Source organism: Heterocephalus glaber, unplaced genomic scaffold (genome assembly GCF_053883595.1).
Source record: "Heterocephalus glaber isolate CG9 unplaced genomic scaffold, H.glaber_assembly_v1.0 deba00001845, whole genome shotgun sequence".
NCBI lineage: Eukaryota > Metazoa > Chordata > Mammalia > Rodentia > Bathyergidae > Heterocephalus > Heterocephalus glaber.
Genome location: NW_028258494.1, coordinates 1,034,079 through 1,106,167, shown reverse-complemented (window position 1 = coordinate 1,106,167; position 72,089 = coordinate 1,034,079). Strand labels below are relative to the sequence as shown.

Below are 72,089 nucleotides of genomic sequence, written 5' to 3'. Positions count from 1 at the left end.
GAAAATGGACAAATTTTTGCTAGACCAGAACCAAAAGAACACCAAATCAAATAAATCAGTGATGAAAAAGAAGCCATTACAACTCATTCCACAGAAATACAAAGAATCATCATAAACTCTTGTAAACAAATATACACATGAGTTAGAATACAAAGAAGAAAATGAGAAATTTCTAGGGACAAGAAATCTACCAGTATTGAATCATTAAGTAATAGAAGGTGAGAATGAACCAATAACAAGTAACAAGGTCTGGTTAGTAGCAAAACATCCTCCAAAAAAATGGAAGGGGGGGTGAGAGAGAGAGAGATTCTTTCCTGAAAGTTATCAGGCTTTTCAGAAATAACTAATTGTTAAACAATTCCAAGATTTTGCCAGGTGTGGTGGCCCATGCCTGTAATCACAGCACTGAGGGGGCTGAGGCAAGAGAATCACTACAACATACTTAGACATTGTCTCCAAAAAAAAAAAATAGGAAACAATTTCAAGTTATAGAATCAATTTCTCAAAATTCCTTCACTCATCAACTCATTCAGCTTATCTGTTATTTGAGAATTATCCCAACGTCTTTCTACTTGGGCTGGAAATACCCTGATATCAAGCCAGATAAGGACCCAACAAAAAAGAAGAAAAACAAACAAGCTAGGCCAATATCCCTGATGAACATAGATGGAAACCATTACCAACAAAATACTAGCAAATTGAATTCAGCAATATCTTGAAGATTATAACTATAATCAAGTAGGATTTAACCCAGGGATGCAAGAATGGTTCAGCAGATGCAAGTTAATAAATGTGATTCATCACATCAAGAGATGAAGGACAAAAGCTGTATGACCATCTGAACAGATGCAAAAAAAAAGCATTCGATAAATTCAGATTCCTCCATAACAAAAACACCCACCAAAACAGACATAGAAGGAATTTGACATGACTAAGAACAAACATGCAGGAAACACCATACAGAACAGAGAAATACTCAAAATGTATCCTCTAAGAGCTGGAACAATGATGCTAAATTTTGACACTATTTTTTAGAGCAGGGATGGTCATTAATGTTTATTTCTGGTGGTGATATCTCGGATTGTTTCTATGGTATGTTTGACTTAAACACTGGTATGAGCAGGATTTAAAGCCAAATGTGTGTGTGTGTGTGTGTGTGTGTATTTGTGTGTGTGTTTAAATTTTATTAGTACATGCTTGCAGAATATGCATTTTACTGTCATCTTGGGGAGCTGGTAAATGTACATAATACATCTTGATTTTTTTAACCTCCTTCCCATTCCTTCCCTCCCTCCTCTCATTCCCCTCTCTTTACACAAGTACTGAAAATCCTAGACAAAAAAATTAGATTCAATAAAAAGTACCAGGAATTGAAATTTGAAAGAAAGAAGATAAATTGTCACTTAAGGGGGTTCTGGGGAAGGTTGGAAAAGGGTAATTGAAAAGGGGGAAGGAGGAATAAAAATGTTCAATATGTAATATGTATATGTAAAAATTCCCCAAGATGAATATAATGATTACACATTACAAATATATACCAATAAAGAGGAAAAAAACCTTAAAGACTCTACAAGAAATTATAACTGAAAAAAATTCAATAATTTTCAATGGTGCAAAATCAACAGAAAAGTCAGCAGTGTTTCTAAATACTAGGAACAAAAGAAAATAATTTAAAGATTCTTTTCACAGTAGTTAGAATAATATAAAATATGTGTATAGTACTACTCTTTTAGATTCAATAACTTTCTTCATTTCATTTTTCCTGAGAACAACATGTGAAAATACTTACATGATTATATTCCATGTTCTCCACTAAAATACAAACTACAAATGAGCAAGCACTTTATCTGATTTGTTCATATTTTTATTTTCACTGTGATATGGCAATATCTCTACTTTTAAATAGATAAAAATTAAAAGAAAAAAGAACTGTTTTTTAAAGAGTGGGGAAATAAAACCAATCTCAAAATAATTATACCACACAAAAATTAACAAAGCAAAACAAAATAAAAAGAACTGAACCCATAAACGAGTTATAAAATGGAAACCGTGTAACCACATAACAAAGGTTAATAATTAAATGGGAAACACGGAGGCACACAGCAAACACCGTATCATGCTTCTAGGATTTTTCACTGTGTAGAAGATGCTCAGTGACTCTGTTAGGGGAGCCCGCAGTGAGGTCTCAGGATATTGGCGGCATCTACCCACTAGGTGGCAGTAGCACAGGACCAGTTGAGATTACCAATGTTCTGCAGATATTTCCAAGTGTCCATTAAGAATACCTTGACTGTGGATGAAACAACCTGCATACAGCACGGACCTGGAAACATTTGAAAACAGCTCCAATTAAAACATTTTTTATGTACTTGCTGTGTAATTTTGGGTTCATCACTTACCCTCTTGAAACACCTAGTGCATACAGAGTGGGGACATAATGTGCTGACCATATAGAATAATTTGTATATTTCAAATGAGAGGGTCTCGCTATATTGTTCGAACTGGTCTTGAACTCCTGTGCTCTAATACTCATTCTGCCTCGGTGTCCTGATAGTTTAGACTACACATATGCAACACTGTACTCAATTGAATGGACTTTTATAAGGAAAAATAAGAGAATATTTGTAAATTTCTAGCCTCAAAGGACATGTACAAAAAGATTCAAACACATTACTTATAATTAGCAAATATTTTGTAAATGCAGTACTAAAAAGCAGCACTTAACCTGTGCCATTAATGTGATTTTCCTAATTGTAGTGGGGAAAAAAGACATGAAGCTAAGAAGTGTGGTACTCATTCTTTTATCATCAAAGAACCATAGCTCTCCTCCTTGTTGAAGAGAACAGCAATATTCTAGGGATGGAAGGGGAGATGGTGCCAACATAAGTCAAGTATTTGGAGACCCAAGGGACCTAATCAAAATACTTCCCTAGCTGTCAGACTGGGGAGTCACATTTAATGTAGGATTCCAATAAGTGTTAGGAGGTTATAGTGCCAGAAAGCAAAGAATTGTTGTAGGAGTGATGAACACTTGATTTCCTTGACTTCCAAACTTGTCTCCAGGGGCCAGAGAATCTGCAGGGGAAAACTGTCCTTCTGGAGCAGAACAATGTCTCATGGGGAATGGTGTGCCCAGCGGTTGGAGTAGCAAGAGAGAAATGTGAGCAGTGATAAGGTCTAAGGAGCCCTATGTATTCTCTCTGCTACTGACCCTCAGAATGAGCAGAGTTGGGCAGGGAAGGACATGGTTGTGTCCTTCAGAGCCCTAAGTCTGGCTCAGAGATCAATGCTGGAATTGTTCCTGCTGTCTCTTCTGGGCACACAGTTTCCTCTCCATCTTTATTCAAGGAACAGTTAGGATTTCCACACAGAGACCTTTTTTCTCAGGGATCTCATCCAAGTCAATCTGAGAATCCAACAGTTGCTGCCAGAGGGGTTCAGAGATTGGAAGCCACCAACTTCTAGGTACCTGAAATCTTCCAGAACCAACCCACCTCAGCCCTGCGCTGTGAGATTGCAGTTTGCAGGGTTGTTTGATGGCTGACCTAATTAATGCATTACTATATTTAGTTATGATTTTAGAAAGTGAAGTGTCAATTGAACTCAGCATCTTAGGGTTATTGTTGACCATGACATGAATGTAATGGAAGCACAGTAAGAAGAGGGAATGAGAGGTTGATGTTATTTCTGTAAAAATAAAACATGTTTCCAAGGATCTTTTCAATTATGGGAAGTAGATAAATCAGACTACAGCTATGGAAGGATGTAGAGTTAAGTGAGAGTATCTCATTTCTTAGTATTATAGGGCACTTTTGACGATGCTGCTCCATTGAAAAAAAAAACATTGTATTTCTTTCAACTACAGCCTGGTAGGAAGAGTTTATATTTCATGCAAATTACACTACCTACTATCATGCTTCACATTCACAATTAAACTTTTATTTAGTAGGTAAAATATGATATGCTAGTGAAAGTTTTGCAATTGTTTGTTCATAATGGGATTGAATATGAGTTTCTTGGGTCTTTACCTTTTCTATTGCAAACTTGTTATGAACATTTTTGCTTGTGTATTATTAGTATATGATTGTGACACATAGTAATTACATTCATTTGATGAGTTGGTACACACACATATTGCACTTTATTGCTGTCTTTATTGCATTCTTTGAAACTTAAGAATTGAGATTTTCCACCAAATCTGTTGCTTTCGATTTTGTTTATGTGTCTGAATTATTTGAGAGAAATGTGTGAAAGCTTACAAAACTTATGTCATCAAATATAATTGCTGATTCTATTGTATTTCTCTCACTCAGTTAAGTAGAACATTCACTTGCATCATTCTAATAAATAACATATACCTATACAGAAATACACATTTCTAAATTGTTTTTAAATCTGTTTATCCCTATTGTGACTTTCATGATTACATCTATTTTTAAAACTTACATGAACTCAAGCATCACTGGTTGCCTTTCCACATCATTTGATTACAAATTACCTTTATCATTATGAAGATATTTTAATCTTTATACATTTACATAAGGTAAAATTATACTTTTAGATACTACTATGGGGATTTCAAATAATATTTTGGTTTTTTTCTAAGATTTTTGCAATTTAGTCTGGAGTAGTGTCTGATGTTAATGCTGTTAAATAAATACTATTCCGTAATTACATAATGTGCTTGTAGTTTTTATTCCATTTTTTCATATAGTTGTTTGGAAAGCATGAATTTAATTACATTTTCACTGCCATTCATCATCCCTTAAGTTCTTAGATTCTCTCAAAATTTCTTTTTCCGTATGACACACACATTCACACTCATGCCGTTTTCATTAGGATGCCTGGCTAAGCTCCCAGATAAACTAAATACTTTTTACTCTCAGTGCAGTCTTCTTTCCAGTTTGGGCTCTCCTGAGCCTCCTGCTCAATAGTACCCCTAAGAATTTTCTCCCATCCGTGATGGTTATGCTTAACAGTTTCACTGACTGCATTATACTTAATATGTACATTTTAATGATATTTCATATCTAACACTAATTTAAATCTATATGAATTTCAAGTAATTTTTAATATATTATTCTGTGTCAATTTTTCAGAGAGAATTTTTCCACAGAAAATGTTTTGGTTTTATTTAGTTAAATGTCTATCTTCTTGTATATTTGTTCCTTATCTAAAAATGTTTTACACACCTGAATTTTTAACATAGTTTTCTTGATGTATATCCAAATCATAGTTTACTTTCATATTGAGCTGCTTAAAACCTCTGACTTTTCATAAAGTATCTAAGCTGAAGTACCAAATTTATTTTCTTTCAGAAAATAGCTATGAATCCCATCTTGTTATCATTCAGGATTTTCCAAGCAATTGAAGAATAATATCACTTAGGATAAACATCTATATGTATGGAACAAAATTCTTAATTAATTCAACACCTAATAACTAAGTATCTTTGTGTGCCAGAATCTTCTACAAGCAGTGCATAATATAAACTTTATGCCTAGGTATTTATCAATGTAATTATAAATCTATATTGATAGCATTCTATTATTGCTACTTTATATCTAATTATAGCATATGTTCAATGCTTCATTCAAATTTGTTTGATGCAACTGCTTTATAACCACCATATTTTATGTGGTACTCTTCCCCCACAATTGCTTTTATTTCAAAACATCTCATTTTCTTCATTTTTTTCTAAATAATTCGTATTTAATCACACACCATTGTGAAAAGAAAGATGAGCAATGCAAGTAAAGTCCCTGCTCAATTGTTCTTCACATTATATTAGCTAGGAAAGAGTAGAATAAAATAAATATGTGTTTGATGTTATGTTCTAGGGACCTATCACAGGGAGATGTTTATTTAAAGTAAATGTTTATGAACTTCCTGCACAGTTTTATAAATATGATGCTGGGAAACCACCACTTGTTTTCTGAATACCAGAACTAGTTCTAGAGTGTGAAAATGGAGTTTCCCAATGTCAGATCCCACTTACAAGCAGAAGCTAGAAAGAGTGGGAGGGGAGAGGGAATGGAGAGAAGATGATTAATGGGTAAAGGAAACAGCCTGATAGGACGAATTATTTCTATGCTCTGTAGAAAGTAGGATAATGATGGTTGACAGCTACTAGTTGTGTCAGTATTTCAAAATATCCGGTAGAGAAGATTTTGAATGTTCCCACATGAAGAAGTAGTAAATATTTAAGGTGATTGAAATGTCAGTTATCCCGATCTGGTCATCACACAATGTTTAAAAGAATTGAAATATATTACAGTACTCCAAAAATATGCAGTTAAGTTAAAAATTGTCAGTTAAAAATTGAGGCAATAGTTTTAAAGAGATTTAAATGTTAAGCTTAAGAATACAAAAGGAAAGAACCTCACAGGAACAATGAGAAAGCAGACTTTCTCATCTAATATTAAATTATACAAAGATCAGTTGGTCAAATGAATGTACCCAAGCCACAGGGAAGGTAATTTTTCTGGTATCTCATGAAAAAAATGACAAAAAATATTTTGTTCTTCATTCTACATTTTTATTTCTGAATTGTTGGATTCTTTTCTAAGCTTGCTCTTTATTTTCTCTTGTAGTGTTCAGACTGTGTGTTTCTTCATAAAAAATGTCTTTTGGACAAATATATTTTTCTCCTTTATTATTTTGCTGGACATCATTAACATATACCTGGAATTGGAATTCCACCAGAAAGATGGAAGCCTGTTCTTCCTTATTGTCTCTCAGGGACCACATGTGCTTATTAGGACTTTTCCTCACTCAGTTCCATATAATTGCCCTCCTCTATTTTCTGAGCATATATTTTCTTCTGTAAAAACAGGACAGATACTGCCCATAACAATATAGGGTCCCATAGTTACACAGGATGAGATATTGATGAACTGGAATTTCTAGATTCTATTTCTATATTCTTAGGAAAAAGTTAATTTGATGATAACTTGTCTCATATCAATTTATTTCTAATAATGTAGTTGTGGTAAGATGAACATAATATAAGTACAGTGTGCTCTCTGTCTGTGCATATGTGTGTATGGGTTTGTGTGCTTTTACTGATGAAGGTAATTTCAGAGAAGGGCTTTCTTGACACAATATTCAGATAGATCTCAACATATGATGATTTGACATGGTTTCTTGCTTTTATGATGGAACAATACTCATATGAAGGAAATTGCACTCTACTGCTTTTGCTTTACTCACATTAGTAACATATGTTATCACACTCTTCCACAAGGCTGCATACCTGCAGCAATCAGTCAGCCACAATATCACAGGGGAAAACAACCTGAGACTATGGTGTACTCTGTTACTAAGCAGGATTTTTGTAGGTAATATGAATTAAATGCTTTTTGACTTATGTAACCTCAACCTGTAAAGTTTAAATCAAGATATAATCCTGTCATAAATCAAAAGGCTCTAAATGGTAATTCATAATACAGAGGCCAGCACTCAAAACAACAAATGTAGAGAAAAAATCTTCATTTTAAATTGGAGATAAAACTTTGCAACCAACTTAATAAAGACCAAATGAAAAACCTTTGGACACAGGAAAATCTTTTCTTGTGATATTTCAGTGACAACAAACTCTTCACTCTTCAGTGTTTTATGTACTTCATTATATTATTAATTTACACAATATTGGAGCCTAACCATGTGGTGCAGTATGATAATCTGATACATGCATACAAAGTGTACTGACCAATATTTTATTGTACACATATGCTACATTTTAATTATTAATCAATTGGTGGGAGCCTAGGTTAATTTCATATCTTGCTTACTGTGAATGATGCCACTATACACATAGGTGCTATCCCCTTAAAGTATGTTTCATATCCTTTGGATATACACATGGAATTCTTCAGTATTTTCTAACACCTCTCCTTACTCTCCTCTTTTAGTATCATATTAAATTATTCTTATATCTTACCTGATTTAATTTCTACAAAATCCTAATGAGGCAAGCACGATTATTGTCACATTTTACAGCACAGGGATATGGAGAATCTGTGTGTTTAACTATAATTGCATAAAAGAACAACGAATGTAATTGACACCACTGAAATTTTTGAACTTGGTAGGTTTCTCTAAGCTCTGTGATCTTATGATCTACACAAAATGTTTCTCTTTTAAATATATGTTTATATCTAATTATATACATTACAAAAGAAATTTATGGTGTAGATGTGGTTGCAGTGAGAAGTTTTTGAAACTCTTTAATTTGAATAGGTATACTAACTGTGCATGTTCTGTGGTAAAATGTAATATTACAGTAATTAGAATGTCCATCTCTTCAAACATTTACTACTTTCTGTGTTGGGAACATTCAATATCCTCTCTACGTATTTCAAAATACACAAAAATGTATTTTTAATTATAATTTTTAAGAACTATGCTATAGAGGACTAGACCTTGATTCTTTTCCATGTATTTCTGTACTCACTATTTGATCTCATTTATCCTCCCCTCCTCTCTGTGCTGCACAGCCTCTATGACTCTTGTACTCTTAACTTCTAGGACACCAACATGTTCAGCCTCCACACCCGAGTCACACCCCGTGCTCTTGCTCTTTTTACAGTAACGCTCCTCCTTCTTGGCTTGAACAACTGAATGCCACATGTTTTTCTGGGTCTATCACTGTCTGATCCTCCTGCAGACACAACTTCCCTAGCGAACCTTGTGGCGCTCACCCCATCTTCCTTGAGATCTTTGCTCAACTGTCATCCTATGTACTGGTTTTGCCTGAAAGATAATTTAAAGAAAATAAAAAACAATAAACATCCATATGGGGTCTGTTTTTATTTACTTTCCTTTTCTTCCAGGCATTTGCCATGATCTCACATCTTGTAAAATGTTTAAAGTTTGCTTGTGTAGCTTCTCCATCATTAAATGATATGTACAATAGAAATAAGTATTTTGCACTATTCACATCTCATATAGGCAGTTCTTTTAACAAGGTTTATATTCAATTTTAAATTTTGTAATGTATACAAAATTTTTTCATTACAATAAGAGAACACATGATCTCTTAACACCAAGGTGAACATTGGATAGAAATTCCCTATTACAGATGCCAAAATGGTCCAATAAAGGGAACCAATAAATACATGAAACATAAAAATGATGTGTTGACTATAGAAAACATATGATATAATTTGGGAAAAATTACTAATGCAAGTCTATTCCTCTTTCATCCCCATACCTCTCTCTGTATCTTTTCTTTCTCTCTCTCTCCCTCCCTCTGTGCAGTTGATATCAACAATATGGAATCCAAGAATTACACACAAAGTGCACAATTTCTTCTTTTGAGATTTTCAGAAGATCTAGAACTGCAGCCTTTACTGTTTGGAATTTTCCTATCCATGTGCCTGGGCACTGTGTTAGAGAACCTGCTCATCGTACTGGCCACAGTGTCAGACTACTGACTGCACACACCCATGTGCTTCTTCCTCTCCAACCTTTCTTTTGTGGACATTGGTTTCACCTCCACCACAGTACCAAATATGCTGGTGAACATCCACACACAGAGCAAGGTCATAAGATATAAAGGCTGTATCACTCAAGTGTACTTTTTCATACTGTGTCTAATGTTGGACAGTATTCTGTTGACTGTGATGTCCTATGACCATTACATGGCCATTTGCCATCCTCTACATTACACAGTCATCATGAACCCCAAGCTCTGTGTGTTGCTGGTTCTAGCATGTTGGATGCTGAGTGTCCTAAATGCCCTGCTACAAAGCTTAATGGTGTTATGGCCGTCCTTCTGTACTGACTTGGAAATCCCACATTTTTTCTGTGACCTAAATCAAATAGTGCACTCTGCCTGTTCTGACACTTTCCTAATGATGTGGTGACTTATGTTACCACTGTGCTGCTGGGTGGCGGTCCCCTTGTTGGCATTCTTCTCTCTTATTGTAAGATAGCTTCCTCCATGCATGCAATCTCAGCTCAGGGGAGATATAAAGCACTTTCCAGCTGTACATCTCATCTGTCAGGTGTCTCTTTATTCTATGGCACAAGCCTAGGTGAGTACCTTAGTTCTGCTGTCACCCAAAACTCATACTCAACAGCAACAGCCTCGGTAATGTACAGTGTGGTTACACCCATACTAAATCCCTTCATCTACAGTCTAAGGAATAAAGATATCAAGGGTGCTCTGAAAATATTATTTATGGCAACTAAGAGCTGGATAATGTGCTCATGATTACCATTTAAACTTTTCTATATTACTTATTTTCCTGTTATTTTCTTAATGCTCTAAAGTTTCAAAAATAGTATTGCACACATTTTACCTTTCCCCCTTATGTTATGGATCAACTCACAGTTCTCAAGAATAATTTCTCCTTAAAAGGTAAATATCAAACCAAGTAATGTTTTCATTGTTGTTTTATTTTAAATAATAGTAAATTTTTAGATTCTCGTAGATAAAACTAAATTTGGCACTTAGACATATTTTTATAATTTTCTATTGAAAGTTGTGATCTATAATAGTTCTTTAATATAATGTAAATTTTAACATCACCGAATCTTATAAATGTGCTTCATTCTTTATAAATTAAGCTTCATTCTCCTTAGGATTATATTTCTTTCTCAGCTCATTGTCACAGTGTCTGCCATTCAGCAGCAACTGGCATGGTGGTGGGGACTCCCACTTGTGCACTGACAGTGGGCCATGAGGGGTGAGCAGGATGTCCTGTAAACACAAGCACTTCCAGTGTTGGGGGGAGGAATGAGTTAGTGCCAGTTCCAGCCCTTGTCTCTTCTCTTGGCAGGGTTTCACCATTTGAAGTCACTTTCAGCTCATGTAGTAGAATAGAAGAGACAGCAGGAACAAGTCCGCCATTGATCTCTGAGCCAGACTTAGGGTTCTGAAGGAAAACAAAAACATGTCCTCTTCAGCCCAAGGCTGCTCATTCTGGGCACGTCATTCCCCCATGGGATGTTGTTCTGCTCCAGAAAGATAGTTTTCTCCTGCAGATTCTCTGTTCCCAGGAGACAAGATTGAAAGTCAGGGGGATCCAATGTTCCTTACTCCTGCATCAACTGTTTGTCTTCTGGTGCTCTAACCTCCTAACACTTACTGGATCCCTCCATTAAAGGTGGCTCCGTAGTGTAACATAAAGGGAAGTATCTTGATTAGGTCGCTTGGTCTCCAAACCTTTGATCTGTGTTGGCACCTTCACCTCTCCCCTCCCCAGGATCCTGCCATTCTCTTCAAAAATGAGAACTGTGGTTCTTTAATGATAAAACAATGAATACCGCGCACTTAGCTGCATGCCTTTTCCCCCCGGTACAATTAAGGAAATCACATTGATAGCAAAGGTTCAGAGCTGTCATTTAGTCCATCATTTACAAAACATTTGGTAGTTATAAGTGATATGTTTGGATCTTTTATACATGTTTCCTTGAGGCTAGAATCTTATATTCTCCTATTTTTTCTAATAAAATTCCATTCAGTCAAGTACAGTGTTGCATATGTATAGTCCAAACTACACAGGACACTGAGGCAGGAATTACTAAATCACAGGATTTTGTCAGCTTGAGCAGCATAGAGAGACACTATCCTTTAAAACAAACAAGAAAATATAAGTCTATTCTATATGGTCAATGCTTTATTGGCCTCATTTTGTATGTGCAGAAATGAGTCGCCACATGGTAAGTGATCAACCCAAAGTTACAAATCAGGTACGTACGTGTGATTTTAATTTGAGCTGTTTTAAAATGTTTCCACATCCATGCTGTATGCATGTGTTTTCATCCACAGACAAATTATGTCTAATGGACACTTGGAAATATCTCTAGTGTTGATAATCACAACTGGGCCTGTGCTACTGCTACCTAATGGGTCAAAGCTGCCACGTATTTTGAGGCCTCACTGCTGATTCCTCTAACAATCCCCACAGCAAAACGTCTTGCAAACACAAGACCATATTTCCGGTGTGCCTCTGTGTTGCCATTTAATTATTAATCTTTGTTATATAGTTACATGGTTGCCATTTTGTAACTTGGTTTTGGTTTTCTTTCTTTTTGTTTTGTTTTGGTTTGCTGCTTTCTTAATTTTTGTGTGGTATAATTATGGTGAGATAGGTTTTATTTCCCCACTCTTTAAAAACTCTTTTTTCTTATAATTTCATTCTATGTAAAAGTACAGATATTGCCATATCACAGTGAAAATACAAATGTGAACAAATTGGATAAAGTCCTCGCTCATTTGTGGTTGGTAATTTAGAGGTAAATGTGGAATATAGTCATGTAAGTATTTTCACATCTTTTTCTCCTCCGGAAAAATGAAACGAATAAAGTTATTGAGTCTATAAGAGTACAATTTGTATGCTATGTGCAATACTTCATACGTTTGATAAAGACCAGAACTAGGAAGAGAGTGTTTCCCTTGGATTTTTGTAAAAAGAATTCAAAGCCAAAACCCAACAATAACAAAGATATATAAAATGTAAGAAAGGTTCTTGCCTTTTTTTTACACTATATGAAAAACAAGGCAAATAAATATTAAATAATAAACACACATGTATCTTTTCTTTATTTTTATTTTTAATTGACACATAATTGATTCACATATTTGTAGGGTACAGGGTTTATTCATGTGTATATTGTTCAATGATGAAATCAATCTAATTAGCATGTCCATTATAGCAATCATTTATCAGTTTTAGGATTGGGCATATTCAAAATCTTGAAACATACTGTAAATTGTTGGTATTAAATAGTTGCTGTGGAACACTAGAATTTTTTTCTCCCATTGTTCCTTTTTTCATACTATTTTCCATCCTCTCTAACTCCCATTCCTACCATCCTTCTTCCACCGTAGTGGCTTCTGTTGTACTCCCTACTTCTATGGGATAAACATTTTCAGTTTGCACATATGGGTGAGGACATTGTTATCTGTCTGTACAGACATGGCTTACTTCACTTAATATAATGTCCCTCAGGGTCAATAATGTGGTCATGAATGACAAAATTTCATCTTTTATAGCTGAATACTATTTTATTTTGTCTATGCATCACATTTTCTTTATCTGTTCATCTATCATTGGATATTTAGGTTGATTCCCTTTCTTACTACTGTTACTAATGCTGCAATGGGTTGGAGGGGGTGAAGGGAGGGCAGAGGATTGTGGAGAAAATAAGAAACAAGATACATCATGTAAACATACAAGATCCCCATGATGAAAGTAACTGTATTGTGTACCTAAAATGTACCAATAAAATTAATTGGAAAAATAATGCTGAAATAAATCCAAGAGTATAGATGTTTCTTCAATGCAATGATTCCTTTCCTTTGGATATATTCTCAGTAGTGAGTGGTACAAGTTGCCTGAAGTGGTGGTTCTTTTTGTTTGTTTGTCTGACTCTTTTTACCCCTGAGGGACCTCTAAAAAGTTCCATAGAACTGTTTTAATGGGCATTCTTATTAAGGGAAATGATCTTTCCTTTTTCTCCATGTTTTCAACAGGGGATTTTTTAAATCTTTTTGATAGTGGTCCTTCTATGTGGGATGATATGGCATGTCTCGATGTGATTCTGATTGTAATTTTTTTTTTACATTTACATTTATATACCTTCTTTTAAGAAGTATCTACTGAGATAATTGGTCAATTTTAAAGAAGATTACTTATTTCCTGTTGACATATTTGACTTCCTTTTATATTCTGTGTACTGACCACTTTCAGATTAATAGTTTGCAAATATTTTCTCCCACTATGTAGGTGGTATCTTCACTCTTGATTATTTTACTTGCTGTTTAGTTCTCTCTTTTTTATATACAATCCTATCTGACTATTATCCTTACTGTGGTCTGTTTTCATTATCCTACCCAAAATACTTTTGCCTTTACCTATTTTCTAGAATGTTTGTCCTGTCATTTCTTTCAGTGATTTCAGATTTTCAGGGGTAACATTTAGTATTTATAGCTTTTATGCAATTTTAGTTGATTTTTGCATATAGAATGAATTAAATGTATAGTGTCATTCTTTGTTAATTAATACAATGTTCTCACCAACATTCATTGAAGAAAATATTCTGTCTCCAATATATATTCCAGGCACAATTGTTGAAAATCATTTTGGGGCAAATAAGTGAAGTCATTTGTCTTTAGTCTTTTTCACTGATCTATGTGTCTTAAAATTTGTATTAGTATATAGTTGATGTACATAATGATTACTTTCCTCGAAAGGAATTTGTACATATACATAACATATCTTAATTCCTTTTTCATCTCCTTCACTTACTCTCCTTCCATCTATCTCCCTATTTCTGATTGTCTTTTTTGCTCTTCGTTTATAATTTGAGCTTCCCATGTAAGAGAAGCAATGTGATATTTAAGCTTGTGTGTTTATTTTATTTCACTTAACATTATGCTTTCAAGGTAAATCTATTTTCCAGGAAGTTGATTTATCTATATGGCAGAGTAGTACTCAATTTGTATAAATACCAAATTTTCTTTATTCAGTCATCTGTTAATGGACCTATAAACTGCTTTTGTTATTTATCTATTATAAATTGTGATGGTATAATCATGCATATGCAAGTAACCCTGTAATATTATGTGTTTATTCTCTTGGGAAGATACCTAGAAGAGGAATAGCTCAGTCAAATGTAATTTCTAGTTTTAATTTTTTGAGAAACCTCCATGCTGATCTTCACAGAAGTTGTATGTGTTTACATTCCCCCAAACAATGTAAGTGCTCCATGTTTTCTTCAGTCTCACCAGAATTTTTATAATTTGACTTCTTAATGATGGCCATTATTTTTTCTGCAGTCAGATGGAATCTAAGTGTTATTTTGTCTGTTTTTATGTCAGTACCTTGCTGTCCTGTTTACTATAAATTTGAAGTGTGCCAAGAATTCGCGTGTTGTGATTCTACCTGCTTTGTTCTTTGTGCATGGAATTCATTCTTGTTATGTGAGAATGTTTTGATGTTTAGGGGTGTTTTATTTACTGGAAAGAATGTCATTGGTCCTGTGATAGGGACTGCACTGGATCTACCGACCATTTTGTGGTTCCTGGACATTTTAACAATATCCATTCTCTTTTTCTCTTGGGGATCTCCTCATTTCCTTCATTACTGTTTTATAACTTATATTATAGAAATTTTTCATTTCCTTGGTTAAAATTAGATATTTTATAGTTTTGCAAGTATTGTACACAAAATCATTCCTTTAACTTGTTTTAATTGCTTTACTAGTGTTTACAAACACTCTTTAATTTTATTTTTCTTTCTCATCCTGCAACATTATTGAAATGTTTGTTATAATTTTTTGTAGAGTCTTTATGGCTTTTTCTTTTAATTAATATATATTCATAACACATATAAATGCATTCATCTTGTGGAAATTGTACATATACATATCACATCATGGTCATTTTTATTCCTCTTTTCTCCTTTTGTAATTACCCCTATCCATCCTTCCCCAGATCCCACTTCCATGATAATTCATTTTCCTCCTTTCCAGTTTCAATTTGTCTTATTTTTCTCAAATCTCATCGTTCTTTGTAGGACTTCTTGTACTTCTACAAATAAAAGTGTCAATATTGAGCATTGTTGTATTGTCCAGATCTTAGAGGAAACACTTCCACCATTTCCCTTCTCTGTGTGGTATTTGCTGTAGGTTTGATTTTAATCATGCTCTGTTCCTTGTATGCCTAATTTTTGAGCTTTTATTTTATGAAGAATTTGAACTTATCAAATTTTGCTTGCATCTATTCAGATGATCGTATGGTTTTTGTCCTACACCTCTTGATGTGATGAATCACATTTATTAACTTTCATCTGTTGTTGCATCCTTGAGATAAATCCCACTTGATCTTAATTATAACCTTCAAGATGCTGGTATATTCAATTTGCTAGTATTTTCTTTTGGAATAGTTTCCATCTATGTTATTCAAGGATATTGGCCTGTGGTTGTTTTATTTTTTGTTGTTTTCTTATCTTGTTTTGGTATCAGAGTAATTCTAGCCCAAATTGAAATACTTTGGAGGAATTCACAATTAACAAATCAGCTGAATGAGTTGTGAGTGAATGATTTTTGAAAAACTGATGTTATATCTTGAATTTTTTTCTATTTTCTGTTTTTTTGAGACAGGGTGTCACTATGTAGTTCAGGCTGGCCTTGAAGTCATTGTATAGCACAGGGTGGCTTCAAAATTGTAGTGATCCTTCTGGGTTAAGCTGTCCAGTGCTGTGATTACAGGCATGCACCACCACATTTGGGATTATCTTGGAAATTTTAAAGAATGTATGTTAGTTCTGAAAAGTCTGATAGACTTCAGCAAAGAAGCCATCTACTGCTAAGCTTACTCATTCTATACCTCTTTCTGTCTTTCTTTCTTTCTTTCTTTTTCTCTCTCTCTTTCTTTCTTTCTTTCTTTTTCTTTCTTTCTTCTTTCTTTCTTTCTTTCAAGGATGCTTTACTACTGAGTCAATCTTCTTGCTTTTTATTGGTCATGTCCTTCCTTCTATTACTTGGCACTTAGATACTACTGTGTCCAGGAATTTACACTTTTCTTTTTGGTATTCTAATTTGTGTGCATATTTGTTCCTAAGATTTTATGATGATTCATTGTATTTCTGTGGAATGAGTTGTAATGACTTCTTTTTACCACTCATTTTATGGTTTAGGTGTTCTTTTCATAGTCCAACAAAAAATTGTCAATTTTCCCTATCTTTAAAAAAAAACTTCTTCTGTTATATTGTGCTGAGCATTTTGGGCTGGGAATAATTTTTTTATTTATTCTCTAATTTTGCATTTTCCCTTTACTTTTACTGTTTTTATTGTTTTATTTATATTTTCAGCCTTTTGATTTGCATCATTAGGTTGATTACTAAGATCTTTCTGTTTTTTTTTATAAACTTCCTTCTTGTTGCTGTATTCTAAAAGTTTTAGTATATTGTGATGACATTGTAAGTTATTTCATGAGTTTTCATAATGGAATACATTTTAGCTTTTATTAACCTGCAATGTATCCAAAACACCTCCTTTTCAATCTGAGGAATTTCTAATACATATTCAAGAAAACTTGTTTTAGCTTCCACATATGATGCAGAGAGCAAGGCTACAAGACTTTCTGTGTCTGGCTATTTTACTAAATGTACTGCAACTTGAACCATGTTGCTGCAACTGATAGAATTCCATTTTTCTTTCTGGCTTTATAATGCTACAGTTTGTGTATATATCATTTAAAAAGTCCTTCTGTGGACCAGCACCTTCCATGATTCCATATCTTAGCGCTTGTGAAGAGTGCTCCAGTGAATATGGACATACAGCTACCTTTTTGGTATGCTGATTTTGTTTTCTTTGTACATATTCCCAAAGTGAGATAGCTGAGTTATATGGTAGTTGTATTTTTAGTTTGTAGAGGAACCTCCATAACATTTTTCATAGTGACCTAACTAATTTACATTTCTACCAACAGGTTATCATAAATACTTTATTGATTATTAAATTCCCTCATTGACTCATTAGTTGCAAACCAATATTTTATTTTCAGTACCGGGGATCAAAGTCAGGCCTTTGCACTCGTGAGGAAGGCAGCAACAACACAGAGATAAATCCCCAGCCAACCAAAAAACATGTTTTTAAATTCCTGTGTATGTGTACAATTTCCAAAGTTTTACTTCTTTTTGTTATCTAATTTTATTCTGCTTAGGTCAGAAAATATATGGTACACAAATTTGTGTGTTGGCCAGATGTGATGGTGCACACCTGCAATCCCAGCATTTGAAAAGCTGAGGCAGGAGAATTTTGGTGAATTCCAGGCCTGCCTGAGCTAAATAGGGAGTTTCACATCAGCCTGAACTACATATAGAGAACCTACCTGAAAATACTAAAAACAAATGAGTAAAATTAAATAAATAATTTTGTATTTTAAGAAGTTGTTCATATGTGCTTTGTGGTTGGTCCTAAAAATTGTTTCCTGAGGTGATAAGAAAAAATTTTGTTTGGCAGATTTTGACTAGGATGTTAGGTAAATTTCTTGTAAGTAATTTCTACTTTAGTGGAACACAAGGCATTTGAGAAAGAAGGGTTTAAAAACCTAGGAATTATGAATAAAAGACTCTATCCAAAATATATGTGAAAAGAAACTGCCTCATCACTTTGGGGTCTATGTATAAAACAGTAGGCTGAATAAATATTGAGTATGCACAAAGAATATTTTCTTTTATTTCACATTTTAATAGCCTCAATATTTATTTTTATGTAATATTACTTTATTCTTCTTCCCCATTTTTCATATGGAGTGTTCAATTTGTAAAGTTTCTTAACATTTTGATGATATCTCTACTGTTGTCTATCTTTTATGCTTATTCAAACTTGGCTGGAATGTCATCAGTATACTTATTGTTCTTTCTCAAAAACTCACTGTACATGACTGAGTTTGTTAGATGTATTTCCTTCTTCATGTCTATTACCTGTAATAAAAGTAGGGCATGTTGCATTATGTCTGAAGAATGCCCATTTTCATTGCCCATACTATTGCTTAGTTAGGGGACATTGTAAACTGATAGAGGCTGCTGTATTGAGGAAAGTATTACCTAAAGGACTCTGGAAATTGGACAAACTAATACTAACTGTTGAAACTGCCTTCTGGCCTGTATGCTAAATCAGCTATTCTTGGAGTGCTCTTTATGTAAAGGACCAAAGCAAGCTAATGATATCACGGTTGTGGAGCTTAATCTATACAGCTCCAACCCTGTAATAACTGTCTGTGGGACAGAGCACTGTAGACAAGATAAATGCTAATATTTCAGCCTGTTGCTGCTGGACACTGCTAGGTTCTTTCTTTCTATATTGTTTTTTGGTATAGGGGATCAAACTCGGGACCTTGCACTTGCACGGCAGGCAGCAGAACCACTGAGCTAAATCCCTGCCTCAGTACTAGTTCTTTCTAATGAATGCATGTCCACCCTGTTGCCACCAGACTTCCTTTCCCAACCCATCACTGGGTATAGTCTTTATTTTGTAGGTAACATACTACATTCCTACCACACCTAATCTATAGATGGGATAGTCATTAAGTTTTCCAGAGTTCGATACTATTATTCACTGTGTGTCATAAGATTCCTCTATCCAAGTATTTAGAAGAAAAAATATTTATTTTTAGTCTAAACATACTGAAATAGAAATGAAGGAAATAAGGAAAGTTTTGACCTTCTGAAGTAAAATTTCCCTAGCTTCAATTAATTCTATGCTTTGACACTTATCTTTTTCTTCAAAAAAATGGGAGAAAATAAATCATCTGTTAAAGATAAATTTGGAAGGAATCATCCTTCAAGACTGAGCCTAAGTGAATCCCAAAACAAAAAAATTAAGTTGGAAAATTATAGTTGTTTTAGAATATTCTCAAAAATCTCCTTGATTTCACCAACTTTCTCATTATTCATTACTTTTTCAATGTGGGTGTGAAGATCTTATTGAGATGCACAGTCTATTTCATGTTTGACTCTTAGCTAGTCATGAGATTTTTAAAAATTTCTTTGGTGAATAAAACATGACATGTATGTTAACTCAGGAAAAACTCGTATTCCTAAATTCCAAATCTTCATTTCAAGGAGCAGCAATAGTTAATTTTGAGAGATTATTATCCTATTAAGGGCACTATTATGGAATCAAGTTTGTGTGGAATTTATTCTTTATTCATATGCATCAAAGTGAATATAGAACATCAAAAAATGAAAATGACAGTTTTCACACATATTATTCACTCACCTAAACTTTGATGTTAATGACATACTTTTAAAAAAGAATAATTTAATCCAAAGCAATGAAAGAAATCATAACTTAGAAAGTACTAGAAAATGGTAACCCAGGTGACACAATGAATAATTGGAACATAAGCAAACTCTCCTATCCATTGAATTAAATATTTGTCATAATGGTTTGCATCGCTAACAAGTTCTGTGATGACTGAGGAGGGGGCATTACACTTTGGGAGTCACTGGCATGTGAACTTCAGCACAAGACTTGGATGGCTCTAGGAAGCTGAATATCACACTTTCATTAACAGACATCTAGAAGACTCTATGAACTTTTGAGGGCAGAGAAGCTCAGCCAGTCCCAGAACCAGGAAGGAAGTTCCCCGCCTCCATCCCAGGCTCCTAGGGCAGAGAAGCTCAGCTGACTCCAGCACCGGAAAGAAGGACCCCCACTTCCATCCCTGGCTCCTAGGTCAGAGAAGGTGAGCCATTCCCAGCACCCGGAAGGAAGTTCCCCCACTGCCATCTCAAGCTCCTAGAGCAGAGAAGGTGAGCTGTGTGGGCCCCAGAAGCACCCCCCCCGCCATAGAAATGAGAAAACACATAAACAAGCCTCAAAAACAGAGTTCCAGATCACATAGAGCAACCCCAAAGGGAAACGAGATGGAACAATCTGATACTCAACAACCTGGACTCTCTGAACTAGTAACAAAAGAGGATCTGGGAAAAATGTAATCAGAAATAATTAATCAGATAACAGCAAAGATTATGCTTATAGTGAAGACATGATTAATAAATCTAGAGAAGACACATTAAAAAAAAATAGAAGATCTGAGGAACATGATGGAATCCCAACATAGGAAACAAATGGAATCCATAAAACAGATACAAACAGATTTCCAACAGATTAAAAACTCCATCGAAAGTCTGTGCAGCAGAATGAACCAATGTGAGGATAGAATTTCACATATAGAAGATAAGATTGCAATTAGTGAGGAGGAAAAGAAAAATTGCTTTAAAATTGTAAGGGAACACATGAAATCAACCCAGCAGCTGCTAGATGATGCAAAGAAGAATAACATAAGAGTGATTGGAGTCAATGAAGAAAGAGGAGAGAGTCCAGATGACATAAAAAAACCTCTTCACAGAAGTTATGGCAGAAAACTTCCCAAGGAGGGGAAAAGAAGTTGACATACAGATAAGTGAGGTATATAGGACTCCAACTAGGCTTAATCAAAAAAAAAATCTACACATAGGCATATAATACTTAGGATTCCAGAAATCCAACAGAAGAACAAAATCCTCCAAGCAGTGAGAGAAAAGAAACAAATCACATACAAAGAAAGCCCATCAGAATCACAGCAGACTTCTCAGTGCAAACCCTCAAGGCAAGAAGAGCTTGGAGTGATGTATTTCAAGCCCTAAAGGAAAACAGCCTCCAACCCAGATTGATGTACCTTGCAAAACTATCTTTCAAAATTGATGGGGAAATAAGATACTTTCATGATAAAGAGCACCTCAGGAACTTCATGAATACCAAACTGGCACTCCAAAAATTTTAGATAATACCCTAGGAAAAGGCAATGAGGATCACAACCCCAGGAAACCCAGCAGAATGAATCCATTGGGAGTGGCAAATTAAATGCAAAGGGGGAGAATCCAACAAAAAGAAAAAGTCATGGCAAGGCTTTTAAAACTTTCAATTTCATCTCCCTAATGAGTGTATAATTCAATCTTATTATTGTACTGTTTAGTATTTTTCTGATTCTAGAGTTGCACACCATTCCTTATGCTATACTGGCTATTTATCATCTTCTTATGTCTACATTTTAATTGAGTTGTCTATTAATGAGCTGTAAGAGTTCTTTATATATTCTGGTCATAGTTTATATGCATTGGAACTATGGTCTGTTTAAGGACTACTTTTCATTTTAATGATGTTATTTAAAGTTCTAAATTTTGATGGAATCTCATTTATCAATTTTTTTCTTTTATACATCATGATTTTTGTATCCTAGGTAGTTCTTGCCTACCCCGAGTTCATAAAGATTTTCCCTTATAATTTCTTCTTAAAAGTTTTATCCTTCTAAGCTTTCTTATTTAGGTTCATAGATCCCTTCAAGTTATTTTCATGTATCAAAAAAAAGGTTGAGGTTAATTTTTTATATATGAATACCAGGAACTCTAGTGCCATTTGATGAAAACACTATCTCTTCCTTGGCTCTTGAATTGAGTTTATATTCTATAAAATGCTAAAGTTAAATAATCTTTCAAAACTCAGTGGACCATGTATGTGTGGTTCTATTTCTAGAGTCTGTTTTATTCAAATGATCTATATGTCTTTCCTTACACCAACACTGCCTTGATTACTGTAGCTTTAGAAGAAGTCTTAAAATTAGGTACTAAACATCTTCCAACACTGTTTTTGTTTTTGTTTTTGCTTTTGTTAACTTTTCTAGGTCCTTTGTACTCCTACATAACTTTTAAATTTCAATATCCAATTCTTCATTTATAGCAAGTATACACAGACCTGAATTTTTACATATACCTTGTGTTTTCTAGTCCTGCTAAATTCAAGCACAAGTTCTAGGGGCTCCTAGAGATTTCTTAGTATTTTCTCTGTAGATGATCCTTTCATCTACATATAAAGATTCTGCTTCTGCTATGCCAATCCTATCCTAATTGTGTCATTTTATTGCCAGACTATTTTGCTGGGGCCTAGGTTTCAAAATTTAATGGACAGATAAAGAGTAAGCATGTCTGCCCTTGTTTCCCACCTTAAGGTGAAAGCATTGTATCTTCCCCATTCATATAAGGTGTTCTCACTGGAAGTATGGAGTATATGTCTTTAATCTGTTGAGAAGTTTCTGTTCTACTTCTAGTCTCCTGATAGCTTTTGCCATGAACAGCTGTAGAATTTAGTCCGATACTTTTTCTCCAAATACTGACAGGATCATATGGCTTTTTCCTTTCCTCTGTTAAAATGATGACTTTTGGGGGTGGATCTTCCAATGCTGAACCAACACTGCCATCCCTATAACAAAACCACTCTCTACATCCTGCCAGATCTGATTTGTAATAGTTTGTCTTGTTAAACAAATTTCTATGTTCATACTTTTTTCTTTTATTATCCTTATCCAGTTTTAGGATTAGCACAATGTTGAGTTCCTAAAATGAGGGGAGAAGTTTTCCTTCTTTTTTCTGCTTTAATTGTTTGATATAATTTATCAGTTAAAATGTTTATGAGCCTCCTGTTGTCATATAGGTGGGTTTTTAAGCTAGGAATATATTTTAATAGGTGCTATTCAAATTTTATGCTTCCTCCAGAGTTAGTTTCAGGAATTTAAAAAAATGCTTGTCATAACACTGGGATTGCCTTGTGAACTTTCCAGGCATTTCAAGAGAATTTGCATTTCAATGAGCAGATTCACATAATTAACTTATTTTCATAGATATATGACTGAATTTCAATGTAGAATGCAAATATGTACTTACATAAGAATTTTTCTGATTTTTAAGGCCATATTAAATAAATTGATCTATGCAAACTTGTTTGTCCAGGCTGCATTGAATATGCATTTGATAGCAACATTCATTATAACTTTTGACAAGGAGTATACAATGCATTGTGAAAAATGTGGAGAATAAGAGAATAGTATTCTTATATGGATAATAATTTCCCACAGTGAACTATAAAAACATCATTTGGAAGGCAACATCATAAAGATGTATATCATCTACATCACTAAATATAAGCAAAAAGGATTAAGGGAAAAAAGATTAAAAAGTTGCAGTCTCAGAATTTCTTTTAAATAAAAATATACAATGACATCAATAGTTTTTTGTTCCATTGAATTATTTCATCACATCACTCTGTGAGACTAATGTATAATCTCCAAATTTTTTCTGATCCTTAATTTGGAAGAAGACTGGCAAAAAATTAGACAGGTACAATATTCAATATCAGGGAAAGTAGAATCATTACAAATGAGGTTGTTTTAATTCTATGCAGCAGTTGAAATTCAAGAGGAAAGAAAACTTCTGAGAAAAAATTGCCCCTCACTATTCCATTAAAGAAGACCAGTGTGTGACTCTGAGATCTAGAGTACCATGGTAATAGGTGCTTCCTGTAAATTGACTCTTATGGCTTCCCTCTGGAGAGTATTCTCAGAGTTCCCATTATGTCCTTATTCCTCAGACTGTAAATGAAGGGATTCAGCATGGGTGTGATGATGCTGTATGTCACTGAAGCTGTTGCAGTGTATTGTGAGTTTTGGCTAACAGAAGAACTAAAGTAAACACCCAGGATAGTAAAATAGAATAGGGAGACAATGGAGATGTGAGATGTACAGATAGAAAATGCTTTATACCTCCCCTGAGCTGATGAGATGACACTAATGGAGGAAACTATCCTAGTGTAAGAGTAAAGAATACCAGCAAAGGGACTGCCACCTAGAAGCACAATGCCAAAGTACATCACTATGTCATTAGCAAAGGTATTAGAACATGCAAGTTGGATTAATTCATTAATCTCAAATAAAAAATGTTTGATTTTCAAGTCTGTGCAGAATGACAGACTCAAAGTCATTAAATTTCCTAACAAGAAATACAAGGCAGCTGTGATCCAGGACACCAGCACTAGCAATCCACAGAACCTGAGGTTCATGATGACCATGTAATGCAGAGGGTTACAGATGGCCAAGAAGCGGTCATAAGCCATCACTGTCAAAAGCAAGCTGTCCAAAACTCCAAAGAATGTGAAGAAGTATACTTGGGTGATATAGCCTTCATAAGTGATGATCTTGCTATGAATCTGGAGGTTCACCAGCATCTTTGGGATGCTGGTAGATGTGAAGCCAATGTCTGCAAAAGACAGGTTCGAGAGGAAGAAGTACATGGGTGTATGCAGGTGGGAGTCTGACACTGTGACCAGAATGATGACCTAATTCCCAAGCACAGCGACCAGGTACATAAACAGAAATAGTCCAAAGAGGAAGGGTTGCAAAGTGGAGTTCTCTGAAATTCCCAGAAGAAAGATTTTGTAAATTTGTGTGTCATTTTCTGGTTTCATATAGTTGTTGGGACTAACAGAAAAAGTGAAAAAAAATAACATAACACTATTATAGAATACAAATCTGACAGAAATGCCAACATTCATATTTTAGAGAACATACCAGTTCTTCAGTTTTGTTAATTTTTCCCCTTTAGAGGATCCCCTTTATATTTCTGAAGTGTAATCCTTGTCTCACTCAATCTCTCCCAAGAGGGTATGTATTAAAACATTTTAATTTCTTTATATCTCTGAGAAATATAACTGCATGATGGTCAGTTCAAATCATTGTCTAGGCAATTACTTATCAGTACTAAAATACTTGAGTGTCCATATAATTAAATGAGAAAAATAACACAGTCTAATTCAAATCAAGTAAAAGTTAGGAAAGAATTTTCATGCACCATGGAAAATGGCACCCTGTACTCTGATAAAAAAAATCAGTTTTAATAGGAAGATTCCACATGATCTACTTTTATGTGCTAGATATTCAGGTAAGACAAGCAAGTACATGACATTTTAAAAGAGACTTTGAGGAAAAACAAGGAGAAATCCACAAATCATTTTCAGAAGGTTGTCTGGGAAGAGGGAAGAACCAGTGCAAAAGTCCTTAAGAAAGTACTTGTTTCAAGGTTTCAAAATCAACAAGGTGACAGTCTGGTAGGAAGCATAAGGAAGAGAGGCCAATGAGAGAAATGAAGAACAAAGTGCCCTCATAGCTGCTGAAGATTCAAGACACAAGAAATCTGTCTGTATAGACCTTATTGGGTTTATATCTACAAGTTGGCCCCAATGGCTGGGTGAATTAATTGAAATGCATTCCCTCTTTATATTTTTTTTTGTTATTGTTGTTATTTTATGTTCCACCCTCTGCATTATGACTTACATTTTGAAACATATGGAAACATGGTTCTTTTCTCTGAAGTCCACTTTCACCTCCAAAGGCAAAGCCACGCATGCATGCACACATAAAAACACATACACACACACACACACACAAACACACACAACATAAAAATATACCATAACCCATGATCTCCTGAGGTCAGGTTAACAATGTGTTCTTCTAATCTGAAGTCAGACTGTTTAAAGGAAATTGTTACAAGGCAAGCTATCAATGTGAAAATACTTTTTTAAAAATTCTTTTATTGGTATATTTTAGGTATAAAATATGTTTATACTTATCATAGTGTATTTATACCTGTATATGATGGATCTTGGTTCTTATTTTTTCCACATTCCTTGATCTCCCTTCATCCCCTCCACCCTTCCCTATTTACAAAGACTTTGTTTCCATTTTTTCCTTTTCCTATAATTTTTCCTTCTGAAGGTGGAAGGAATGAAAATATTTTCTTCAAAGTATCCAAGAATTATATACAGAAATCCAGTTCATATAATTCTCATATACCTATAACCTGGGACTTCCATTTCAATATTGCTATTTTCTACCCTATATTAAAAGAAATAGAAAATATCTGTCAATAAACACACAAAAAGGGATAAACTGAATGGGTCTGAAGAAAATGACTGTAAAAAGTAAATGCTTCATTGTTTCTGGCTAAATCTCAATTTTTTTCAAATCCAATTTTATCCTGTGGAGGAATAGGAAGAACAAGAACAAAAACAAGTTTCTCAAAATACAAAAGAGATAATATCTTTGATACTATCAAGACATTTATGTGGGCCAGGCATTTAGCTCATTGGTTCCACCACCTCCCATGCAAGGGCAAAGTCCCAAGTTTGATCCATGGTACCAAAAAAAAACCCCAAAAGACATTTTTGGATGTAATATCCAACAGGTTGGAATACATAAAAAGAAGAAGAAAGCAAAGTTCAAAAAGGGAAATCTTCAAAGAACACAATTTGCATATCTTTATATTAAACTTTTGAAATTTTTCCTGCAGGTTTCAATATAAATCTGAGTAATTGAGATTTTTGAATTTTTATTCACAGGTAATATTTGTACTTATTTATAAACCACATATAATATCTTAATAATTGTATGTATTGAGTAATTATTAAATCAGAATTAGCACATCCACTACTTCAGATGTTTTTGATTTGATGAGACCAATCAATACAGACTCTAGCAGCTGTTTTGAAATTTCATGCTACTGTGCAAAACCTCATCAAAACTCATTCTTCCCACCTACTGCAAATACACCAACTGACCGACATCTCCCCACCCATCCAACACTTCAGGTTCCCAGTTACTGGAAATCATTATTCTACTATCTATTGTGTGGGAACAACTTTTTAAGTTTCCACAGCAAAACCCAATTGGTAATTGTCTTTCTAGGGATTAAACCAGAACCATAAAGATACACACAAATTATTTTTTGTATGTTTCAAGAGCAGATGAAACAAATCTCCTCTCTCTCTCTCTCTCTCTCCCTCTCCTGGAATGTTTTCTATATTATTCCCAGGCAATAAAATTTGAAATTTTTGGCCAAACATCATTGGGTGCTCTAGATCTGGTTGTAATCATTAACCATCATGCATAGGACCATATTCCATAAAATCCTTCATGCTTCATGAAAATGTTGAACTTTTACACTGAATAAAGCTATGCGTGTTTCTTTTTATGTTGCATCCCTCAAAAACATTTATGATTCTGTTTTCTGTCTTAACATGAATGGTGCAAGATGCAAATGAACAAAGATTTCACCTATTGTTCTTATCTTTTTTGTAATCATGGGCATGTGTGAATATCTGCATTGTTCAGAATAAAATTAACAAAATGAGAAATAGAGAAAAATGGGAAAAATGAATAACCATGTTTATTAAAAACTGAATGGAACAGAAAACATTAAGTGAAAGACAATATATAATATCTATAATTTGATGTTCTCCAGATGGACTAATAATTAAACTGGCAAGGACTACATGAAAATATGTATAATAACGCATTTTCCTAGACTTTTGCATCCTCTAGAACAGTGGCAGTGAACCTACAGCATCTGGGCCTAAGTGGGCTTCTTGTTATTGAAAACTGTAGAGGGTTCACCATCAGTGCTGTAGAAAATGCCTAGTTACTATTTCTTCAATGAGTAAGGACTTTTCCTTCTGCATATTTAACATATGAAAAGGATGTATTTCAACTAAGTGGGGAAATCCTGAACAGTTAAATAAAATCTGGCATAAATGAGTGTCTGTATGGAGAAAAACTAAATTGATTCCATTGTTCACATTTCTCATGAGAAATCAGAGATACTAAAAACCTAAGTAGGAAAGTGAATGTTACATTTTAGAGAAACACCAAAAATTACATGAACTACATTTGTATGCAAAGTTATCTGGTAGAAGACAAGAAACTGAGAATTAAGAATTTAGGCCTCAGTGATAAAATTTAAATCAGATTATAGCTACATGTATCTTTCTAGTATTGATAAAGAAAAAACTAAACAGAAAATTTCATTTAAATGCTAACAAATGAAGAAAATGGACATGAGTTTAAAAAGCAAATCAAAATGTTTTTCCTACTCAGACATAAGAAATGGACGCAGTTCATTCAATGATGCTCCAGAGTAATTATTCATTTCTCTATTCAGCTTGATTTATAGAACAAATCTCACATATGTTCATTTTGTAATGAAGTTGATCTAAGGTGCTCAACCTGTATTCTAACTGAGCTTCTAGTTTAATTGCTCAACTGTCTACTCTGTGCCTTACATTATTGAGTTCAGTGTTTCCTTCTATTTTCTGCATGTTATATAAAAGTATCAACAAATTAGTCAAGCAAGCAATTAACCACAGTAAAAGCTCAAATCTGGACTGGGCTAGTTTAACACTCAGGTGCCACAGGTACAAGTTCTTAACTCCAAGCCTCTAAGAAGCTTCCTTCAGCACAGTCTGAACTGTAGTACTCACCTGGATGGGTTTTCTCAATGGAAGGGATTCATGGAAGGCCAAATTCCTCCCTGAATAGTTTACTATGCAACTGGAAGCTATGTTGCCACCAAGACAGTACAAAGGGATCAAGTGATATTCCCAAAGTCAGATGCAAGAATCCAAAGTAAATGAACACATCCCATTCAGACCAAAGATGTACATTCCAGGGAGCTAAGGAAGGAAATATTTAAAGATCTGTGTATCTGTTTGTTAAGCACATCTCCCTCCTTTTATCCCAGGTCTGAGCAGGTAAATTCCCTGTGGGACATTGCTCTGCAGAAAGCAATTTTCCTTGCTGATTCTCAGGTCCCCAAGACACCAAGTTAAATGTCAGGTGAATTGGTCCATATTACTTCTTTTCCATGGTGTCATCTGTTCTACAATGGTCTAACCACATAACACTTAATCCTGAAACTGGGCTACAGCTGTCTCCAAAGTTTGACAGTGAAAGTCTTTCTTTACAAGGACCCTTAGATTCTCAGAGCCTTGATTGTTCTGTGGACAATACTGATATCTTCTATTCCTTTCTTCAATAAAGAATTGTACTGGGAACCTTTGAATAAGATGGCAAATACTAGGCCAGGGATTTAGCTCAGTGGTTCTGGCACCTGCCTTGGCAAGCACAAGGACCCAAGTTTGATCCCTGGTACCACACACACACACAAAAAAGATGGCAAATACTACAATACTTGACTTCTTGATACATTTTCCAAAACGATAAAATTATAATGATATAACTCAAATTAGGAACTCTCATTTGATCATGTACTTATAAAACTTTTCATAATTCAAAGAAATCCATCAAGATTTTATGCAAGTTTCCCTGAGATTAGCAATTCATAAGCCTTCGCTCATTTTTAAAGTACATTCTTTGTTGTTTACACCGTTATGAGTTTCATTCTACATTTATACAAATAATGCTCCAAATGATTAAGTGATCAACTTAACTAGGAATTGTTATCCAAATATGTGAATTTTAGAGGGCCAGAAACCTTCAGCATATAACATAAATGAAGAGTTATGAGTTCAGGGAGTGGAGGCATAAAACAGCAGTTGCTCAGGAGATATTTCCTGTGCCATGAATACATTGATTTGGTAGTACAATGACTTTGACATACCAGTTGGAAACACCAGTGCAATAACTCAGGCTGGTAGATGAGTGAGAGTATGCATCATTGGGAAAGAATTGTGGAAAAAAAGCATTTAGTACCACGAATACAGAAAGTTTAGAAGACCTGATAAGGAATATCTTGCAAATATATAGAAAAGGAGTCTTGAAGATCATCACTGCTCTGCTCAATTTGAAACATTAAGCTGCTCTGTTTTGAAAAGGCAATATGGACAGAAAATCTGACAGCTCCTAATGCAAAAGTCAGACTTATTCAATAACCAGCAGAATAACAGGACATTAGTCCTAACAACACAAGGAACTGAATTCTGCTAAAAACTTGATTGAGCCTAGAAAAGGCTTCTGAGCTCCAATTGAGAACACATCATGACTAATAACTAAATTTGTCCAGTGTGAGGCCCTAAGCAGATAAATCAGCAAGACCCATCCTGAAATTATCTACAGAATAGAAGGATAATATTGTACATTGTTTAAAGGTGCTCAGGTTCATGTAATTGTTTTGTAGTAATAACAATTATGAGCATATTTTATAGTGTATATACTTATGTTTGTTTTAAATTTAAATGGACACAGAACACACTCATAAAAGGCCAACAAGCAGTGTTGTTGAATATGGTGCTATTTCTCATCAGAGTGAAACCTAGCATGCATCATGTGTGAAAATGTATCTATAGAAACATGTAAAAATCAAGACTTCCCAAAAGAGGGGACATGTGTCATCTCTATATGCAAAATTACATTACTATTTATACCTCAAGGGTTAGTTCCCTCTGGGGAAATGGGCCAAGAAATCTGTTGGTGACTATGACAACCCATAACTATCTGTTATGCCTGTCCTAGAGATAGTTGAAAATCATGCTGTAGTGCCTTGGCATTCTTATGGAAATAGCTATGTGATTACTTAGCATGATTAAAAGCAGCAAGAAATCCTATAAGCTGATCTGCTTGTGCATTGTCATATGAAATTGGTCCAGGAAGATTGGTATGTGATCATATACATCCAATATAAAAGGGCGCAGTTCTTTGATGTATGGTCTTTTGTAATTTTTTTTTCATTAAGTTTATTGGTACATTTTAGATATAAAATACAGTTAGATTCATCATTGTGATCTTGTGCCTTTACATGACATGTCTTTGTTCTTATTTTTTCCCCATTTCCCTGCCCTCCCTTCAGCCCCTCCTCCCTTCCCTATTTACAAAGACTTTGTTTCCATTTTGTCATTTTCTCATATTTTTTCTTTTCCCCTCTTTCCTTTCCCCTACTCCTCGCACTTCCCCCTACTCCTTCAGACCTTTTCTTCCTATTACACAATATCAATTATACATTTTGATCCTTCTTTAAACTTTTAGTTTTGCACACCAGAGAAACTATTCAGTATTTACATGTCTGTCCTCTTTATTTTCACTTAAGGGTATTGGCCTTTTGTAATCTTAGGTAGAGAGGACCACAGTTCCTTCCAGTCTCTGAGTTAAACTGCATGAGAGAAATCACTTAAAATATTAAAAGCTTGGGAAAGGAAGATTTCAATTACAAATAAAATTCTAGCAACTTTGACCTCTGAGAATAGAGACAAGGTGTAAACAACACATAGATAAAGGAAGAGCTCCAAATTGCTGTTTGGCCCTTAGAGGGCCCATGGGTGAAATAATTTGAGGCACCTTGAAACAGCTGAAATTGAATAACCTTGGGGAGAATAAATTCTTTTCATGCAAAAAACTAAAATAGAGGATCACCAGGATGATAATTATCTATCTGTCCAATGAAATCTGCAAAGGCTGCTTGCCGATACAAGGCAGTTTGTACAGCATCTGCATTTGAGCTTTATCAATTGGAATAATGAAATGAGGATTAGCACCAAATAATTGTTTGGTATGATTACATCCCAAGGAAACTATTTTTGCAATTTTCTCTAGATAAACTTGTACAGATTTCACTGTTTAGATAAAAACAATCATTTCGTGGAAAAGACCTGTTTCTCGTACCACTGTACTATTAAATCTGTATGAGAATGGGTGTGTTAAGCACAAACAGATGAGTCAGTTATTTAGAGTTGATGTGAAAAACCTGGTGGTTATGTATGCTTTGCTCTATTAATTATAACTTATTTTGTGCCTCTAGAATCTCCCTGTCATATTTTATAAAAATTCAACAACTGAAAAATTGCTATCCCTATTTTAGGCCTAATCCAATAAAAGGCAAATCAAGGTCGGGCACTCAACCACAAAGGAATGTTGAAAAAGCAATCTTTTAAATCTATAAATATAAGTGGCCACTTCTGGGGAATTACCATTGGGTTTGCTAAGCCAGATTGCAGTGCCCCCATCAGAATGAGGCTCTCATTAATAGCTCATCAGTCCAGAGACAAATACTATTTGCTCCATCTTTCAGGAATAACAAAAATGGGTGTGTTCCAAGGACTCAGAGATGGTCCTAAGTACCCTTTGTTAAGTTGTTCAAATATAAGTTGCTCTAAAGTGGTTAGTTTCCATTTATCAACACAAATGAGGTCATTTGATTTCCATTCTAAAGGCAAAGCTGCCTTGGGTGGAGAAACATCTTCAATAGCCCCAACTAAACATTTTTGATCATATCTGATTCCAAGGTGATTATTTTTCCTTTGCTGTTCTATAGGCTTTTTTCCACTCTGAAGTTGCTTTCCTAATTCTTTTCCAAATTCATATCCCATTCTAGATATCATTTGTTGAACCAGTGAGGTTTCAGGGGGAAAGATGTCACTACAATTCTCCTTTCTTATAATAAATCTCTGCCCCACAAATTTACAGGAATGGAAGCTTTGTAAGGACAAATATGCCCCAATTGACCATCAGGACCTTCATAAGGCAAAGGTATGGAACTTTGCAATTTAATTTTGTACATGGGCCAAATTTTGAAAATCTCTTAGGTGAAATAAATCTCTTCTTGAGGAATTTCTGGCTGAGGATCCTCTCAGGAATTTTTAAAGTTAACATTATTTAATTTTGGTTTAGCCAAGAGCAACAATTCTGCAATATAAACTTTTTGTTGAATTATCTCAAGTCTTGTGGAGCTAACAGGAAGACACAATTCAGAGGTCTAATCAGAATCAATAATAGCCAGAATAGCAGTAATGCCATTCAAAGTTAGAATTGCCAAGTATCAAACCAACTGTTCTGGGTGGCAGGAGTCCATGAATTCCTGGGGGACAGATATGGTGGTCTTACCTTCCAGGAGATGAACTCTCTAAGTAGTAGGATCTATTCCTGAGATATTCCTGAGATCCCAAGTGTTTCCCTGATGAGGGAAGAAATGTATCTCCAGACACACATGCTGTCTGATTTTGTACTTGTGCATGGGTCTGAAATGGGTATCACTGACTCAAAGGGACTGGCATACCCTGGCCCTGATCTCCTATTGTTTCCTAGGGCCTATTCCCATTATACCAGCAGGAGTGCACCATCCTTATCATATTTGGAGCAGCAGACTTTATTTAGCCCAGTGAATGCCTTTTCTGCAGTGAGGACAAAGGCCAGGTGGTAATTTATTTTCTTTGGATCCAGTGACTTCAAGTCAGCTGGTTAAGCCACTTTCATTTTATACTTTTTTTCCTCAGTTGCCCTCTTTTTCCACAATTAAAACATTTTATGTCATATTGTCCACCATGTAAATGTTGGGAGATGGCTTGAGCCATTAGAGCCACATTCTATGAAGGAGACCCAATATTTTGATGTGACTTAATATATGCTCTAAAGATCATTAGAGGAGCAAACAGGATTTATCACGTATTTGCAATCCAGATTAGTGTTTTTACAGGCTAGCTGTAAAATCAGGATGTCTGCTGCCTGGGATTTAAAAATTTGTTTTCCAATTATTTGTTGCAACCTCTATACAATTGTACATAAGTTTCCATTGGCCCTTGCATGATTTGAGCAAAAGATTGGATCAGTGAGCCATCAAGTGGCACAGAAGCCCAAGCTCTGTGCATGAGCTCTACCTCAGATGGAGCCAAAACAGCCTGCTATGGTGGAGCAGAAGCCACAGTGAGATGAAAGCAAATAGGGGAGGAAGCCAAAAAATCGAAAGTGTGACCACAAGAGCAAGTGGGTGGTGAGATCACCATAATCTCCTGAACTGGCAGAGAATTTGAGAGCAGAGTGGACTAAGGCCTAAGTAGGTAGAGTTTGAGGGGAAAGATGATCATCTCTTCGCTGGACCTCTTGAAGAATGGATACAACATATTCCCATGATTGTAAGTTAATTATCCCTTCCTTGGAAAAAGATGGAACATATATTACTATGGCTTTTAGCAATTTTATCAGAGCATTCTTCAGTACTGGATACATAGCTTGCTTTAACAGCAAGCCATTTGACAAGGTCACACTGATCTGATGATAGAGACTGACCCATATTTTTAACCCATCAAAGAAAGGTGGTTACCCCCAGCTGGATACACTTACCACCAGTGTCTATTGTCTGCATCCAGAAAACATTCTGTCAGATCCATGTGCTGTCCCTTTTACTCTGTCCTTTACAGCCTGTCTCACAGGCGAGTTCACCTGTGGATCCAATTCACATCCATTTTAAGCACCAAATGTAGTGAACAGGGAAAGGGGACATTACTAGAATCTCTGCATTAAGTCTCCTGTGAGCCATGATGCTACAAGGCAAATTAATTAGTATATAGATAGAAATGAGACTTGGAGAAGAAGCTGAGTTTTGGGGCTCATCAATGCTGCTTTGGGCAGCAAAGAAGGAAGACCCTGATCTTGCCATACCTTTATTCAGTACCTCAGGAGAAACAAATGTAGCAGATGACTCAGAGGGTAGAGGTGATGATCCTAGAACAATGAGGGACTATGTAGATGAAGATTTTGTTCCTCACAGGATATCTTCAGCTACTGTAATCCTGCCCTGGAGCATCACAGCATCACTGGACCATTGAGGTCTTAGTTGTGATGGAAGGTGAAAAGGGAGTTATGTTTCGGTATGCTGTAGCTGGCCTATAAGCAGGAAAAGTGGGCCCTAATCATGATCGTACTGTGAAATGATTTTTCCCCGAAACTATATAGAATTGCTCTGATAATATAAAGTTTGCATTAGTTGAGGTTATTATTTATTATTCATGACATAAATTATTCTATTTATTTCCTTTTCCTCTCTTCCTCGCAGCTTGCACTTTTTCCCTTGAATCATTTGCATATTTCAAGAGATCCATTTCCTTGTTCCCTGCTACCCATCATTATTATTCTCTTTGTTTGTATTCTACCTCCTCAAATAAGAGATACTACATGGTATTTAAGCTTGTGTGTCTTGTTTATTTCACTCAACATTATATTTTCCAGGTGCATTCATTTTTCTACAAATGTCACAAATGTGTCATTCTTTATAGCAGTGTACTGTTCAATTATCTTGAGATACCACATTTTCTTTAATCATTTGCTGATTGGTATATAGCCTGTTTCCAGGATATAGTTATTAAAAGTTGTTCTGCTATAAATATTAGTATACATATATTACTGCACTATGGATTCTTATGATCTTTGATTCATGTATCTCTTTCAGTTCCAGTACCAGGCCATTTTTATCACTATTGCTTTGTAGTATAGCTTGAAGTCAAGGATTGCTTTGTCTGTCACTTTGCTCTTGTTACCCAAAAGTGCTTTCATCTTTGCAGGTTTCTTTTGAGTCCATATGAATTTTAACAATGTTTTTTTCAAGATCTGTAAAGTATGTTGTTGGTATTTTGATTTGGACTCCATTGAATCTGTATGACAGTTTTAGGAGTATGGCCATTTTGACCATATTGATTCTCCCTATCCAAAGGCAGACATTTTTCCATTTTCTGATGTCCTCTTCAATCTTCTTTTTCAGAGCACTGTTGTGTTTTTTTTGTAGAGGTCTTTCACTTCCTTAGTTTAATTCTTAGATATTTTACTTTTCTTGAACCTATTGTGAATGGTATTAATTTCATAATTTCCTTCTCATCCCATTCATTGTTGGTATACACAAATGCTAATTATTTTTGTGTTGATCTTGTCTAACATTGTTGATGTTCATTATTAATTGTAAGAATGTTTTGATAGAGTTCTTTGGGTCTTTTATGTAAAGTGTCTTGTCACCTGCAAATAATGGTAATTAAGTTCTTCCTTTCCTGTATGGATCCCTTTTATTTCTTTATCTTGCCTTGTTGCTATGGCTAATGTTTTAAGTACTACAATGAATAGAAGAGGTGATAGTGGATATACTTGTCTTGTTCCTGATTTTAGGGGGGATGCTTTTAGTTTTTCCTCATCCAGTATGATGCTGCCTACTGGTTTGTCAAAAATAGCTTTTAACATTTCACTGCTCCAAGGGCAGAGGAGGTGAGCCAATTCCAGTGCCCAGGAGGAGGCTCCCCCATTGCCATTCCACCACTCCTAGGTCAGAGGAGGTGAGCCTCATGGGTACCAGCAGCACCCCCACCCCGAGGAAATGAGAAGACACATAAATAAGCCTCAAAAACAGACTTCCAGATCACCTAAAGCAACCCCAAAGGGAAATGAGATGAAACAATCTGATACTCACCCACCTGGACTCCTCACTGAACTGGCAACAAAAGAGGATCTGGAAAAAATGAAATCAGAAATAATTTCTCAGGTAATAGCAAAGATGGTACCCATAATGCAAGACATGATTAATAAATCTAGAGAGGACACAGATTAAAAAGTAGAGAATCTGAGGAACATGTTGAAATCCCAACATAGGAAACAAATGGAATCCATAAAACAGATGCAAACAGATTTCCAGGAGATTAAAAACTCCATTGAAAGTCTACACAGCAGAATGAACTGATGTGAGGACAGAATTTCAAATACAGAAGATAAGATTGCAATTAGTGACCAGGAAAAGAAAAATTGCTTTAAAATTGTAAGGGACCATGAGAAAGCAAACCAGCAACTGCTACATTAGGCAAAGAAGAGTAACATAAGACTGATTGGAGTCAATGAAGAAACAGGAGAGAGTGGAGATGATAAAAAATAAAAAAAACTGTTCACAGAAGTGATGGCAGAAAACTTCCCAAGCAGGAGAAAAGAACTTGACATACAGACAAGTGAGGCATATAGGATTCCAACTAGCCTTGATCAAAAAAAATCTACACATAGGCATATAATTGTTAAGATTCCAGAAACACAACAGAAGAACAAAGTTCTCCAAGCAGTCGGAGAAAAGAAACAAATCACATACAAAGGAAAGCCCATCAGAATCACAGCAGACTTCTCAAAGCAAACACTCAAAGCAAGAAGAGCTTGAAGTGATGTATTTCAAGCCCTAAAGGAAAACACCCTCCAACCCAGATTGATGTGCCCTGCAAAACCATCTTTCAAAATTGATGGAGAAATAAGATACTTTCATGATAAAGAGAACCTTAGGAACTTCATGAATACCAAATCAACACTCCAAAAATTTTTAGAAAATATCCCAGGAAAGACAATGAGGATCACAAACCCAGGGAGCCGAGCAGAATGAATACATTAGGTGTGACAAATTAAATCCCAAGGGGGAGAGTCCAACCACAAGAAAAGTCATGACAAAGCTTTTGAAACTTTTAACTTCATCTCCCTAATGAGTTTATAATTCATTCTTGTTATTGTACTGATTAGTATTTTTCTGATTCTAGTGTTGCACACATTTTCTAGTTCTGTACTGGCTATCATCTTCTTGTGTCTACTTTTAATTGGGTTGTCTATTAATGAGCTGTAAGAGTTCTTTATATATTCTGGTCATAGGATATATGCATTGTAAATATGGTCTGTTTAAGGACTATTTCATTTTGATGATGTCATTTAAAGTTCTAAGTTTTTATGGAATCTCATTTATCAATTTTTTTCTTTTATATATCATGTTTTTTGTATCCTAGGAAGTTCTTGCTGACCCAAAATTCATAAACATTTTCACTTATAATTTCTTCTTAAAGTTTTATAGTGTTAGTCTTTCATATTTAGGTTCATAGATCCTTTCAAATTATTTTTATGTATGGAAATAAAGGGTTGAGGTTAATTTTTTATATAGGGATACCAGGTGTTCTAGTGCCATTTGCTGAAAACATCTTTCCTTCAGCTCTTGAATTGAGTTTATATTCTATAAAATGTTAATGTTAAATAATCTTTCAAAACTCAGTGGACCATATATGTGTGATTCTATTACTAGATTCTCTGTTTTATTCCAATGATCTATATGTCTTTCCTTATGCCAACACTGCCTTGATTAATGTAGCTTTAGAGGAAGTCTTAAAATTAGGTACTAAACATCTTCCAACACTGTTTTCTTTCTTTTTCTTTTTACTTTTCTAGGCCCTTTGTACTCATACTTAACTTTTAAATTTCAATATCCAATTCTTCATTTATAGCAAGTATACATAGACCTGAATTTTATATATACCTAGTGTTTTCTAATCCTGCTAAATTCAAATACAAGTTCTAGGGGCTTCTAGAGATTTCTTAGTTGTGTCTCTGTAGATGATCATTTCATCTGCATATAAAGATTTTGCTTCTACCTTGACAATCCTATCCTAATTTTGTCATTTTATTGCTAGACTATTTTTCTTTAGGCCTATGTTTCAAAGTTTAATAGACAGATGAAGAGTAAGCATATCTGCCCTTGTTCCCCACCTTAAGAAGAAACTATTGTATCTTCTCCATTCATAAAAGGTATTTTTGCTGGAACTATGGAGTACATGTCTTTAATCTGTTGAAAAATTTCTGTTTCACTTCTAGTCTCCTGATAGCTTTTACCATGAACAGCTGTAGAATTCAGTTTGATACTTTTTCTCCAACTAATGCCAGGATCATGTGGCTTTTTCCTGTCCTCTGTTAAAATCATGACTTTTAGGGGTGTATCTTCCAATGCTGAACTGACACTGCCATCCTTATAATAAAACCACTTTCTATATACTTCCAGATCTGACATCTAAGAGTTTGTTTTGTTAAACAAATTTCTATCTATGTTCACACTTTTTTCTTCTATTATCTTTATCCAGTTTCAGGATTAGCACAAAGTTGATTTCCTAGAATGAGGGGAAAATTGTTCCTCTTTTCTGGTTTAAATGTTTGATATAATTTATCAGTTAAAATATGGATAAGCCTGTTGTTGTCAAATAGGTAGGTTTTCAATCTAGAAATATACTTTCATTAATAGATGCAAATTTTATATTTCCTCCAGAGTTAGTTTCATTAATTTGTCTTCCCAGGTACTTCTTAGAAGTTGTCAAATTTATTTCAAAACAGATTTTTGTAATATGCTTTCTATATCCTTTTAAACTCTTTAACATCTGTGGTAATGTCCCCTAGATCTTGACATTGTAATTTTAAAAATGTATATTTAATATTGTGTAATAGGAAGAAAAGGTCTAAAGGAGTAGGGGAAGTGGAAGGGGTAGGGGAAAGGAAAGAAGGGAAAGGAAAAAATATGAGAAAAGAAAAAAATATGGAAACAAAGTCTTTGCAAATAGAGAAGGGTTGAGGGGGTGAAGGGAGAGCAGGGTAAAGGGAAAAAATAAGAACCAAGATACTCATGTAATGGTACAAGATCCCAGTGATGTACCATTATGTAACTGTATTTTATACCTAAAATGTACCAATAACCATAATGGGGAAAAATAGCTTTTATCTTATTTATGTGTGGACCTTCTGTATTTGTATTCTTCAGTGTTTTTATCAGGAGGAAGTATTGGATTCTGTCAAAAGTCTTTTCTGAATTTATTGATATGATCATTTGGATTTGACCTTGCTTCTCTTTATGTGTATTACATTTATTAACTTATATATGTTGAACTATCCTTGCATCTTTGGGATGAAATCTAGGTGACCATGGTGTATGATCTCTTTTGTTAATGTGCTGCATTCTACTTGCTAATAGCTTGTTGAGGATTTTTATATATTTTTATATTTTATATCTATATTCATTAAGGAGATTAGCCTATAATTTTCTTTTCTTAGTTGGGTTTCTATATAGTTTTGGGACCAGGGTGATAATGACTTCAATAAGTGAGTTTGGGAGCACTACATCCCTGTCAATTTCTTTGAAGAGCTTCAGGAGTATGGGTGATATAACTACCTTAAATATTTTGTAGAATTCAGGAGTGAATCTTTGACATTCTTGGATTTTTTAGCTGGCAGATTCTTTATTAATGGGTCAATTTCATTGCTTCTTATTAGGGTATTAAGCATCTTTATGTTTTCTTCAGCTAATTTTAGTGTTAATTTGTGTCTAAGAAAGTGTCCATTTCTTCAAAATTTGCTAATTTGTGGGAATATTATTTTTCAAAATATGTACCAACTTCTTGATTTCTACAATGTCTGCTGTCATATCATTTCATATTTTAATTTATTTCTTTTTTTTTTTATGGTACTGGGAATTGAACTCAGGACCTTTGTGCTTGAGAGGCAGGCATGGTGCCACTGAGCTAAATCCCTGGCCCTCATATTTTAATTTCTAGTTGCATTGATGTGAGTCTTTTCTTGCTTATTGTTGGTAAGTCTGGCTAGGGGTTTATCTATTTTATTTATTCGTTCAGGGATTTATTGGTTTAAAAAAATTTTCACTATCAATTTCACTGATTTCCACCCTGGTCTTTATAATTTCCCTAATTAATTATGTCATGGGCCTGGTTTGTTGTTTCTCATGTATCTTAAGATTTCTCATAAGATTGCATATTTGAGCCTACTCTGTTTGCCTAATGTGAGCATTGATTGTGATAAATGTTCCTCCTAGAACTGCTTTCATAGTGGCCCAGAAGTTTAAACAAGTAATACCATAATTTTCATGAATTGTTCATGAAATTTTGTTTTCCATGCTAGTTAGTTTATGAATATCTATTTGAATTAGATGAGTGTCTTGAGCAAAACAGATTATTGGATTTGACATTTTGATACAGTCTTCCAGTCTGTCTTTTTTTTTTTTGTATTAAATCATTTTATTGGTACATTGTAGGTATACAACACAATTACATTTCTCATTGGGAAATGTACCTTTACATAATGCATCTTGGTTCTTATTTTTTCCCCATTCCGAGCCCTCCCTTGAGGCCCTCCACTCTTCCCTATTAACAAAGACTTTATTTCCATTTTTTCCATTTCTCATCATTTTTACTTTCCCTTCTTTTCTTTCCCCAGGCCCTCCCACTACTCCTACCCCTTTGGACCTTTTCTTCCTATTTTACATTATCGATTATTCATTCTAATCATTGGTACATTTTAGGTATACAATATAATGCCATTCATCATTGGAAATTTGCACCTTTACATAGTCTCTCTTGGTTCTTATTTTTCACCCTTGCCCAGCCCTCCCTTCAACCCCTCCAGTCCTCCCTATTTACAAAGATTTTGTTCCTATTTTTCCATTTTCTCATATTAATCCCATGCCCTTCTATCCTTTCCCCTAGCCCTCCCACTTCCTTCCCTTTGCACCTTTTCTTCCTATTTCACATTACCTATTATACATTTAGTCCTTATTTACACTTTCAGTTTCTCACACCAGAGAAACTATTCGGTATTTAAAAATGTGTGTCCTATTTATTTTACTTAAGAGTATTGCCTCAATGTGCATAAACTTAGCTATAAAGGTCTCTAATTTCTCATTTTTTATGGATGAGTAGTACTGCATTTTATAAAAAAACACATTTTCTTTATCCAGTTTCCAGTTGATGGGTATTTGGGCTGTTTCCAAGTTTTAGCTATTACAAACTGTGCTGCTATGAACATGGGTGCACATATATCACTGTGGTACGATTCTTTTAATTCTTTGGGGAAGATCCTCAGCAGTGGAATAGCGGGGTCAAATAGGACTTCCAGTCCTAGTTCTTTGAGGTATCTCCATACTGATTTCCACAATGGTTGCAACAGTCTACACTCCCAACAGTAGTGGAGCAGGGTTCCTCTTTCCCCACAGCCCCGCCAGCATTTGTTATTGGTTGATTTCATGATAGCAGCCATTCTTTCTAGAGTGAAGTGGAATCTCAGCATTGTTTTCATTTGCATCTCTCGAATGACCAGTGATGTTGAACATTTTTTCATGTATTTATTTGCTATTTCTACTTCTTTGTCTGAGAAATGTCTGTTCATTTCAGATGCCCATTTTCAAATTGGGTCTTTAAATTTGGGAGGTCTGATCTTTTTAAGTTCTTTATAGATTCAAGATATTAGACCTTTGTCTGAGTAAGAGCAAGTGAAGATTTTTTCCTACATTTTGGGTTGTCTCTTCACACTGCTGGTGGTTTCTCTTGCTCTGCAGAAGCCTTTTAATAAGAAGAGATCCCATTTGTTGATTGTTTGTGCTAGTTCATGGGCAACTGAGGTTTTGTTCATAAAATATTTTCCTACACTGATGTCTTCAAGGGTTCTACTTAACCTCTGTTCCAACTGGTTCAGAGTTTCTATTTTAATATCTAGATCTTTAATCTGTTTTTATTTTAGTTTAATGCATGGTGAGAGATACAGTTGTAGCTTTAATCTTTGGCAAGTTGAAGCCCAATTTTTCCAGCACCATTTATTAACGAGGCTATCTTTCCTCCAGTGAGGGTGCTTGACTCCTTTGTTGAAGATGAGATGGCTGAGTGTATTGAACAAGAGTGGTGGTAGTGGAAATCCTTGTCTTGTTCCTGATTTGAGTGTGAAGGATTTCAGTTTTTGACCATTTAGTATGATATTGGCTGTTGGTTTTTCATAGATGGATTCTATCAGTTTGAGGCAGAGACCATCTATTCCAATTTTTTGTAGGGTTTTTCTTTTATCATAAATGCATGTTGGATTTTGTCAAATGCTTTCTGCGTCTATGGAGATAATCATATGTTTTTTGTCCTTGGATCTATTGATAGAGTGTATTACATTGATTGATTTTCATACATTGAAACATCCCTGCATCCCTGGGATGAATCCCACTTTATCAGAGTGTATGATCTTCTTGATGATCTTCATTCTGTTTGCCATTATATTATTAAGGATTTTTGCATCTATGTTCATTAGTAAGATTGGCCCATAGTTCTCTTTTTGAGTTGGGTCTTTCTCTGCTTTGGGGATCAAGGTGATGCTTGCTTCCAGGAATGAATTTGGGAGTATGGCTTCCCTTTCAATTTCATTGAAGAGTTTAAACAGTAGTGGCAGCATTTCCTCTCAAAATGTCTTGTAGAATTCAGCAGTGAAGCCATCAGGGCCCGGGCTTTTCTTAGGTGATAAGTTTTTAATTACCTTTTCAATTTCATTTGTTGATATTGGGTTGTTCAGAATTTTTAGGTCTTCTTCGTTCAACTTTGGTAAGTCATATGTATCAAGGAATCTGTCCATTTCTTCTGTGTTTTCCATCTTATTGGTGTATAGTTTCTGGAAGTAGGTATTGATGATCCTCTGGATTTCTGCTGGGTCTGTTGTAGTTTCACCCTTTTCATTCCTAATTGCATGGATTTGGGCCTTTTCTTTCCTTCTTCTGATAAGGTAGTCTAAATGTTTGCCAATTTTGTTGATTCTTTCAAAGAACCAAATCTTGGCTTCATTGATTTGTTTGTATCATTCTCTAAGTCTCCACCGCATTGATTTCTGCTCTGACCTTGATAATTTCCTCCCTTGTATGAGCTTTGGGTTTGTCCTGCTCTTCTTTTTCTAGAAGCTTGAGGTGCAAGATCAGGTTGTTTATTTGGGCTTGTTCTGTTTTCCTAATATGTGTATTCAGTGCTATGGATTTCCCTTGTAAGATTGCTTTCATTGTGTCTCATAGATTCCAATAAGTTATATTGTCATTGTCATTTAATTGAAGGAACTGTCTGATTTCTTCTTTACTTTCCTCTATGACCCATTGGTTATTCAGATGTGTGTTGTTCAATTTCCACGTGTTTATGAAATTTTTCTAGTTTCTTTTGCTATGGATCTCCAATTTCATCACACCATGGTTTGATAATATACAGGGCATAATTTCAATTCCTTTGCACTTACTTATACATGTTCTATGTGTGAGTATGTGGTCTATTTTGAAGAATGGCCCATGTGCATCTGAGAAGAATGTGTATTCTGATTTTGTGGGGTGGAAGACTCTGTAAACTTCTGTTAAGTTCATTTGTTCAAGGGTTCGATTGAGTTCTAGTATTTCATTACTTATTTTATTCTCTAGTTGATCTATGTATTTGTGACAGTGGGCCATTGAGGTCCCCCACTACAATTGTATTTGTGCATATATGACTTCTCATGTCCGTTAGTATTTGTTTTATATAGTTGGGTGCACTAGTGTTTGATTCATAGGTATTTATGATTGTCATCTCTTCCTCTTGGATTCTTCCCTTTACAAGGATGTAGTGTCCTTCTTCGTGTCTCTTAATCAGTGTTGGTTTGAAATCTACTTGATCTGCCAAGAGGATAGCTACTCCTGCTTTTTTTGGGGTTCCTGTCTCATAGAGTATTGTTTTCCACCCTTTAACTTTCAGTCTATGAGTTTCCTTTTGAATTAAGTGTGTTTCTTGTATGCAGCATATTGTTGGATTTAGCTTCTTGACCCATTCTGCCGGTCTATTTCTTTTCATTGGTGAACTGAGACCATTAACGTTGATAGTTATAACTGAAACATATTGACTTGTCATTGCCATGACTTTCTCTTTTTGTTGGGTTCCCCCCCTTTACATTTAATTTCTTGTCGTGCCAGATGGGTTCATTCTGCTTTGCTACCTGAGGCTGTGATCCTCAATGTCTGTTCCTAGGATATTGTGTAAATTTCTTGGGAGTGCTGGTTTGGTGTTCATGAAGTTCCTAAGGTGCTCTTTGTCATGAAAGTATCTCATTTCTCCATCCATTTTGAAAGATAGTTTTGCAGGGTACATCAATCTGGGTTGGAGGCTGTTTTCTTTTAGGGCTTGGCATATGTCACTCCAAGCTCTTCTTGCCTTGATGGTTTGTGTTCAGAAGTCTGCTGTGATTTTGATGGGATTTCCTTTGTATATGATTTGTTTCTTTTCTCTGACTGCTTGGAGGACTTTGTTCTTCTGTTGTGTTTTTGGAATCTTAACAATTATATGCCTATGTGTAGATTTTTTTTGATCAAGGCTATTTGGAGTCCTATATGCCTCACTTATCTGTATGTCAAGCTCTTTTCCCCTGCTTGGGAAGTTTTCTGCCATTATTTCTGTGAAGAGATTTTTTATGTCATCTCCACTCTCTCCTGTTTCTTCATTGAGCCCAATCAGTCTTATGTTATTCTTTTATGCATCATCTAGCAGCTGCTGGATTGATTTCTCATGTTCTCTTCTAATTTTGAAGCAATTTTTCTTTTCCTGGTCACTACTTGCAATCTTATCTTCTATATCTAAAATTCTGTCCTCACATTGGCTCATTCTGCTGTGTGGACTTTCAGTGGAGCTTTTCATGTCCTGGAAATCTATTTGTATCTGTTTTATGCACTCCATTTCTTCTTCTGTTGGGATTCCATCATATTCCTGAGCTCCTCTCTAGATTTATTAATCATGTCTTGCACTAGGTGCACAATTTCTCTTGTTATCTGAGAAATTATTTCTGATTTCATTTTTTCCAAATCCCTTTTGCCTGTTCAGTGGGTCCAGGTGGTTGAGTATCAGAGTGTTCCATCTCATTTCCCTTCGGGGTTGCTGTAGGTGATCTGAAAGTCTGGTTTTGAGACTTATTTACTTGTTTTCTCATTTTGACTGGGGTGGGGTGCTGTTAGCACCTGCACAGATTACCTCCCCTGAGCTGTGAGAGGTGGGACAGGGGCCAGGAACAGTTGTAGGGATGTAGCCTAGAAGCCCCTTCCTCTGGACCAGGATCAGTGAGATTGCAGCTCAGAAGCCTCTACCTCTGGGCCGGGAGTGGTGGGAGGGATTGTGGCCTGGAAGCCCCTTCCTCTCGGCCAGGAGCAGTGGGACAGAAGGTGGCCCAAAATCCCTTTCCTCTGGGCTCAGAGCAGCGGGAGTGATGGTGACCGGGAAGCCCCTTCCTCTGGACCAGGAGCAGTGGAACGGCGGCTCTGAAGCTCCTGCCTCTGGGCCGGGTGCAGCGGGACTCAGTACCTTGGTCTGGTGGTCTGGTGTCCTCTGGGTCTTTGTAGTGTGGAACCAGGTGGCTGCCTGTCTGCAGTGGAGTGATTAGGTGTCTTCCACGTGACTCAGGACCTCCGTAGGGCATGCACAGACCTGCCTGTCTGTTGCAGCCTGATTTGGCTTGTGTTCTGTATGACTGGGAACCTTGGTATGGTGTGGGCAGACCTGCCTGTCTTCAGTGAGGTCATTCGGCATCTTCTGCGAGACTCAGGACCTCGGTAGGGTGTGCACAAACATGCCTGTCTGCAGTGGGCTGATTTGGTGTGTTCTGTGCAACTCAGGACCTCGGTAGGGTGTGGACCAGTCTGTGTCTTTTAATTGCAGAGTTAGGCCATTAAATCAAGAGATATTACTGAGATGTATTGGTTTTTGTTGATATGTCCTTCATTTTTCTTTTCCTGATTTTATGTTGACATGTCTGCTCTGAATCTAATTAATTTACATTTGTATATGATTTTTTTTGTTTTTCTCTGACTTCTTTTAATTTTTTTTTTCTGGATATCTGGTAATTTCATAGGGATGTGCCTTGGTTAGCTTCCCTTTAATCACTATTGTTTAGTGTTCTATAAGCATCACTTACTTGTATTTTAAACTCTTTGCTTACATTGGGTAAAATTTCTTCCATGATATCTGTAAGGATGTTAGTGAATCCATCTGTGCTAACGTCTGTTTCTTTTCATAACTCTGAATAGCCTTAGATGATGTTTTTGTTGTCTTCTTGTAGCTCCTAGATAGTCTTCTCTTGTTCTTTTGTTTTCTTTTCAGTATCTTTGACATCTTTATCATCATTCAATATTTTTTACTTAATATTAAACATGGTTTTCACATTGGTCATTTCTGCAATGAATGAATTCTATGCAGTTTTTTATTTCATGTTTTTTTGTCTGACATCTTTTCATGTATTTCATACCTTTCTTCAGTTGGACATTCAACTTTTGAACTGTTTTTGTTATCTTGTCCATTTTTATTTATTGATCAAAATTCATCATGATGATATTTAGTAAAAGTTATGTGAACCTCTGATTGATTTCCTTTTTTAACTTATCTACTTTCTTCATCCCTTCTATGAACTTTTCATAGATTTCTGCTACTTAGTGTTTGTTTTGTACTCTTTTTGTGACCCCTTCTTCTGCCTTGGAAGTGTTGGGGGTAGGGCTTGGAAATCTGTTTTCTTGCTTTCTCATTCTCCTATATGTAACTATGACACATATGTAACATGTTATCATATATATACATACACACACACACACACACACATATATATATATATATATATATATATATATATATATTATTTACTTTAAGTGAGTTTGACTCTGTCCATTAGTTTTACCAAAATAATTAGTTTTGGTTTTATCAACACCCATTGGTTCAATCTTACAACACTTCCATATGATACTCATTGCAGTTATACTCCCCCCCTTGACCTATTCCCTTTACACACTATGATAGTTTATTATTTGTCCTTGTTCTACAGTGAGTAAGTGAAGTGGAATAGGCACAATGGAAGGTGATTGGATGAAGAGTTTTGAGCACTAATAGGTTTGAAGGGCAGAATAGTGAAAGATGAGAAGAAACGCTTGATTCTATTAGAATCAAGATTAGATCTGATTCTATTAGAGTACTGTTAGTTGAGTTGAAGGCTTAGAATTGAGAGTTTTCCGAGGATATTTTCTTAGGTCAAGGGCAAGATATGGAAGAAAGGAGGTTAATTTTGTGATTATGCAGTTGTCAGAAATTGCAGATAGGGAGGGCAATAAATGAGGTAAGATACAGTAAAGCCAAACAGTTAGGATGGGGAGGATTTCGGAATAATACCAGACAAATTAGGAGTGACTGTGAGGGAAATAAATATGAGGAATTAAAAATCTTGGGAGGACTTCATGTATTTAAAATATAATTTAGGGCCAGGGATTTAGCTCAGTTGTTTTGGCGCCTGCTGTGCAAGAACCACAAGGACCCGAGTTCAATCCCTGGTACCAAAAAAAAAGTGTGCATATATATATGTATGTATATATATATATATATATATATATATATATATATATATATATATAGTTTAAAAATATGCTCCCAGGGTTTTGAGATAAATAAGATAGGAAGTTGAGTTGTGGGAGAGAACTTAAGACACCTGTTAAAGATAATGGAACAATAAAAGAAACACACAAAAGTAAAAGCCCAATACACACAGGAAACAATAAAAGAACAAAACATGACCTCACATTACTAAATGAATCAAGAAACATACAATAAATTGAACCTATGAGATGTCCAATGGGGACACAGATTAAACATTGCGGTGAGACATTGTTCATGTGATTCCCAAGTAGCTTCTTTGCCAGGAGTTTGGGGGCTCATACCACAAGAATTCCTCTGATCCCTCCACTGCAATACTGAAGCTAAGTCTGAATTCAGACTTCCTTCTGACATGTATTAGACATTCTTGCACAGTGTGATCCAGTCTAAGTTCTTAGGTTATGACCACTTGCTGTCAGTCTCCATAGTTATGATGGTGGATTTGACAGATGGGCTCAGTGGCACCAAATTGTGCACTGAGTCAGGATTATTCCTATGCCTTCAAATCAGCTGCAGTAGTAACAACCTAATGTATCACAGTGGTATCTATCAGGGTTTGTTGAGAAATAACATACCATGAGAAAGTTTTGAATATTCCTTTAGCTTAAACAAGACATTCCCCAGTTATAGTGAAAAACATCATAACATCCAAGGTCTTGACCCATAGTTAATGTACAATAAATACATTGGCTGTTACTCCCCTAATGGTGAAAAACAGAATTCAATGCTAATTTTATAGAATCAGTTATATAAAGCACAGGGGGTTGGGAACTGGCTAATGCAAAAAGGGGAAGAGAGGACAAAAAAAAGAAATAAAGATTTTTAAAGTCCTCTTCTCTGTGGTATAGGAAGGAGGAAATGGGAGGAGGAAAAAGATTCCAATGATGGTAAGGATTTGTTGTATACTTAGAAGGGGATAACCAGCCAAACTGGGCAGTAGTGAAAAACAGGGATGAGAAAAGATGCTATGACTACCACAAATATCAGAGCAAAAGTTAGAGGAGACAAGTGAAAATGGGGTGAGAAAAGAAAAGAAAAATTCAGAATGAATAAGACACAGGAGAAAGAAGTCAGGTGAAGAGATATGGATAAAAGTATGAGGCATATAAAGGTGCAATGAAGAATTACCTACTAACTATAAACTAAATTGGGAGAAAAATGCAAGAGGAAAAGAAACACACATATACAGACATACTCATAAAAGAAAAAGAGGTAACATAATCAGACAAAGATGTGTAGAAATAACATTAAGAATCAACAAATGGGATTCTATCATATTAAAAAGATTCTGAACAGGAAAGGAAACAAAGCAAGTACAATTTGCAGAATAAGAAAAATTGCAACTTCCTCCTGGAGAGAGGACTAATTTCTATGTCTCATAAGCACTGATATGTTATAATTGCATTATCATTTAATCTAGGAACTATTTTATTTCTTCCTCAATATCTTATGTGAATCACTGATTATTCCAGAGAGTACTGTTCAATTTCTATGCATTTTCATAATTTCTGAAGTTCCTTTTGCCATTGACTTCTACTTTCATCGCACTGTGATGGTAAAATATGAGTGGAATAATTTTAATTATTTTGCACTATTGGGTAGTATGTGGTCTATTTTGGGGAATGCTCTATGTGCAACTGAGAATATGTATTCGGGTATTCCACGGAACAGTGTGTATATATCTATTATGTTTGAATATTTTATCTGAATTGTTTGAAGGTTTGGTTCAACTCTGATATTTTTTCCTGTTTTTTTTGTCTAGTTGATCTATTTGTGATAGTTGGGCATTGAAGACCCCCCACTATAATTGTACTGATATTTATCTGATTTCCATTTCCAGTGATGTTTATATATGTGGTTGGACTATTTTTTGGTGCATATATGTTTATAATTGTTATCGCTTCCTGTTGAATAATTATCTTAAACAATATATAATGACTCTCTTTGTCTCTCTTGATCAGTTCTGGCTGAAAGTCCAGTTTCTCTGAAAAGAGGGAGCTCCTCCTGCTTGCTTCTGGGTTCCAATTCATGGAATTTTGTATTCCATCCTTTAATTTCTCAGTTTATGAAATTTCTTCTGCATTAAATATGTTTCTTGTATACAGTATTGTGTTAGTTACTTTTTTCTCGTTGCTGGGACAAAATACCCAACACCCAAAGTTAGAGAGGAAGGAGTTTATTTGGTTAAGAGCTCATAGAGATTTCAGTCCATAGTCAGCTAGCTCCAAGACAGGAATGGCAAACAGACATTGCAGAGGAAAAACAACATGGAATGCACAAGGTAGCAAAGGCAACAAGAGGAGTTTGACACTATTTTTGTGCCTTTTATCTTATTCAGACTATGGGGGATTAGGGTAGTGCCAAACTAATCACTCACATGTAGTGGTTTAGTAATCATATTCCCTTAACCCCAGGACCACACATGCCAGGTTCAACTAACTCTGAAAAAGGAAGTCCCACTTCATCCACATGAAACTTTGGGGGAACATCTAAACACAACCCACAACAAATATAATGGTGGACATTGTTTCTGGATTAATTTTACTGATTTGTTTTTTTAGATTCACAAATTGAGACCATTCGCATTGACTGTTATAACTAATTGGTATTTCCTTACTGTTCTCATTATGTTGTTTTTCTGTTGCTGATTCTCTTTCTTTTCCCACCATGTAAGTGCACAAACTTCCAGGGACTTTTACTCTACTGGACACTTCAGCATTGTTAATTTCATTATAGCTTTCTAAGACATCCTTGAAAATGTTTTTGTAGTGCAGTTTTGATGGGTCTTGAATTTCTTTAGGTGCCCTTTATCATTGGAATATCATATTTTCCCATCAAACTAGAAGGATAATTTTGCAAGACATATCAGTCTGTGTTGGAAATTGTTTTATTTTAAGGCTTGGATCAGTTCAGTCCAAACTCTCCTTGCACTTAAAATTTGTATTAAGAAGTCTGCTGTAATTCTAATGGGTTTACCTTTATATGTGATTTGTTACCTTTCTCATACAGCTTTTAAGGTTTTATGCCTGGTACTTTGGATATAATGTGACACAGATAGATTCTATTTTGTTCATGGCTATTTTTGGTTCTATATGTCTCACTTATCTGTATGGTTATTTCTTTCCCTACATTTGGAAAATTTGCTGCCATTATTTCTGTGAAAATTTATTTATGTCATTTGCATTATCTTCTGATATTTATTTCTTCCAATTATTCTTAGATTAGTCTTCTTTGCATCATCTAGCTGTTGTTGGATCCATTTTTCATGTTCTCTTATTTTCAAGGTTTTTTTGAGTATTTGGACTTTGAAAATATCATTGTCTTCCAGTTCTGAAATTCTGTCCTCACATTGTTTTCTTCTGCTGCCCATAATTTAAAGATGATTTATAATTTTCCTGATTTCTGAATGAAACCTATTCATGGACTCCAAGTGTTTGGTATATTGATAATTTGTGGTTTTTTAAAAACATTTTGTTTAGTGCATTTTGCTTTTTATTAATCTTTTGAAAGCTCTTGCAACTTTTTGGTTTTAACTTCCATAACCTGTTTTTATTATCTGTTATAACTTGTATTTCTCCTCTAATATCTCTGAGTACCTTTTGAGCTGTTTTCTAACCTCCTGTGTTGTCCTTTCAACTAATTATAATGTGTGGATTTTGCTACTCAGCTCCCTCAGTTCTCCCTGGATTGGCTTTGGGGAATCTGCAAGTTTTGGGAGACATTTTGTTGCCTTGTCTTCTCATTTTTACTGTTTACTTTGTGTTGTGCTGAGGTTTGTGGATTCTTATAGTCTAAAGATCTTGTTGCTCCTAAAAAGATCTCCTTATTTGCTTTTTGATGATGTACTTTGGGCATAGAGAACTATAGCTCTTTGCCACTGCCCCAAGATCTGAGCACCTTGGTTAATTTGGGAAGGAATGGTTCTGTGTAGTTACCTCAACAACTGAGTTCTCTGGGAATGTTCTCTAGTTGTGTTAAAGTCACAAAGGTAATGTGTGTGTTGGGTTGCAGAGTAATAGTGACATTATGCAATCTTGTTAATAACAGTGAATAAGCTACAGTAATACCATCCAAGACAAAGCAGATAGTAACATGCCATAAGAACCAATTATGTACCACATTCATCCTATAGAAGAAATCTACAAACTTGTTGTAAACATTAAGACAACCCAGGTATTGATTTACAATTAATATGTACTAAACACAATGGTAGAATTAGATCTGAAAGGGTAGAATTACCATCTGCTAATGGTAGAAAGGAATTCAACAGTAATTTTACAGAGTGAACTATCAAAATTAGCAAAGTTTTATGGTTATACTATTAAGATAAAGCATTTGAGTATGGCGAAATGCATGGGGAAAACTTTGAAACTTTAAACTCTATTATATGAGAAGGAAGAATACAGAGGATCTTTTTGGGAAATAAAAGGATATTTGTAGAATTAGGTAAAGGTAGGGAAAAAACTGGAAAAAATAGATCAGAGACAAGGAAGGGCCAGAAAAAAAGAGATTATATAGTGAATACAAATAAGTGATAAATAATTAAAGAGAGAAAAATTAAAAGAGAGAAGAGAAAAAAATAAAGAAAAAATAAGTATCAAAAGAGATAAAAAATGGATGAAGGACAATGGAAAATTTACCATCACTCAAAAGACTAGTGAAGAAGAAAGCAGGGAAGGAAAATAGAAGAGAGCAAAAAGAACAAATTCAAATAATCCACACATTCACAAAAGATAAAAACAAACAAATGAAAAGGAAAGAAACAAAAGCCAAAAAGAAAAAGAAAATAAACGGAAATTTCTCTGTGATCTCAAATGTGTAGTTTTTTTTCTGGGATCTACAATTTTGGGGCAATGTCCAAGTCAAGACTGGTCACTGCTCATGCTGGTAGAAAAATAAGGCAATCAGATCCTAAATTTATGCTGGGTGCACTCACCAGCAGGCAGTACGATTAGAGGAAGAGTGTCAATTCTGTGATATTTAAAACTAGAGTGATTCAGGCAGTAAACTGAACTGGGGCTCTCTTGCCAGTCTGACCATGGCTCCCTGACCACAGCTGCTTCCTGTGGCTGTTACTCACCCAGTTACTGGTGAGTGTAACACTGGGAGTCTTGAAATGAAGCCTAACCATGGCTGCTCTGAGTCCCAGGTTCAGTCAACCCTTCCTTGGAAGAGTGTCTGACCACTGTCTCTAGGGGATATGGCAGGCACTTGAACTGGAGTTATCTTTGAGCTTTTGTAGCAGTCAGCATCTGCAGGTCCACCTCTGGTGCTATATTTCTCCCTGAAGCCCTCAGGAGTCTCACACTTTCACTGTGTCTCTGTAAATTGGTCTTCCTTTCTCACAAACCAGGAGCCAGGAGCAGGGGAAATAGGGACAGAATGCTCCTGGTTTATTCTTCATTGTGTACTGTCTGTTCAGTTTCTCTGTAGGCTCCAATTTTCAGGTCAGATTTTTCCTGGGTTCCTGGGATCCACTTTCCTCCTCTCCCCCTCCTCGAAGTTATGATTTTTCAGTGTCTAGGCTCCTAATCTTGTAGAGGCTAAGTTTTTGTTACTTAACATGCCGTAGTTTTCCCAAAAGTACCCTCAAAATTTTAAATATATACAAAAAAGGGTACTCTGATTTTCCTGGCAGAAATGAGAAGTGTTATACTTTTTTACAGAAAAATCCAAAAACAGCTGTTAATGTTAAAAAAATGAGTTTGAATGTGTGCATAAAGTAAAATGACAGATATATTAAGAGGATCTAAGATGGTAGGGCATCAAGAACGGGAGTGAGAATGCAAGAAATTGTGTTGATTTCAAAATAAGTATAGGAAAGAAAATGCAATGAAAATTTAAAAGTTTATGTGAAGGTATATGACAAAGTAATTTAGATATAAATATTTACATGTGATAAGCGAAAATGAAAACAATGCTATGACTTTGTATGTGGCCAGCTCCACCATGCTTTCACCTGCTCTAACACAACAGAAGTTATCCAGTCATAAAGCAGAGATAAAAAGCCTGCAGGTAGTGATGCCTACAGGAGGGCAACTGAAACAAAGCAGAGCACTGCCTGTTGAGGGAGCTAGAAGTAGGCTGTTGGGTTCATTCAAAACCCCAAGCGCCTTCACTCACTAGCAAAAAAGAGAATGAACCATATGAGGGAACTTTCTCAAGCATCAGTAGTAGACTTGTCCTGTGGCCCTGATTCATATCTGGTGGATTCAAGCTCAGTTTCCAACAATTACTACTGGTAGAATTCTGGTTGCAGTATAAATGGGACTGAGAAGTCTCCTTAAATTTTGTGTGTTCATGTGTATGTGGCTGGATTTTTTCTTTTCTCTATACATATTATTTCTTTTCTTTTTCTCTTTTCATCTGTAAAGTATATGGGTGGTGGCTGTATATGTGAAAATGAAAAAAACGTAATTATTTAGTCCTTTAGTTTAAATAGTATCTTTTACAGACATGTCAAGCCTCACAAAGTAATGTATTTAGAGTAATCAAATATAAGGTTTCTATCAACATATTGATTCTGATGCAACCATAGCTTGTCTCAATCCCCGATTTTAATTACCTTTTTTCTTTTTCCTCACACCAAAATAATTTTGCAAACCATATCTCCACTAGCTCACAAGTCCAGATATAAAAATAATAAGAAAGTCAATCTTATCTCTTCATTTGCTGTTGCCCCTCTTTCCTTCTTTCCTTCTTTCTAAACTATTCTTTTCCTTTTCATATTGTGCCAAGGAATATGAGGCATTGTGAAAACTCTGCTGAAAAGAAAATTGTGTCCTTAAGTGAATAATAAAATCCAATAATCAAATATGAAACCAGCATATACTGACATTTATATTATAAAGAAAAACACTAATTATAGCTATATAAAAAGGAGCAATGGACAGAAAATTAAAAATTTTTACAGAATTTCTTCTGTAATAAAATTATATAAAAAATTTCAGTCACCTACATTTGCTATTCCATAGGAGTAACAAATTCATCATTCTATGAGATTAATGGTAATCTTCAAATCATTTCTGATCCTAGTAAAATCACTGGGGAAATAGAAAGATCAGGTAGGAAAATATTATGTTCTAGGGGAAGCAGAAAGCTTAAAAATGAAGTTAGATGTCAGGCAAAGCTGATAGCTTTATAATGACATTAAATTCCACAAACCAATTGAAAACACATCAGAACTTCTGGAAATAAATGGTAACAGAAGGTTCTATTTCATAGTCTAATTAAATACAATGTCTGAACCTGTGGCTTAGAGTCCCATGACCACAGGCACTTCTTAAATATGACTCTTTTATGGCTTCACTCTGAAGATTCTTCTCAGAGCTCCCCTTATACCCTTATTCCTCAGACTATAGATGCATGGGTTTAGCATGGGAGTCACCACGCTGTACATTACTGAAGCTCTTGCAATTGAGTGTGAGTTTTGGGTAACAGAAGAACTAAGGTAAACACCCAGGAGTGTACAATAAAATAAGGAGACAACAGAGAGATGAGATGCACAGGTGGAAAATGCTTTGTACTTCCCTTGAGTTGATGAGATTGCACGAATGGCTGAAACTATCTTAGCATAAGAGAAAAGAATACCAGCAAGGGGACCACCACCCAACAGCACAGCTGCAAAATACATCACCATGTCATTAACAAAGGTGTCAGAACAGGCGAGCAGGACCAACTGATTAAGTTCACATACAAAGTGTGGGATTTCCAAGTCTGTACAGAAGGATAGCCTTAATGCTGTTAAGGTTTGTAACAAGGAGTTTAAGGCAGTTGTGATCCAGGAGCCCAGTACCAGATGTCCACAGAGCCTGAGGTTCATGATGTCCATGTACTGTAGGGGATGACAGATGGCAACAAAGTGGTCATAGGCCATCACAGCTAAGATGAAATTGTCCAAAACCCCAAAGACTATAAAAAAGTATACTTGAGTGATGCAGCCTTCATAGGTGATGACCTTGTTTTGTGTTTGAATGTTTACCAGCATCTTTGGGATGCTGGTAGATGTGAAACAGATGTCTGCAAAGGACAGTTTGGAGAGGAACAAGTACATAGGTGTGTGCTAGTGGGAGTCTGAGATTGTGGCCAGAATGATGAGCAGGTTTCCAAGCACAGTGACCAGGTACATGGACAGGAAGAGTCTAAAGAGGAAGAGTTGCAAGCTGGAGTCCTCTGAAATTCCCAGAAGAAGAAATTGGGAAGTCTGTGTTTCATTATGTGGTTCCATCTAGTTGGTGTGACTAAGAGAAAAATAACATGACACAATTATGGAATATTAATCTGACAGAAAAGCTATCATTCCTGTTCTCTTGTCCAGACTCTAAATGCTATATTTTGTTTATAAATCAGTTCCACTTAATGGGATCCCCTTGACATGTCTGATTTGGAATTCTTGTCTCACTCTTATCTTTTTACAAGATAGTCTATATTAAAAATTCAAATTTCTTCATGACTTTGAGGAGAATAATTCAGTGATGGCCAAGTTTTGGGCATTGTCTACAGATGACTGATAAGTATTAAAAAACTGAATGTCCCTAAAATCAAACGAAGAAGTAATACATGAAAATTGAAGGAAACACAACTAAAGGAATAATCATATATATAGTGGCAGGTAATATGAAGGGAAAAAAAGCAGTTAAAAAGAAAAATGTACATAATGGGTCTTATTTTGTACTAGGTGCTTAGGTAAGACAGGCAGATAGGTGACACTTGAAAAGAAACCTTTGTAAAAAGAAAGAAGGATCCACAAAATCATTTCCAGAAGGTTACAGCAGGCAGGGGAAAGGGCCACTGCAAAGGTCCTGAGAAAAGTACTTGTATCAGGTGTTCAAGGATAACGAGGAGCCAACATAACAAGAAGTGTAAGCAAGGAAGATAATTATATGGGATGGTATTTGAATAAAAAATAAAATGGCCTCATTGCTGCAAAAGAGTCAATAAACAAAAAGCCTCCCTGTCCAGATGTTATTGCATATGCCATTTTAAGTTGACTTCAAGGACCTGTGAGAATTGAAAATCATTCCTGTTTATGTCGACTTGTTGTTTTATGATCTGGCTTCTGTACTACGAATTACATTTTACAACATATTGAACCCAGTTCCTGTTACTCTGAAGCTTGCTCTCTCCTATAAAGGCAAACACATAGACAAGCACAAATGCATGAGTGTACACATGCACAAACACATACACAAAGCCTGCTTAAGAATGTATCACAATCCACAGTCTCCTAGTCCATGTTAACACTCTGTCCTCAATTTAACTCACACTATTTAAAAAGAATGGATACCAGGCAATGTATCAATATAAAATTATTTAATCTGAAAGTTTGTATGAATTGTGCCCAGAAATTCCTGTTCATAAGTATCATACATATATCATAGGGGGTCTCAATTTTATTAGTAATATTTCCACCCCATGTTTAAATACAACAATCTTCAGTGCATGTGGAGAGAGGTTCTAAAGGGAACTGAATGGTTCTAAGGGGCCAAGATTGTAAGAAAGTACAAGCTTGTTTGTAACTGTGTTCTAACTTTGTATCTTCTGCAGGATATCCAAAAATTATAAATATGAGCAAATATAAGTTTATCAAAAGAAAAATGTAATGATGTCTTTTTGGTACCAAGGCACATACAGATTACTAACCATAAAGTTTAAAAAAAGTCCACTAAAGAAGAATTAACCAAGGGATCAGAAAGGAACTCTACAAAGAGCAACGCAATTTGAGTATATGAAACATTAGAGAATTATTGTTGTACCATGCAACATGGCTTGAAGTAATTGGGAGTTTTGCTTTTTTATTCACAGTTAACAATGGAACACATTTATGAGACAATATGTGATATCTTAAAAACTGTACACATTGAGTAAATATCAAATCAAGATAGTTCATACATCCATTATTTTTAACATGTTTCATTGTAATAAAAGCCTTTAAAGTTCACTTGTATATTTTGAAATTTATTATACATCACTGTTAACTATATTCACATTACTGTGTGATAGTCATCACCTAAACTTATTTTACCCACCTAAATGTATTTCTAAAACTGATCAATATTTCCTCATCCATCCAATCCCTCATGAGTTTCCACAGTATAGCAAATTGGCATTTGTCTTTCTGGGGAATTGACCAGAATAAAAAAATAAATCCAATTGGTTTATCTAAGATGAAAGCAGATGAAGCCAGCCTTTTTTTTTCAGTTGTTTTTGTGTGCAATGTGTTGTGTTATTCCTGGGCTTTCTGAATTAAAACCTTTTGGGGAAATTGCATGGGCAATGCACACCTGGTTGTGATCTTTATCCGACATCCACAAGTCAGGCCTCTTCAGACTATATTCACTAAAACCCTACAAGTCTGACATTTCATGCTGAATAAAGTCCTGAATATAGCTGATCCCTGAGAGCATTACAAGGCATGCATGTCCATTACACTATAGTGTACCTTGACATTATGAAGCTAGGTCCAAATGAACAGGAGTTATGTGCTTTGTTTAGTTTTCTATTCTAATGGCAATATGTGAATATGTCCTTGTGACACAGAATGAAATTAAACAAAAGAAGAAATTGTGAAATAATTGGGCAAGGGAGTAAAATAGTTGTTTCAGAATAACTCTATTAAAAGATCAAATAAAGCATCAAGTACTAAGTAAAAGAAGTTATATAAAACAAATCATTTGATGTTATCTAAATTGAATAATAAAGTGGCAAAGATGTACATATAAAAATGTTTCATAAACAATTTTCTTTGAATGTTGTGGCCCAAAGTATACGCTCAGTTTGAATTTCTTGAATGAATCAGGAATTACACATCAGTATATATGGATATGTAATAGAAGACAAGGATATATTTCCATTTAGGTGAAAAAGCCTGAATGGAAAAGAAAAGCTGGCATAAATGACTACCTGCAGAGGAGAAATTAATTGATACACTAGCTAAAATACCTTATGTCAAATCTAAAAAATTAAGCACTTTATTATGAAAGCAAACAGTATCACTTAGAGGAACATCAAAAATTATGTAAAGTTTATGTGTGAGAAAACTCGTCTTGTGTAAGGCAAGAAACTTGGAGGTAAGAAAATAAAATATTTTACTAAATATAATTTTAAAATTCTAGGGGCAAAAATATTCCAAAAGTAAATAGAGGGAAAAGTAAACTGGAAATTTCCATTGAAATGTGGACAAACATGGAAAATGGATAATAGACAATAAAAAGCAAATCAAAATGATATTCCCAAGAAATGAACTCACTTCAGCCTGTGGTCCTCCAGGTTAATGTGTCATTTTTCTGTTCCACCTGGTTAATTGCAGAAGTCCTTAGGTATATGCTCTATCTATAATGAAATCATTTTAAGCTTCTCAATCCCTGTTCTACCTGAGCTGCTTCTGTCATCACTTAAGTGTCTACACTGAACCCTACTTTTCTGGCTTTAGTATTTCTCTTTTCAGAAAGGTAAATACTTATATCAATGTATTAATCAAACAAGCAAGAAAACAAGCAAAGCAGTATCTAAATTCTAGGCTAGGGTTAGCTGGCTCTCAGTACCTCAGTTAAAATTTTTTGTCTTCCAGTCTCAGCTTTCCTGCTGCACCTGCTGGGCTGAAGGGCTCAACTGGATGGGTTTTGTGAAAGGAAGTCTCTGTGTGTTTGTCCAAATTCTGCCTCAGTTAGTTTACTTGGAGAGTGAAGATATGCTGCCCAAACAACAGGAGGAAGAGGTCCAACTCTAGTACTTGAGTCAGAGACCAGAATCCAGAATAAATGACCATGTTCTTCCCAGGCAAATGTTTCATGAACCAAAGGCCTAGGGCAGGAAGATATTTACAGGTCTTTGTGTGTGTGTGTTCTCTAGGTATATTACTGGCTTGTTATTCCATCCTTGAGCACATACTTTCCCTATGGAATTTCCTCTCCACAAAGTAATTTTTTTTTGCAGATTTTCTGTTCCCAGGATGCCAAATTAAAAATCAGGTAAATCAGTCTTATTACTTCTTTTCCATGGACTATTCTGGGCTCAGTGATGCAAAACACTAACATGTAACCTCAGCCTTGAGCTAGTTATGTACAAAGTTTGACACTGAGAAACATGTCTTAAGTAGGTCTTTTGCATCACCAAAGGCATATCTTGTGTTGGGGACACAATCCCTATAACTCCAGGAAATGTACTATTCCTTTCTCCAACAAGGATTTCCACTCTGATCTCTCATATGAAAATGAGTACTACAATCCTCAGTTGTTTATGTTTTCCTAAACAATTATAAGTAGCAGTAAGAACACAGTTTTAAAACCTATCACTTCAACATCTACTTATAAAACATTTGATAATTAAAAGAGATCTACTGTATTTAGATATTTTATTAATATTTCCCTGAGATTAGTAACTTACAAAAATTATTTTATTTGATTTTTTGTATTGGTACATATTTGTAGTACGGAATGATTTTACTCACTGTGGGAATATGATGCTCATATACAAAAATCAAAATTTCCTTTTTTATCTAATTTCCTTCCCTTCCTATCCCATTCCCTCTGGTTCTTGATTCCTTTCCTATATGGATATCATCCCATTTGTTGATTTTCAGTATTATTTTCTATGCAACCAGGGTCCTGTTTAGAAAATATGGGCCTATGCCTTTTTCTTCAAGAGTTTTACCTATTTTATCTTCTGGCAGATTGTTTCTGTTTTAATGTTTGGATCTTTGATCCATTTTTATTTTAGTTTTGTACATGGTGAGAGATATGGGTCTTGGTTCAACCTTCTGCATGTGGGTAACCAATTTTACAATTACCATTTATTAAAGTTTTGGCTCCCTTGTGAAAGATCAGGTAGCTGAGGATACCTGTAGTTTTTTCTGCAATCTATTTTTTTCATGGATCCATATGTCTGTTTTTGTTTATTTGTTTTGCTTTTCTTTTGCCAGTACCGCACTGTACTTTCTCACTGTATCTTTGTAGCATAACTTGAAGTCCAGGAGTGTGATTCCCCCCACTTTGCTCTTCTTGTCCAGGATTACTTTTTTATGTCTCATCTGTTCCAGATGAATTTTAGCATTGTTTTCTCTATTTCTGTGAGGAATACTATTGGTATTTTGATTGGTGTTGTGTTAATCTGTACATCAGTTCTGGAAGCATGACCATTTAAAATGTATCAGTTCTGACTACCCAGAAACAGGCGATATCTTTGTATTTTCTTAGAGTCTCTTTGATATTTTTCACATTACTGTTCTTTTTGCTCTAGTAATTTTACACCTTGTTGTTTAGGGTAATTCCTAAGAATTTAATTTTTCATCATGATATTGTGAATGATACTGTTTCCTTAATTTCTTTCTCAGTAATTTTATTATTGGTGTACAGCAATACTATTGGTTTTGTGTGCTTTGTATCTTGCAATGGTACTGAATTTGGTTATTCTAGAAATCTTTTGGTGGAATTTTTTGTCTTTCATGGAGTGGATCATGTTACCTGCAAATAATGATAATTTGACTTTTTCCTTTTCTGTACATATCCCCTTTATTTCTTTCTACTAGCTTATTGCTCTATTGAGCAGGAGTGATGAGAGAGACATCTTTGTATTGTTTTTTATTTTAGAGAGCAATCTTTCAGTTTCTCCCTTTTAAATATGAATTTGATTGTTGATTTGTCATAAAAGGCTTTTATCACTTTGAGATAAGGTCCTTCTTTGCCTACTTCCTCAAGGTTTTTTTTTTTTTAATAATGAATATATTGTAGAGCCAGGGATTTAGCTCATTGGTTCTGCTACCTGCCCGCAAGCACAAGGACATGAGTTCAATCCCCAGTACCCGCCCCCTCCGCAAAAAAGCAGTACATTGTGGATTTTTTCAAAGCCTATTTCTGCATCTATTGAGATGATTATGTGATTTTTGTCCTTACTTCAGTTTATATGGTATAATCATTTACTGGTTTGCATAAGTTAAACTATCCCTGCATCCCTGGAATTAGTCTACTTGGCCATGATGTGTTACCTTTTCTTTGATTTGTTGTATTCTATTTGACAGAAAATTACTGAGGATATTTGTATCTATACTGATTAAACAGATTAGCCTATAGTACTCTTTGCTGGATATTTTGGGTTTTGGAGTTAGGATCTTGCTAGGTTTTAGGAATGGCATTGGGAGTATTCCTTCCCTTTCAATTTCTTTAAAAAGTTTGAGGAATATAAGCTTTAGATCTTCACTGAAGTTCTTGTAAAATTCATCAGTGAATGCATCACAATCTGGACTTTTATTTGTTGGTAGTTTTTAAATTATTTCTTTGATTTCGTTATTTATATTAGATTATTTATATAGGAAATTTAGACCTTCTTGCATCAACTTTGATTATTCATTTTTTTCTAGGAATCCATTTCTTCTGAATCCTCCATTGTATTAGATTATAGATTCTCGAAGTAGCCATTGATGATCTACAGAAGCATGAAAAAGAGCTATTTTCTGCCTTGTTACAAGTAATAAAATAAATAAATATGAATAGTAACTCATCATTCTTGTAATCTTGCATGGTCTTGGCCATCAGAGGGGCGATTTTCTGTGCTGTGTGTTTCCGGGTGTTGAGTGCTGCCCTCAGCGGAGACCTGGCAGGTTGGGAGACCGCTTGGGAGCTGTAGGGAGCCCCCTCAGGCTCCCTGTCTGTCCCCGCACAGAGTCAGGGCTGCGGGCTGGGCTCCCGGGGGCTGCGCGGTAGTGCGGGGATCCCCAAGCGTCCCTTCTTTCTGACGGCAGGACGTCGCCACCTGGGTTCCTGCCGCCTTTCGCGCCTCGGTCCCTGCCCCCGCCCCCACCGCCGCCCCCGCCGCCCCCGCCCCCGCCGTCGCCGCCGCCGTCCTCTGAGCCCCTGCTCTCCTATAAGTCCTGGGGCCCAGGCCCAGGCTTTCGCTGGCAAAGAGCCAAGCTTTTCCAGAGGGCCGCCAAGGCGCTGGCCAAGGTGCCTACCAGCGCGTGTCCGCGCAGGCGCTTGACTGTCTTTCGGACGCGGGTCTGCGCCCGCACTTGGGCGCTCACAGGCAGGGCACAGAGTTTCCGCAAATACCTGGCAAGCCTGTCTGGGTCGCTGGTGGCCAGCAGGCGGCCTCGCAGCTTGTGCACTGCTCGCCCCACCCGCTCCTCCGTCGCCCCAGCCCTGGCCATCTCCCTCCGTCCAGGCCTCCCCTTCCCCGCAGGGCCCACTCGCTCGCTCTCTGGCTGGCTCCCGGCGGCTGCTTCCGCCTGGCGTCCCTGGCTCACTGAGCTGGCCTGAGCGGGGTCCTGTAGGCGAGCTGGGGTGGCGGCGGTTGGGGGCATCACGCGGGCCATGGGAGGACGGCCCACGTATCCTCGCGGCTCACCGCCGGCTGGGAGGTCAGCTGAGGGTCCTCGGGGGGTGCGTGTGAGGCCCAAGCTTGGAATCACCCGTGCGCCGGGCGTGCTGTGGATGTGCACTTACCAACGCTAGAAGCCTTGCTGAGGCTTGGTCCTGGCTGCCAGATCTCGCGAGGTCTCCTCTCCTCTCCTCTCGCCCCGCCCTCCCCGCCTGGAACCCCTCTCCCGAACACCTGCTACTGGCTAACTTTGTGAGCCCAAGGACCCCGACCATACCCACGGACCAATCAGCTCTGGCCTCAATCCCGCCCCCTTGCACACACTTCCGGGGAGCCGAGTTCTCAGGCACCACCCACCCATGCACGGGCGTCCAATCGCATCACATGGAAATAACAAGGGGCAGCCAGAGCTGCATCTGGGTAACTGCATCCATTGCAGTGTGTGCGGAAGCCTTGAGCCCTGGACAGAGGCACTCCTCTTCAAAGAAAAAGCTGAGTTCCACGAGGGCAATCTTTGGCTTCCTGTTTCTCCCTTGTCTCTCAACACACGTCTCTTGAATAAGCATCAGAAAGAATCATCTTCAATGGACCAAAAACAGAAAAGAAAAAAACCACAAAAACAAAAGTGGCCAGGTGAATGTGTGGATGTATGAATGGATGGCTGGCTCGCTGGCTGGATGGCTGGATGGATGGGTGGACGGGGGGATGGGTGGATGGATAAGTGGATGGATAAGTGGATGGTTGGTTTTGTGGCTGATTGGGCTGCTGGATGGTTGGATTAAGGATGAGGTTGGCGTTTGGTCTCCTGGGTCTGGAAACCGAAGAGCCCAAGATTTTCCCAGTTTGGTCTCAAGGGTCCAGACAAAAGGAGGTTTGCTCCGACCTGGTTTCCCACAATGCACCTGGCCAGGCCTCCCACCCACTTGGGGAGATCTCGCAGGTCGGTCTTCATTTACCCTATGATAATGATCAAAGAAATCTCGAACCGTGCTCTTCTCCCCACTCTGTCCGTGTGTCTGTCTGTCTGTCTGGCTGACTGGCTGGCAGGCTGCCTGGGTTTCTTTGTTTCTCTCTTTCTCGCTCTCTTGCTAGCTCTTTTGAGTCCACTGTTGCTAGGCCAGTACACAGAGACGTTCGAAATGAGCTCTCTCCCCCTGGGCATTTTGTGAAATGTTTTCATTTGGGGACTGCTTCTCTGTCACCTGTTAAGCGGTTGGGGCTGGGCTCGAATGACTGGCAGTCCTCCTGCCCCAGCCTTCCAGCGTTGTGGAATGAAAGGTGTGAGTGAGTCTCCGGGCCCAGCCTGGGGAACTTTTCTCCATCGACTCTCCCCTTTTCTTGCCAGCGTATTGAGCCAACTGTCCTTTGCCCTCCTTGTAGGTTGGAAGAAAAGTCATGAGGGTTAGATTTGATGACAAGAAAGTGCTCCTGAGAGGATGAAGGGGGCCTGTGCTGATCGGGGGAGGATGTGTTGGCAGTTGTCCTGTTGAGAGGCTGGTGAGGTGACCGCCCCTACCGTTTGCTCAAAGATAGTGGAATGGTTCGGTCGGTAAGGAGGTGGTAGAAAAAAGCCAAAATATCTCCCCACGATCCAAATCTATCATCTATCTATCTATCTCTCTACCTATCTATCATCTATCTATCTGCCATCATCTACCTATATGTCAACAGGCATACACATCACTTGCAGACAATAAATTGTACTGTGACAAGAAAGTGGGATGATGTAATAGTAAAAATTTATAAAGAAGGACTAAATGCAACAAAGCTAATTTTAAAAAAATTACCAAAAACATTGATTATAAATATCATATGCTATAAGATTCTATTTATATAAAGTTTACCAAATACAACATTATGCAGTTTTTATTATTTGAAAGAAAAATATCAATTTGATTAAAACTGAACAGAATAATGTATGTTTCATGAGGGTGGTACTTTCCCTGGGGAAAGAAGAAAATCAGTTTTATTCAAGAATATAAAATGGAGGTTTCAAATAGTCCTCTAATATTTTTGCACTAAAGATGTCTAAAGGAAAAATGGTGAAATATGAGTTTTTATCCTATGATACCGTTTATTTTATTTTTATTAGTACATGTTTGCAGTACATATAGTTTACAATCATCTTGGGGAGTGGGTACAAGTACATAACACAGCTTTTTTAAATGCCCTGACTCTTCATGAATTAGAATAGTTTTAACTGGTGAGTGATGAATGCTGACTGGCATGCTTTTACTTCCCATCATGCCTGAATAATCTGTAATGAAACACACTTCTCTGAGAAGGTTAAAATATTTCCAGTTTTCTCAAGGAATGCTACTTACATATACATTTTTTTCCTATTTAGGTAGTCATAATTTTGTGATTCCTGTGTCTAATGCATTTACCATTTGATTCATTTTCAGTGTTAGATATTATATAGCCAAAGGAATATCGGTATCACTGATGCATCTTTCTGTACTTTTCTGCAAACCAATATTCCTAGTGGTAGATTCAGCACATAAAATCTTCCCCAAAATGTGCAGGTCATATGCTGGAGATGTTCTGTCTTTCTTCCTTCCCCTGCTCCAGATGTCTATTCCTTCTAAGGGGTGAACAACATCACTTGCTATTGTCATGCACACGATAGGACAGACAAATGCCAGGGTTCCAATTGCCAGCACTGTGCTGGCCACTTTGCTGTATTCATTTCTCATCAAGCAAAAGATTCACATGCAGTTTCCTCCCAAATTTAGTGAGGCATAATTACACAAAGAAAAACTGTGTATACTTAAGATACACAATATGGGCAGAATTCTAAACTGAGAAATGATTATGAAACTACAGCTAAAGAACACATTCATCAAACAGTTTCATTAAGCAAACGGGGACACCCCGGCTTCTTATATTGTTGAAGACTTTCCCTCATTCAGAAAGGAAATACCAGGTCCTGGATTAAATTCAGACTGTGTGAATCTAATGTTACACCAAATGATCAGCATCCTACTGCTTCTGTCTTCCCCAAGAGAGGAAGATCTTTGCTCTAGAGAGGCCCTCTTATTAGGAAACCTGATTATCTAAATCAGTGTCATCTTGACATCTCTGCCATCTGAAGATTAACAAATTGGTTGTTATTTCAATCTGTCTATATAAGAGCCTCTACATTTCATTCTTTCACTCATGTGGCTAGTACTTGTTTATTCTGTGTAATGATATGATACCTCTCTCACTAAGGAAAGATGTTCCCTTAGGATAAGACAAAGTGTTTTCAACATGATTACCCATTTCTTCTAGAATTTATGGCTAAAGCGGATTTCTGGCATTTCCAGGGAGATTCTTATGGGCTTGAATTTAAAAACAATATTTTCTAATTATTGTTCAAATCTACCTGGATGAATCTCCCTCTCCTTAATTGTAGAAGTGGTAGAAGTGGGCATACCTAGAAAGAAAGGAAAACAAAAAAATATCTTTGTTCATGACAGTTTCTCGGTGTGAGAAACTGAAAGTGAAAATAAGGATCAAAATGTATATTAGATAATGTGAAATAGGAAGAAAAGGTCTAAAAGGGAAGGGGAACCAGTGGGGGGAAGGAAAAGAAAGAAGGGAAACAAAAAATATGAGAAAAGGAAAAAATGGAAGCAATCTCTTTGTAAGTAGAAGGGTTGAAGGGAGGGCAGTGAAATGGGGAAAATAAGAACCAAGATATATCATGTAAGGGTACAAATTCCCAATGATGAATGTCATTGTATTGTATACCTAAAATGTACCAATAAACCTAATGAATAAAAAAGAACTATACTGAAAATTTCAAAGACCTATGTGATCATTTAGCATTACTGACTTTATGCTCTCCACAATCATTAGCAGAAGTTGGTCATGAGAATCGATCCAGCAGCCAGATAACCTAAGTTCTGACTCAGAGTTTGCCAAACATGAACAGTGTAGTTTATGTGCATTACATAACCTTGTGACATTCATGTCTGGCAGGGAGAGAGCATCAATTATCGCAACTATAATTTGACAAGCCCTTCAGATGATCTGAAGCCCTTGAGATGCCAACGCGGCAGACATGGCTTTGGAAGACATATTTGATAAGTTAATCCTCATCTTTATTTCTATTGAAGGCATGGACTAATTCTTATGGAAATTGCATGTCTTATTTCTTACAGTCTCAACACTTACAACAATGTGTGAAAAAGTGTTGGTTTCCAATAAAGGGTGTGGAAGTTAGAGGAGGAGAAGAGAGAAGAGGAATGGAAAGAAACAGTGACAAAAATATCTGAATAACCCTTTGGTTCCATTGTATACACAAGATAATTTTCCTTTTTTTGTAAAAACCCTGGTTTTCAAACTTTAGATATATAAAATCCACCTGCAGCGTGGGTTCCCATTCCCATATCTTGTCATCAGTAACACTATAACAGTACCAAGGATTTTCCTTTCTACCAAGTCACCATGTCATACTCCTGCTGTTTGGCTAGAAACAAATATTTTTATTGTATTTTCACACCATGGTTTTTTTTTTTTTTCACATCATGTTTTCTATGAGATTTACTAGTAACATGAAACACAGTAACCAAACAACTGTTTTAGAATTCCATCTTTTGGGACTGACAGATGACCCGGAGCTACAGCCCCTCATCTTCAGCCTGTTCCTGTCCATGTATCTGGTCACAGTGCTTGGGAACCTGCTCATCATCCTGGCTGTCAGCTCTGACTCCCACCTCCACACCCCCATGTACTTCTTCCTCTCTAACCTGTCCTTCATTGATATCTCTGTAAGCACAATCATGCTTCCAAAGATGCTGGTGAACATCCAAACACAGGATCAGAGCATCACCTACACAGGCTGTCTCTCCCAGACCTGCTTAGCTCTGCTTTGTTGTGGCTTGGAAAATTGTCTGCTTGCAGTCATGGCCTATGACCGCTATGTGGCCATTTGTCATCCTCTGAGGTACACAGTCATCATGAGCCCCTGCCTCTGTGTCCTGATGGTTCTACTTTCCCTGCTCATTAGCACTGTGCACACCCTGCTCCACACTTTCATGGTGCTGCGGCTGTCCTTCTGCACAGACCTGGAGATCCTCCACTTCTTCTGTGAACTTGCTCAGGTCATCAAGCTCGCCTGCTCTGATACCTTCATCAACAACCTGCTGGTATACATAGTGGGTGTCATATTTTTTGGTGTACCTCTTTTTGGGATTATTTTCTCTTATATACAAATTGTCTCCTCTATTCTGAGGATCCCATCAGTGGGGGGAAGGTACAAAACCTTTTCCACCTGTGGGTCTCACCTCTCAGTGGTGTCCTTGTTCTATGGGACAGGTTTTGGAGTCTATATGAGTTCTGCAGCTACTGACTCCTCCATTAAAAATGTAGTGGCTTCAGTGATGTACATTGTGATCCCTCCAACACTGAACCCACTTATCTACAGTTTGAGGAACAAGGAAATGAAGGGAGCCTTGAGGAGTCTGATTGTTGGACTATCTTTTGTGTGATTGTGCCATTGGTTTGGAGCTTTGGTTTCTAGAATAACTTCAAATTACAATATCAAGGAGCCAAAATGCCCAATTCTATGATGTCTGAGTACCTTTGAACTTGGACTTCAACCCCGATTTTGCTGTTTTGCCAGGGGTGTGATGATTGACAAATGATTTTAATCTCTAAACTCCATCTTGTTGCTTGGACTTCATGGAAGTAGCACTGGAGTTAGACATTCAGTTTTAGCAATTCCATATGGCTGAATCTCAGAGGGAATGTTGGAAAAGGTGAATGGGGGAGAGAAAGGTTTAAGCAAGGCTGTGTTAATATCTGGGGCTGGCTTCTGTGTTTGACCCTCATGGTTAAGGTAATATGAGTTGCACTACCATATACACTTACTATGAGGCAAAATCAGTAACTTCATGCTCCATGAAAAAAATACTGAGACTTGTCCTGGGAAAACAGTCTCCTATAAGGGACATATTACCATCTACCTTACTCAGTTTCACTAATTATATAATTATCACAATTATATCACCTCAGAAGTTTCAGATGGCCTTGTGAGATTTGAAATTTTGAACTTCATCAGTGAAAAATGTCTTCATTTCTCATAAAAAGGAACTCTAAATTTATTATGCTTAGACAATGAGGACTACTGTTCATTATAAGGATTTTAGAAATTGGGCATGTATAGCTTCAAGGATTAGGACTTTATTTAGAGGTGCCTCTTCCTAGGATAATTCTCAGTTTTTATATATAGATGGAGGCCAAAAACTGAAACTGAGTGTTCTTCTCCCAGTGCATTGATTACAGACCTCTCTATGGAGTCAATCAAATATATTTCTGACTTGAGTTAAATGGTGGCTGTCCAAATAATACTTCCATATCTCGATCCCCCTCAATGGTGACTATGAACTTATAACACGAGAGGGGGGAATGGCCCTTATATACAACAGAGGTCTTTGCAGAGAAAGTACACATGCCAGTTTATTTTCTTTAAGTGTACTTTTATAGACTCTTTCAAGGTATACAGAAGTAGAAATAGACATTGAATTAACGCAACCAATTTTTGATGACTTTTTTTACATACTTGTTCACAAAACCAATTCCCTATGACTATAATGTCTCATAGTCACCTTTTAAACATGCCTGGATAACTTGTAACATCAGTTTGCTTTTTGTGACATTGATAAACTTAAGGTGATGAATTATTTCTATATTTTTGTTATTTTCTATATATTGTTATTTTCCTCATTGATCTTCTGGTATTCCATCATGTCATCTGGTTTACCAGTGATACATTAATTTACAGTGTTCTCCATTTTACATGATGTATAGTGACAAAAAATAAGGAGTCCTTCTAATATTGATGAATTTTAGGTAGATCTTTTTCTGACACTGTGGATAAAATGAATGTTCTCTCATGTTTCCACATGAAAATGAAAGATAGATTTTTTGTGACATTATTAGTTTTAAGAGTATAATTTTTCTTTTTTTGTGCAATCCCCCAAAACATTTTCTAAATAGTTGAATTAATTGACATTCGCACTAGATGGTTTGTAATTTCTACATCATCAGAAACATTTTTAGTTACCCTAACAATCTGTAAAATATTGTTTGGTTACTCTATATTTCTCTTTTTTTCATGGACCATATCTTTATTTGCATTGTCAAGATCATTCTTTGTTAAGATAAGACCTTGAGATTTTTTGTCATTATCTGAATGTGCTATTCTGCAAATATCATAAATTGTTGGATCATATGGACTTTAATTTTCTGTTTTTTCTGAGGCTTCAATTCTGGTCCAGGTACAAAGAAAATATTTACCCCAAAGTGGAATATTTTGTTCCTTTTTTAATCATCTTGTTTTAGGGAAGAAAGAAATTTTGTTTTCACTGCACATAGGCAATGGCTGAGTGAGCTCAAATGAAGTGAATTTGCATTCTTGTCTTGTGGGCCCTGAATAGGAGGGATATATCTTCACTTTTAGCAGGCAGATCACAAATAGGATTGCCAGTTCCCCAACTCAACATTGCAACAGTTTCAAGCATCATCTTGTGAAACAACAGTGACACAGGTCTATAATCCAGATGATTCTTTTGCAGGGAGCTTTAACAACACTCATAGTGTCTCTGAGTGGGAATAATTTCTTTTTTTTTCTCTTCTGGTCTTGATTTCAGCATGGAAATCCAAAGCCTCTTATGCCTTTAAAAATTTGCCATGATGTAATAAATATGCATGAACCATTTCATCAGTAACTCCCTTTCCAGCTTTACAGTGAATTGCCACAAGATAATTGTCATCTTCCTTAGCCATTGGTCAAGATCTTCACAAAAGAGTGCTACATTCTAGTTGTGGTGAGAGGCTCTTCAAATGAATACTCTGCAAGTGAAGGAAATTTGGGGTGTTATAATGTGTTCCAGCACATACACTGTACACCTTGTAATGGTTTTAGGGTTTGAAAGCAAATACCACACTACATCATCAATGTTATTCCTGTGTATACCTTCAAGTCTCTCTGCAGGAAATCTCATAGTAATAATATTTGGATAAATATAAATCAAGCCTAACTTGAATTTATTCTCTTGATATCTCCTTTTGTTTCTGCTAATGATCTCTTTGATGCTGGCTGCCATGTGTGGGAACCTGTGGCTGAAGAAAAAGGAGAGAGATGGTGGAAGATGCTTGTGGTGGGTATTCTTCTTCAGGAAGAAAATGGCTCTGGACTTGGTGGTTGTTGATGCCCCTCTCTTGGCTGCAGCCTGGCTCTGAACAACAGCTGAGTAGAGGCCTCTGTATTAGCTGCTTGATGATTGCAATGATTTTCTTTTTGTTTCTCCTCAGCAGCCACTGACCTGCCAGTAGCAGCCTCAGCAGCCCCAGCAGCAGCAACAACAGTGGGAAATGTGGAGAAGACAGTCTTTACAACTGCCTCCTTCAGTGGCCTCTGGAGCTCATCCAGGGAGGATGCTGTGGCAGGGAATGGATGTTTAAAATCAGCCCCAAATGACCAATAAACACATGACAAAAAATCTTCAACATCTTAGGCCATTAGAAAATGCAAATCAAGTGCTTGCTTTGGCAGCACATATACAAAAATGCAAATCAAAACAATACTGGGAATCCATCTTATTCCAGAAATAATGGCTATCATCAAAAAATTTTTTAAAAAACAAACAAATGCTGGTGAGGTTGTGGGGAAAAGAATCCTTCTTCATAATTGGTGGTAGTGTCAACCAGAACAACCAATATGGACATTAGATTCTTCAAAAAACTAAAACTAGAAATTGTATTTGACTCAGCTATTCCACTTCTGGGTATCTTCTCAAAAGAGTTAAGGACATCATATTTCAGTGAACCATGCATACCATGTTTATAGCAGCATATTTCTAATATCTAAATCTTGG

General features: G+C 36.2%; 2 protein-coding genes and 2 pseudogenes across 2 annotated transcripts; 1 reads left to right on the top strand and 3 right to left on the bottom strand.

Moving 5' to 3' along the window:
- Nucleotides 1-23,733: 23,733 nt before the first annotated feature.
- LOC101709302 (olfactory receptor 7A40-like) lies at nucleotides 23,734-26,368 on the bottom strand (annotated as a pseudogene).
- Nucleotides 26,369-49,452: 23,084 nt separating this feature from the next.
- Nucleotides 49,453-63,496, bottom strand: LOC147820585 (olfactory receptor 7A40-like). Its single transcript, XM_087204027.1, is given in 2 exon segments — nucleotides 49,453-56,153; nucleotides 63,348-63,496. A coding segment is annotated over 1 exon segment (930 nt). The 5' UTR covers nucleotides 56,141-56,153; nucleotides 63,348-63,496; the 3' UTR covers nucleotides 49,453-55,210.
- Nucleotides 63,497-67,637: 4,141 nt separating this feature from the next.
- LOC147820584 (olfactory receptor 7G3-like) lies at nucleotides 67,638-68,699 on the top strand. The gene has a single exon (XM_087204037.1). The coding sequence runs from the start codon at nucleotides 67,713-67,715 to the stop codon at nucleotides 68,697-68,699; it is 987 nt and encodes a 328-aa protein (XP_087060163.1). The 5' UTR covers nucleotides 67,638-67,712.
- A 1,604-nt stretch (nucleotides 68,700-70,303) lies between these two features.
- On the bottom strand, nucleotides 70,304-71,318 carry LOC101699742 (phosphatidylinositol 3,4,5-trisphosphate 3-phosphatase and dual-specificity protein phosphatase PTEN pseudogene; annotated as a pseudogene).
- Nucleotides 71,319-72,089: the final 771 nt, after the last annotated feature.

Coding starts and splice junctions, on each gene's coding strand:
- LOC147820584 (XM_087204037.1), top strand. CDS start 67,713: ATGGTTTTTTTTTTTTTTCACATCATGTTTTCTATGAGATTTACTAGT.